The sequence below is a fragment of the Athene cunicularia genome (assembly GCF_003259725.1).
Source record: "Athene cunicularia isolate RWA chromosome 3 unlocalized genomic scaffold, athCun1 chr3_part1, whole genome shotgun sequence".
Lineage (NCBI taxonomy): Eukaryota > Metazoa > Chordata > Aves > Strigiformes > Strigidae > Athene > Athene cunicularia.
Genome location: NW_020799097.1, coordinates 39,239,584 through 39,308,706, shown reverse-complemented (window position 1 = coordinate 39,308,706; position 69,123 = coordinate 39,239,584). Strand labels below are relative to the sequence as shown.

The 69,123-nt window shown below is 37.8% G+C and overlaps 2 protein-coding genes across 2 annotated transcripts; one reads left to right on the top strand and one right to left on the bottom strand.

The window, feature by feature from the left end:
* The first annotated feature begins 12,397 nt into the window (after positions 1 to 12,397).
* On the top strand, positions 12,398 to 18,535 carry GJB7 (gap junction protein beta 7). The gene is given in 5 exon segments (XM_026844916.1): positions 12,398 to 12,598; positions 12,600 to 12,721; positions 12,723 to 12,787; positions 12,790 to 13,089; positions 18,378 to 18,535. Coding segments are annotated over 5 exon segments (825 nt in total). The 3' UTR covers positions 18,515 to 18,535.
* Positions 18,536 to 19,199: 664 nt separating this feature from the next.
* On the bottom strand, positions 19,200 to 44,059 carry ZNF292 (zinc finger protein 292). The gene is made up of 7 exons (XM_026844915.1): positions 43,908 to 44,059; positions 43,290 to 43,368; positions 41,796 to 41,931; positions 32,767 to 32,969; positions 29,838 to 29,974; positions 28,475 to 28,616; positions 19,200 to 26,796 (listed from the first exon to the last, which is right to left on the bottom strand). Exons 3-7 carry the CDS (start codon positions 41,911 to 41,913, stop codon positions 19,636 to 19,638), a joined length of 7,761 nt encoding a protein of 2,586 aa, XP_026700716.1. The 5' UTR covers positions 41,914 to 41,931; positions 43,290 to 43,368; positions 43,908 to 44,059; the 3' UTR covers positions 19,200 to 19,635.
* Positions 44,060 to 69,123: the final 25,064 nt, after the last annotated feature.

Sequence of the window (69,123 nt, the reverse complement as noted above, 5' to 3'; positions counted from 1 at the left end):
TTCTTTTTTTTTTTTTTTTTTTTTTTTAAATGATGGCAGAATAATAGGATATTGCCGGTTTTGTCTCTTCTAAATCCAGATGGAGTATCTATTTTTTTTTTTTTTTTCTGTGTGTAAATATCATGAGGTGAGAAAAATAGTAGGGAAATAAATTTTGGTGTCAGGAGAGGATTGAGTGGTAGATCTGGGTTTGTGTCAACATTCAATTCACAGCATACCATCTGTTAATCTGGTAGCTATTGTTTTGGCAGCATGTGCCACACAGCTGATTTTGTTTGGAAACCATTGAGTAGAAAATCAGGTTTGAATGAAGATTGCTGCTCTTGTTTGTTTTCATGTCTGTGTAATTGAAAGAAGACCATACAAGGTTTTTGCATGAGCCTTGGTTTAGGGGAAGGTGGCTTCGTTTTCCGGAGGGAAGGGGGAATTTTTACACCCCTGTAGGAGACATTCTACATTCAGGGCCCAAGTAATTGACACATTGTATATGAGAATGCAAAACATTTTCATCACCACACTGAGAAGTGCACTGGTTTATCAGCACGTGCAATTCTTCCCAGCAGTTACTGTCAATAACTGACCCCATCCACACAGATAAAACTTCCAACCCAAAGTCAGCCAGGGTCATAACGATATTTTCTGGGTCATGGTATGATAGATTTATGCCAGAATACATATGCTTGATAACGGTGGCAAAGATTGTTAGACAGCTGCCAGCTCTCTAGAAGTTCCCATCTGTCTTATAAAAGACAGGTGTCAGATATCACTGATGGAGGAAGAAGTCATACACAGGACAAAGAACGCCATCAGCTGGAAAGAAAATATTCTTATGAAGAGCTGTGGGATAAGATGTTATGTGTAGAAAGAAGAAGGAGAGAGGGACGTAGAAATGGGGTTGGGGGGTTGGGTTTTGATGTGAATGCTGTTACTCAGCATACGTTGAGCAGGGGCCTGCTAACCAAATTAACTCTGCAGTGAAGAAAATCTTAGACTGCTTACTGTTTCTAGTTTTGCTTTATGACTGTGGGAAAGTGTCTTATTCTATCTTTAATGTGAATATTATGTTGCTAGCATCTGACCCACCAGGATGTTGAAATGCTCAATCCATCAAGGCTTATAAAGTTGTCTGGCATTTTTTTATAGAAGAGACTCTAGAAAGGGTAGAATTGTAAACATCTGTGGTATTTCTGAGTCACCCATCCACTCGATATCGGAGTATCTATCCTGAAAAGTAACCATGCAAGGAAACCTTCCTTTTCCAAACCTGACCCTGTTACTGAGATTTATTTTTCTTTTAAATAGATACCTTTGGGATTCCTCATTCAGTATTGTGCTGTGGCCATTCAGAACTTAATAGAAATTTCTGCTTTTCTTGAGACTCGCATCCCCTTATCATTTGAGCTGCAGAAGAGCCCCTGTAGGGAACAGAGCAAATCTGATGCTGTGTCCTGCAGACGTCGTTGGCATGCGATAGCCAGACTAATGCAGCCCAGGGAGCAGCAGCCTGCCTCTGTGTCTTTGCTGATTCACCTCACAGCTCCTGTTTATTTCAAGTACTGCACAAGAACAGAGCTTCACATTGTCTTCAAAATAAAGATAGCGTGCCTTGGGCTACTGATAAGCTTATCCCTACTTTAGAAACAGAGTTACAGAGCTGTTGTGGACAGAAAAAATTCTTTTTGCATCAACACTGGGACTTCAGCACTGGTATGACTTGTAGTGAGAGAGGCAACTTCCATCATGCGTTTGTTAGCATTTTCATACATGAATGCGTAGTGTGTATTTTCGTTCCTGTTTTGCCTGATTTTCACAATGTTTTATACATTGTGAGTTACAGAGTGTTTTAATTAGAGTTGACACTTGGGACTTCTTTGTCCTGTACAAGTCTGGGGGAGAAGGGAATGCAAACATTAGGAATTACAAGTACTTCCTCCACCTTACTCACAGCTAATGGTGAGGGGAACCATTGTTGCACTGCGGCGTGTGAAACAGTATTGCCATAGTAAGGACATAAATGCAGAAGAAGCAAACAGATCTCCAGCTAGACAGAGGTGGCACTGAGAGCTTTCTGTGTGCTTGTTGCTCAGCTCCCGTCAGTCTCAAGAGCTCTTATACAGTTTTTCAGTTGCTATCACTTGTATCGTTCCCACTGAAAGAAAACAAGAGTTTTCAGACAGCAAGCAGCATGCAGCAGTTGGGACCCTACCACTGACAATCCAAAACAGTTTTAAGGCAATATGCATTTTAAACCCAAAAATCTCATAGAGTGAATCTTCTGTGTTTCATAACACTGTGTGCATGTCTTCTATAACACTTGTTAGCCAGCTGTGTCTGGGAGACAGAAAAAAATCAAATTACCCAGCCGGGCTTTCCAGCAAAGATTAAAGTGATTGTTATTCTTCAAATACTAATCAGGCTTATAAATCTTTTTAACTGAATTCAACATGGAAGGGAGAAGGCACTTTGTTTGGTTCTACTTTCATTAATGGGTGGGCAAATTGTTTCCGACTGGGAACAAAATAATACCAAAACCCAAAGCATCCTCTCTGGAAAGAAAAAGCTAGTTTCTACTTAAAAGGAAGAGCAGAGAAACATGTGCAGCACTGAATTTGCTCACTGCAACAATACACAGCCAGGTATCTTAGAGTGGGGTTTAAAGACAAATTTGACCTAATTTAAGACTACACCTCGAAAAAGGAGGGCGCAAGGGGAGGCCTCTTTTCACTTGTGGTTACTGTGGCCTTCCTTGCATGAGGATTCAGAATTGCTCAGCCTTGGAGTACGCCGATTTTACTCCCTGGTCCAGCTGAAAACTAACATTGCCAGAAAAGAAGAAAGAAGAATAAAGTTCATTTTTCAATTGGATGGGTGAGACAGTCTGATGTAAGCAGGGCAATGCAGTTGGGAAGGCAGTTGGAAGTGGGGGCATGGACCAGGACTAACCTCTACCTGCAACACCAGGGTTCCCAGTCAGCTTAAGCTGTGATAAATTAAATCCTTCAGCTAGTGCCCTCTCTGATCTAGGCACTGTTCAGATCTTGGGCATGGAACACAGCTCCTAGGTAGACTCTGGAGGGTAGAAATTTCACAGGTTTGACAGAGTGAACTCTGTAGTATAGGACTCTGACACTGTAATCTGCGGCTCTTGAGATTTTTTTGCACCTTACAGTTGTCTTTTAATATATAAATACCATCATGTAACAAAATACAGTAGAGAGTGGCAGTGTCTGACATTCATATGCTAGATATTGTACAATGGGGATATAACTGGGAGGGGTCATAAAGATGCTTAAACAGCTTTGACATTTAAGTGATGGGATTGTAACCATGCAGTTCCAATTAATAACAAATGGGCTGTTGGGGCTTTTTTTCTTTTCCATCTCTATATGACAGTTACAATTGCTGATACCTGTGGTGCCATAATAAAGTTTAGATCTAAAGTTATATTTCAGCTTTCTCAGTACTACAAGTAATCACAATATTCCTACGGTGATTTGGCCTTTGATTTACAGATGTGAACTGAACCTTATTCAGCTGGCCATGGCTTTTGTCAGGCATTCAGCAGCAGTACCGGGAGGAAGGCGCTCACCTGGCAGGTAGCTCCCTCCAGCAGGCAGCTGGGAGGCTCTGTGTTACCTGCAGGCCAGCTCCAAGCTCTGGCACCTTCAGTCACTTGCTGCAGGCATCAGCTTCTTTGGGGACAGTACCAAGGTCTTGATTCAGGCACATGTGTTAGGCTATGTAATACCCTCCTCTCCATAAAACTTCTGAACATTCACACATAATTCCCAAATAAAAGCCACAGTAAATTTAAGCTAAATAAATTATACCATGAAGAATTCATTTAAGAGTCAAGGAGTTCAGTCTTCCTGCTTTTTTTTGTAATGTTACTCAGCATTATAGCCACATCCCAGGTAAAAATGATTGCCAAAGCACTGATGCTTGATAAGATGCATAAGGCAGGACATAAACACTTACTTCATTGCTTAGTTATTAAAAATAAAGTTATGGGCTTTCTGGTGGGGAGTGGCTCAGCTGCCTAGTCCAGTGTGGGAATTTATTAGCATGTACAGTAACCAAAACACATGTCCATAAAAAATCCCAGGCTTCAGTTACTTGGAAAAACCACTATAATTTAAAATTTTAATAGAAAGACTTGTCTGAACATTTGTGTAATGTATTGTTAGGAGTGATGTGTGCCTAAAAGAATGCTTGTCTTTAGCAATTTACTTGCTCAAAAGAACCCAAAATACAAATCTGATGTAAAATATCAAAGAGCAAACAGGGTGGGAGTTAAGGGTCTTATGTCAGTTATATGATTTCAGAAGGTTACTGTGAGTCCATACAGCAGTTTCAAGTTTTTCAAATGAACAAAGTTCTTCTGAAAAAAATGTAGAAACCATACTATCTCAGGGTGCTAGAAGTCAAGAAGTATTTTGTGAAGCCCTTTCTTGCTATTTTGATGTTGCAGTGAAGTTAATATCAAAGAGAGAGCATGATGGGATGAAAGTTAGTAATGAAGCAGCATCTGAAATGGGGAGCTGGCCAGGTGCTCCATGGCATATGAAAGGCAGGCTCTTCGCAGGGAGTCTTTTGCACGTGTTCGTGCAAGATTAGAATGGCCAAGTGACTTCTTGGCTTGCAACTGCATGGGCTACTTGTGTCTCAGAGAGGGTGACTGATCATGGCCCACTGCTTTGGAATCCCCAGCATGTGTGTCTTCAGGTTGTGCCATCGCTAAAGTGAAAGCACAAAGCATGCAGCATTAGAGCTGATGTCGATGGGCGCTCAAAAGATGGAGATAAAGCCTGAGACTTTAAACAAATGCTGTCGTTTCCTCATATCTTTCTGATGATACAAGACACATTATGGTTCTGGTTTGAACAGTGTGCCAAGAGAGGTTATCAGGTTTCACTCGTTTGGTTTATATTACCTAGGAGACGAGCAGTTTCTATTTTCAAGGCTCAAAGCAGTAACTCCCTTTCTCGGAAATGAATCATTGATTGTTAATGCCACTAGAAAGCTGGGGTCCAGCTGTAGTCGTTCACTGAGACGCAGGTAAGTTAGAGCTTCCTGTTATAAAATACAGTTTTACCGAATGAGAAGTTGTTTTTCTGATGTCGGACTTGTTAATAACCTCATGAAAGTGTCCCATCAGCCAGCATAAACCACAGATATAATCATCTTTTCATTGCTCTATTGCAGTACTTTATAACTACTAAGGAGTTACAAACTGTAATGTGGCCACCGACAATCACAATGACGATCGCATCAACATTCAAGTGGAAATCTTTTGACTTTGTCAGTTCATTTCTTTTATGAGTTGGCTAAAGCATTACAACACTAGCTTAAATGGAGCAGTAATGTTTATTAATGTTGATCATTTGCTGCAAAGGGAGTTTTTGTTTACATCCAGAGAGCATGGGAGAAATGGGTTATCTGTTTGGCATAGAGGTGTTGAGAAATGCAGTAGTAGTTGTATAGGTGAAATATAGACATGACAACTTCAAAAAAAAAAAAAAGAAGAATAATTTTGGCTACTTCTGAGTTTAATTTTTTTTTAATTACCCAGTTTACCAAAGTAACAAAGAAAACAGTGAACTGTGTCTGCCCTCTCTCAAAACCCATTCATTGCTGTGGAGGAGGGACCACAGCAATTAGCAGCTGGCAAAGCATCACACTCAGCAGCTGCTGGGCTATTAAGTCGTGTTTGCGGTTTCTCTAAATACAAAACGAGACAGGATTTTGCCACCACTGGCAATAAAAAAGAATGCCAAGTGTGCTTAAGGTTACGAAGTGTACTGAAATTGTAGTTTAGAAGTGATATTTTCAGAGAAGTGAATGTTTGGCAGCTAAGATCCTGAAGTCCAGAAAGGAAGGACATTTGTCTGAAGCCACTGCAGAAGCCTATGAGAAAGACAGGTGTAAAAGCCAAACCAATCAGCTCTGGTCTAGTGCTAAATGAACAGCTGACCCCTCCTCCATCTAGACTTTTCCTTCCTATAGTTGGTTGGCAAATAAATACCTAAGCTGATGTTTTTGCACACCATGTGTATATTTTAAGCACTTTGTGGAATTCTGCTTTTAATATCACAGTATCCAGAAGTTTATCTCCAAATGTACCAAAGGGCATATTTCTTGCTCTGAGGAGTTGTCCTGGTTCAACTAGGATAGGGTTAAGTTTCCCCAGCAGAGAGAGAGGGGGAAGGGATCTCCAGCCAGGTTATTCATACCATGCTGACATCAGGTCCAGGGGCGGGAAACTTTGATTTTATTTTCTCTTTGGCTTTTTGGTGGTGGGACCCACGCGTCGGCTTTGTTCCCTGACCATTTGTGGTATTTCTCTGTATATCATTTGTCTTGTTCACTGTTATTGCTGTTTATTGTTGTTATCATTGCCACTGTTGTTGTTCAGATTGTTTATCACACTGTTGTATTAAATTTCTTCTTATTTTAACCCGGGGTTTGTGCCTCACTGCCAGCCCGACCGGCTGCGGGTAGGGGAGGGGCAATGGCAGCATGCTCTCCAGTCCCAGCAGGGCCTAAACCACCACAGGAGTTAAAAGTTAATAATAGGCATGAATCAGTGAGAGGTTAGAATCAGTAAACCAAGGAAGATGAAAGCAAGGGACATGGCTATGAGAGACCATGTCTCTTTTCTTAGTTCTGCCTCTGATGTGCTGAGTGATGCTGGATAAACCCCATCACCTCTCTGGTAGACATCTCCTCCTCCACAGCACATGTTTTCTCTGTCTAGATTGTTGATGTTTTGAGGAGAGGACTCCATTTCTCATTACACATTAATAAAGGGTTTATACCAAGGAAGTTCAATCTGAAGTGTCTGTAGATTACCTGTCATCGATCTGTGAGAGAAAAACAAGCTACTATCAGTATGTTTACATCTGCCATTCAGGCATCTCCACTTTCACCGGGAGCATCTGAAGGATGAAACAGGTGGGAAACCTTTAGCTTATGTTAGCCTGAGAACCACAGACTCTGCTGCACCACCACTAGCAGAGATGGTGGCAGAAGTGAAAAACTTGGCCAGCATGCAGACCAGGAGGGTTATGTTTGCTCATGGGTTGTCAAGCCTTACCTGGCTTGTTTCTGATGTGCCTCAAAAAGCAATGTTAATATTAATACTGTGTTAATGTCACACCTTTACTTATTTCATGATAAGAGATGAACTGTCTGATCAAGGCGAGGTTAATTTTTATGACCTCTCTGCTTTCTCTTGTTGGCTCTTTCATAAGGATCCGGAAATCACCTTCCATTAGCACTCTCACTGTTGAACAAGAAACAAAGGCGTTGCAAGGTTAGTGACTTGTAGCAATAGTTTTTCAGCCCCTATCACAGATGTGCAACAGTTTAAATAGCTGGTGCACTCACAGCTTGGTGGGGTGACTTTGAATGGACTTATATTGTACCTTGGTGTTCCCAGTAGGTTTTCTGCTCCCTCTTCTGTAGCGGAGCACTGGGATAGATGCATCACACTGGGGTGGGGGGCTAGTGGAGTTCCATCAGCTTAAAAGACCGAACTGTCAGGAACTGTATATGCATTATGAAGCCTTCTCAGGGCCAGAGAATGAAGCAAATCACTCTTTCTCAGCCTGTGGACCTCACATCTCTGGTAGTCAGTAAGGAAGCAGTGGGTAGTCCATCAAACAAGCACAAAGACTCAGCAAAGATGTGCACTTCCTTATATGAGCAAACAAAGAAAGTAAGGGGAAAACACAGTTACTAAATTAACATCTGCAGCTAAGCTTCATTATTTATTTGGTTGTTTATGGAAACCATTGTACCAACACTTTTTTTCTCTTCCTAACAACACTGAGAAGATCCTTGGTGTTAAAAAACACCACATGTTGATGTTTTGATTAAATTGTAAAAAGAAAATGAGAGGAGAAACTCTCAAGTTTGTTACCAGCTCTGCTTTTTTTAATGATCCTATATCCTCCTCCGTGATTTTCTACTGCTCTCTGCTTTATCATTTTTGCCACTATTTATAGTTCTCTTTCTATCAACCACAACAAAAAAAAAGGTAAGTTGCAGGTGCAGCAAAATACTCCCATTAACAATGTTTGTATCAGAAAAAGAAAGTAATTTTCCATCTTTCAGCCTGTGAGGATGATTCAGCTTGCTTGAACAGAATTCATAGATCCCAGTTTCCAGGCTCATGTTCTTTCTGTTATTTCTTACCATTCTATCTCCATTTCCCATAATACTGTGCCTTCTTCCTGTAATTTGCCTGCTCTCTGAGCTCTGAGCTGCCTGCCCTCTTTGTGTCCCTAACACTCTGGATGCTTTCCTCACTTCCTCTCTACTTAGTCAGTTTGTTCTTGCATTTTTTTTTTTTTTCCATTTTCCTCTGCACAAAGATACCTTTTGTGCTTTTAAAGTAATTAAATTAGCAGAGCTGATTGAAATCTAGGTGAAATAATTCTCTGAGCAATATGCTTTTCAATGGGTGCATTACTGAATGCACATTAGCCAACCTTCTGTAGACTTCACTGAACGACAGAAATTATTTGATTAATATATTCAACAATAATAGCATTATTCAAACACTTTGCTCAATAAATTACATTCAGCAACTCAGAAGTTAGTAGTGCATTCAGATTGCTCTGTTTGCCTAGCAGAGTATGTGTGCAGCCTTAAGGGGGGAAACAAAGTCACTGATAAGTCTGAAGGAAACAGGGGCTGTGGAGGCTCTTCTGTGGAGGCATTTGTGTCTAGTGAGCAGGACAAAGTACATGTGTTGGTGGTGGGGGGTGTTAAGTCACATCTAGGGAATAACTGATGTATGTATGTGAGGAAGAAGAGAGATTACTTGCTCCATTTCCTGGCTGGTAGTAGAAGCCCAGGCATTTATTTTCATGCTCATCCCTAGTACTTCAGCTAGAGATGACTACAACAAATCAACGTATCTCTAAGCTTCAGCTTTTTTCCAGGTTGGAGTGTACATGTGTGTATATGTATGGAACAGGGGGTTGAAGTAAATCCTACCTCAAATCCCTGCTCATCACTTGCTCCATTCAACTTTTTCTTGAGCACTTTTGAGACATTAACTCAATGCAAATTGAGGTCATCTACATTTTCCATAATTACTCAATTTCTTTAGCCAGCTTCCCTTCTCGTCTCCCTTTAATTTATTTTGCACAAAATAAGACTCCTCCAAATGCTAAGGTTGAAATCTCTCTTTGGCTACAAGGATCTGGATTACATATTTTCCTCTCTTGTATCTAGGTTAGTCAGAATATCATTTTGCTAAAGCATTGTGTTCTGACACTACTCTTGGCATCTGCTTCCATGTGTACTGCCACTTCTAGAAGTGTTACAGAACCTTGTACCACTGTCATCATTTTCCTACTGCTCAGTTGTGTGCTTACTTGAAGATTCCTTTTTTTTTTTTTTTTTTGTCTGAATCCTTACTTTGCTCTGAATTTCATGCAGCCCGTATATCTTTGTCTTCTCTAGCTTCAGCTAACTTAACCTCTCATCAGTCTGTGCCTGTGTTGTCCCATTAAGTCCATTTGCTCTTGTTCATCTGTTGAGTAACTCCTTATCTTTGAAGTCAATTTTATTTTTTCCGTTCCATATGTTCTTTGCAATGCTTCAGTGAATCAACTGTATTTTCAAAGGATACAAAAGCATCAGTTAACATCCACAATCTTCTGTAGCAACAGTGGTGTATAAAGCAAACATAACCTTTTAAAGGCACTTTTGCAGCTCCTTTAAACAGAGTTGTTGTGCTGGTTACAACTCAAACAATACCACAAAATGGACTCTGTGGCCCTTTGGGCCTACAGCTGAAGGTTGTCCTGTACAACCATTTCTCAACATCAAGTGAAAGCTGCAAGTGAAAAAATACAACCAAAGATCTGCAGACTTCTGGCTGCAGAAGCACTGCTGACCACAAGACCTGCCCTGCAGTCCTTGAATAAATTTGTTTCTCATCAACAGAGCACATAGACCAGGAACCATCTTTAGTTCCATGAAATCTCTGCTGCCTTAGGTACAAGAACACACTGCTATTTTTCAAAATAGCTTTGCAGGAATTTATCCATCTGATCTTCTAGCTGGCTAGAATATGCCTATTGCTCAGGTCCTGCTAGAGGTTTCAGTCAAATCCTTGATCCCCATTTTCTTTGCGCAGGACTTCTTTTTTTCACTTCACATCATTCTTCTCAGTGTGGGATTGGCAAAAGAAGGGATAAAATTGTTCTTTTTGAATCTCTCTTACTGCTCAGGTAAGGAAGTAGCAGCTAAACTTTGGGAAAAGAAACCTCAAGGTAAATTTCTCAATCTGTATTTAAGTATCTCCATGGCCTGATTTTCATCAGTGTTGGCTCCTACTGATTTTTGTGCCTTGCTGGTGACCCAGCATCTTTTTGATTTCTGTCCCATCTTGTTCAGCTGGATGCTCAGAACTGGTGTAACTCCAGTCATGAATTGATTGGTGACATTAGGCTTTTTAGATTAGAAAGGGATAGTGCAGTTTTTATGGCTGGTAGCAAAAGCCCAATCACAGCTGTACTCATTTTCATGGAATAACAAAATTCAGTCTTCCCTTCTGTAGTGCTTGTATGCATCTTAAAATCATAGGAAAGGCCTTTTGAGGTTTTCCTTCAAATCTCCTCCAGAGGACAGCTCATCCACAAGATGTGTTCATATGTGTTAATATTTACACTCGCTCCTGTCAATGTTTTGTTTCCTAGCTTGTGCTTTATTACATAGCAGTGTCTTCATGCTTTGTTATTCAGCTCCTTTGGGACGGATGTACTGACTGCGTATTACTTATCTAGAAAGCATTAAAGCCCTAGTACTGATGTCTTGAAGAGCTTGATTTAAGCGTCTGCTTGAGCTCTAATTGCAGACATGGAGGACAGAAATAGCTCCTTAATGATGAACTCACTACCCTGACAAACATATGTAAAAGCATATAAACATATGTCTGATAGGATATAAGGCAACTGATATTCCCCTACTATTTTTACCTGCAACATAAAGGAGTAGCTTGGTAAGCATTCTTCGTGAGAGCATCGTTTTTCAACATCCTTCCCAGTATAAATCAGCAATATTCATTTCTGCAGCTGTCCCTCATCTTTTTAAGTTACCAGTTCATCAGTTTTAATGGTAGCAATGTAGCAATACCCAAACAGGCAAATAACGTTGTTTTCCAGCAGAAGTCTGGCCATAGGCAGAAGTCACAATGGGCTGCAGAATCAAGGGACAGTGAAAGAAGTACTGAGGTTGCTGTCTCTGTTGAGTTTTTTGATGCTGTGGCCCAATTACTACTTGTACTCAGACTTGCCAGTTGATGATCTTGCTCATACATCAGTATGAACCACAGCTGCAGCAGTGGCAGCAGAGTTTGCATGTGTCACTGCAGCCACAGAGGGGTACATTTTCTCCCCTGCTAGGCAGAGATTGTGGAAGCTGTAGATGGGATGAGGACATTAAAAGATAGAACACACAGATCTCAAAATTTCTCAAATTTCCCTCTGCATGCCTCCCAGCCATTCTGTGTCCTGGAAATATATCTACTTTTTGCTCTTACAATACAAAGGAGTTTGGTATCCTTGAAGATCTGTGCAGACCTTGGAGGTGGGGCCAGGTGGGAAGGTATATGCTCTTGGTGGTTATCTCAGGTCTTCTTTTGACTAAGGAGAGTCTGGCTGCCACTGGCTCCTTATGCAGCTCTTCAAAAAAAAAAAAAAAAAAAAAAAAAAAAAGTGTTCCAGTCAGGACAGGGAAGACTTAATGCAGAAAAGAAACTATAAAAAACATTTTTGGAGTCAAGTTTTGTGCATTTCTTAAATGATAAGAAATACAACAAATAAAATCCAATTAAGCAGGACAGGATCTAAAATATTGCACAAGTTTACTGAGAAGTTAGATCACAGACAAAAAGAAAATGATCCTCATTTTGGTAATTAACACACGGCTCATATACACAAATTTGAAAGTGAAATCCGATTTGACTGTGCTTAGTATTTGCCTAACTGACATGGCTAAGTTGAGTGTACCTTCATGCTAGAGTGATAGCCTGAACGTGCCAGAGAAAGCTCTACCTGCTGCTCAGGAGACCCACAGGAAGAACTGGCACATTTACTTGCAGAGAACAGTTTAACAGAACAATTACACTTCAGTCTAATTAACAAAATCTATTTTATCAGCAAATAAATTTTGTGTGATAGCCCCAGAAGGTACAAAATTATCAGAACTAAGTTTGTTGTTGTTTTCCTTTTTAAATGCTTAATAATTTCAAATTGTTTCAGCTGCTAGTTGTATTTCACCTTGAATGAACATCTCATTTTAATTCACCCAAGACGAAGTATCTCTCTGATCTTGTGTTTCTTCAATCCAGCATTTCCTTCTTTCCTTGAGGTGAAAAATGAGCTGGGGATTCTTACACCATCTTCTGAGTGGAGTGAATAAATATTCAACAGGAATTGGAAGGATGTGGGTGGCAGTTGTGTTCATATTCTGCTTACTGGTTTACATTGCGGCCGCAGAAAACATCTGGAAATATGAACATGATGAATTTGAATGCAGTATCAAGCAGCCTGGTTGTGAAAATGTCTGCTTTGACCATTTTTTTCCCCGTTTCCCACATCAGACTTAGGGCTTTGCCATTAATCATGGTCTCCACTCCTTCACTTTTGGTTGTTTTCCCTGTTGCTTACCAAGAGAACAGAGAGAAATGTCACAACCAGAAACTATAAAAGTCCAGGAGAGATAGATGGTGGATTGCTGTGCACTTACCTTATCAGCCTTAGTTTAAAAAAGGATTTGAAATAGTTTTTCTCGTTCTGTTTTATAAATTGTACAATGGATTCAAAGTACCAAGTCTTGTGAAATGTGACATAAGACCATGTCCCAATACCGTAGACTGCTATATTTCCAAACCCACAGAGAAGATGATTTTCCTCTATTTTCTGGTGGTAACTTCATGCCTGTGCATTGTATTAAATCTAAGCGAATTGAGTTATCTCATTTTCAAATACTCCATAAAATGTTATCTGTAGAGGTACATCAGGAAACATCAAGGCTCAGAGGGTGACTGCCACGAATCAGAAATAATTGGTCACAACAGACCAGCAGCTGCGGGACAGTTCCACAACAGCTCCCCGTCCTTCCCTCTCAAAGTACAAGACAAATGTGAAAAAAGTTCCCTGTTGACTTGAAAAAAGGCTAGAGACCACCTCCCTGTTACATAAGCTGCATTTGACAAATTGCTTTTCTGATCAGTGCTTTACAGAACTGAAAGGATAGTTATGTAGGAAGTATTTTTTCTCTATTAGTTCCCCTTACTTGAGAGGATAAATGAAGTCACACTATGTATGCCATATATAGAGCCATCTAGATCTTTTCATGTTGAAACAAGAGGTCTAGAAGTCTGAATATTCCATGAATTTTAATATAAACACAGATCCTTATGATAAATCATGCTGAAACAATTGCTCAAACAGTTGTGTTTTAAGTATTATGCAGAATTGCTTTGGTACAAGCAAAAATAGGCTTTTTATATGCAGAGTTGTAGGAACCTAGGATTGATTAAGATGCTGAACAGTAAGGGGATATACAGCATTTGTCAGGTGAGTGTCACGTGAGTTGGTCTGATAACTGTTGAAATAGTGATTGGAAAGTGCTGGCACACAGCAGCTGCGGGTGTCTTCAAGTGAGCTGGATGCTCACAAGCCCATTCCACTGGACTACTGAAAAGCATCTCAAAATAGGAACAAAATAAGAGGTACACACATCTAGTTTAGCTCAGGTGATAAAGACAGACCTGGTTATTGAGCTATTTGTGGAGCACCTCCTTCTGGAGGTATTTGAGCCCTTTATAGTTCAGAATGCATCCTGTAGGAAAAGGTACTTTCTCAAAGGATCTGAGAAGTGCAGACTGCACAATACGGCAAAACAGTAGTCAGTAGTCTTAGTATTCAGCAGCCTGGAATCTGGTCCCTTTAGTAAAGGCTGAAAATATTGCTACCCCTTCAGTAGAATTCTCTGCTGTAGAACAGGTGAAATCTAAAAAACTGAAAAGCCTCCACTAGAAATAAAGTAAAAAAGAATCACCTATTCCCTCTCCCCAGATTTGACAATATCTCTTAAACAACACACACCTCTTCTCTTTGTTATGTGTGTTGCTTGGGCTAACAGGAGAGGGACAGAAATTAGCCGTGTCTTCTGTCAAACCTAGACTTCTGATATGATAGAAATTAGTGCCTAAAAACTTATTTTGGGGTAGTGTTCTCTTTCCATTGCTGGGATGAAAGGCTTCTGGACATACATCAGTGGTGAGCCTGATCAAAATACACCCTCTAGAGAAAAACGCTGCCTGCAATCAGCGGAGCTGCCTGAATGTTGAACCAGTTTTATTGTTCATGGCAGGATAAAGACGAAACAGTAGCAAAAGCATGTTAACTTTTTTTTTTTTTTTTTTTTTTCACTCCAAAACCCCCCAGGTTTGGTTACAAAGTGTTACTTTTATTAGTACTGGGGTAGTGGTGGTTACAGAATTAACTTTAAGAATTAATGAATAAACTATGTGCTTTTGACTAATTTTCAAGCTTTGTTGCTAAAATAAACCTGATTTTATAAAAGGTGAAAATAAATTTACTGCTGCTGAACTGCAGTGACAGCAGTCCCTCAGATACCAGCTTGCCAGTTTGTGGCCAGTTTAACTTTTACATCTTGGGTGATGCTGAATCAGTGCATACATTGAGACAACGTGCTTTATACAAAACAGAACATCTACTGTTAAATTTCTACGTACTCAAAAATGCAGTCAGAAACCCTTTTGCAGCTACTGGATAAAACCCACCAAGGAGTGAATGAAGCAAAACCATTACCCATTAGTCCTGTGTAACTGTGACTGCCACAGTGTGAGTAACTGACAACAAAACCCAAAATTATCTTGGCCCTTTTGTACCCTAATGCATGATTTCTTTAACACAAGGGCAACACCAGCAAAATATAAAAATTTTCCAAAATGACTGTTTTTTAATTATTGAGGACAGATTGTAAGACAGCACATTAATGAAAAAGTTTTTTTGTTTTGTTTTGTTTTTTAAAGCAAGGTTTATTTGAGAGAAAACGAAGAGAAGCAAACAGTTTATCCAACACAGGTTTTTTGATCAAATTTGTGCATTAGCTGCTCTCTAATAAAAAAGTATGTGGGCTTGAAGGGTTTTAGAGCATCCCCTATAGCTCTGTGGCTGGTCAGAGCTTCCCATTTAGACCAAAAATTTTCCTGTAAAACAAGAAATTTAATTCTTTGGAATGTATAGTTGAGGTTTTATTTCTAATTCTATCTTCAACAGTCATGAAATGGTAAATAAATTCCAAAATCAACAGGTTTCAAGTCTTGGAGGATACTTTAGTTTCGACAAAGCCAGTACATTACATGAGAAATACTCTGAAAGATTATTATGGACCAACTCTGTGTAACCCCCGACTCACTCGTAGCAAACCACCAAGTGGTTTTCACGTTACGTGCTGCAAAATTGTTTGACAGAGCCAGCCACTAATGAAAAGGAAACGAGCATCACACAAGGCAACTGTCAGATTTTACTTAACCTGAAAGAAGAGAAACTGTTCATCTACTTTCTGAACCCTTGGCTCTTGGCTAGCTTGCTCTTTGTCTTTTACTGGCTCCTTCCTTTCCACAACCATTTCTCTACCTTTATAGTCCCTTGTGCTCCAGTTTAATTTTCACTCATCCATCCATCTCTGAAGTAATTTGCTATTAATTTGGGTTCAAGTAAGTTTGTAGGTTTGGACCCTAAACTAAACGTTTAATGGCTTTTTTGTGTATTCAACTTCCAAGTCAGTCAAATTTTTAAAAATCAAGTGCTGTTTTTCTTCTTTTAAAGTGTAAATGTACGGTCTCCTCAAGCACTTAGCAATTCATAGGAAGCTGATCTGAGCCTACGCTGCAGTGGAGAAATAACATGATCACTCCATGCACATTCATACAAATAATATTTACCTCATATTTCAAAACATCTCTGCAAACATTAAAAGCTCAAAGTCTTACACAGATACTTATGTTCTTTAAAACCCAAGTAATGACCTTGCTTTGTGACAGATGAGGTTTGAAAAAAGTCACAGAAAAAAGCAGGGCATGAGCAGGAGCTGCTGCCCCAACTCCTGCTTCAGCGAGCCACCTCTAGCCCTGGTGGCCTCAGGCTAGCGTGCCTGTGCAGATGGCAGCCCCAACCATACTACTTCTTTGGCACAGAAACTAACTGCAAGAATACAGCCAACTACTTTTCCTCGCCTAAGCCAAGAACTGTTTTCAGTGTTAATTTTAAAAGCATCGCTCCCTCACTATCTAACACCTGTAGACAGGACATGGCAGAACACTCTAGGGCCAGCAGTCTCCCCATCCTGCTGAGAACCACCACCCCAGAAACATGTGAGGACAAACCCATTGCTCTTATTTACACTGAATTAGGGCTCAGACAATGTAAGATTTCTTTATAGTTAACCACGAGAGGCTGACTGCCAGTTTAAAGAGGTCTTTCAATCACAAGAGTCTGTACTCTCCACCCAGATCCCTTGATTTGGTTGCTTTCCCATCAGCAACATTCCCGATGGTGGTAAGGGGTCTAAAATAAAGCATATTTGCTCAAACGCACCACAGCTGGAAGACAGAGACACAGAGGAGGGAGAGGGAGGAAAGAGGTGGTGGGGCAGGGGCTGGCAGCACCCATGGGTATCAAGGCAACCCTCAGGCTGAGGCAGTGCTGGCAGAGCTGGGCTCGGCCCTGCTAGAGCCCTATCCCGCCCAGCAGCCCCAAGGGCAGAAGTATGGCTCCAGGAAATCTGTCAGTTCAGGCAAACTACTGCAACTATAGCAGGGTTTTATACATCACTCAAGGTAAAATATCTAAACGCAAATACCAATTCTATTTCCTCAGGAACTTCTGTAGGGGGCTTTACCAAACCACAGTGCCCTCTGCAGTCCAAGACATCTTAAATCAGGCAGACCCTGCCTTCAGTCTCCCACTTTTAGTTTAAAATACTTGTTTTTTAAAAAAGGAAAAAAACCCACATCCATACCAGCTTACCTCTTGGACAGGCTGTCAGTACCCCCCTAAAAGGGACTGTGCCATGACTATACTGGTACAGCACTCACTTTAACTGGATTAATTGGGTTAAGAATTAGACAATATTAAAAGTTTCAGAAATTATTTCCTGGATATTTATGACATTAGATTTTTTTTTTTTCCTCCTTTTTAAAAAATAGCATTCTAGTATAGCACCGTGTAGCTAAATAGTTGTATGCTGTTCTGTCTAAAAACTGCATATGGTGATCTATCATCAGGAAGGTCAGTTTGAAACTATTTAACATATACAACACAAATGTCTTCTAAAAATCAACAGTTGTGAGGTCTGTTGACAGTGACTGCAGTGGTTAGGTACATCTGAAAACAAGATATTTCAGGCAAGCTTTTGTGGATCCCCTGCAGAGAGGTTCTCTGCCATTTTCTCCCCTACAGAAGATCCCTTCTACAATCACTGTGGCTGGCATCCAACAGCGTCTCCATCCAGGGAAACTGTGTGGCCTCCGGTAGGTAGGACGTGGCATCATGTGCTTATAACCATTACAATGATGTCTCCTAGAATTAAAATGCAAGGATTTGTTTTGGTTTGATCATTCTCAGATGCACCTTTGAATTACTAACTTGTCAGAATTATCAGTTTAGTTTGTCACTTGGGAGGGATCAAAAGCAAGAGGAGGGAAGCATGGGCTTTCTGAGGTCTGCAGTTTAGCACCAGATAGCAAACTGAGGGTTATGCCCAAGCTGAAATGCTGTTGTGTTTCTTCTTTTTCATACATAATACTCACTCTCGCAACAAGTCAGTTCACTTGGTTGTAGGAATGTGCCCTCTGCATTGATATTCAAGTAAACTGTCAAAGATTCCAGGTGAATAGCTTAAGAGCAATCAAGTGTAGCATTTAATGCAAAGCTTTACATGGCAAGACAAGTTTATAGAAAAAAAAAAAAAATCAAGCCAATCTCTCCTAAGATAAAGACTATTTTATATTACTGAAGGTAGGTCACATCCAGTAATGAGAATAATCCAAGCAAAATTTTTGGTACCACACAATCCAGCTGGCTTGTCCCATCTGAGTTAAGTATAATCGTGGATGAAAACCAACACTGAAGATTCCTGGGTACTGACAGCTCCCACGAATGCATTCAAGCTTTTGGTTACTTGACAAACTGGATACCTGTTGTTTCACTTAGCAGCATACAGAGAAATTGCTCCTATCCTGGGCACTACAAGCAGCACCGCTTCTGAGGCTCATTCCAGTGTGGAAAAGAGAGGCGTGGCCAGAGTGCTGCCAGGTACAGTCAGCAAGAGGCAGAAGAGCGCGGAGGGAGCCTATGCCATCAATAGAGCACAACCACCGAGTTTATCTGCAAGATCACAATCTCACTTCCCTTTCAGAAAGTGCCTTGTTTATTCAGTTTTTAATGGTATGGCATAAGGACTCATGTTATTTTATAGATAGATACCAAATTGGTATTATCAAAATAAACCATCTGTTTTATAAACCCACTATTTACAAAAACGGTTTCTGAAGTTTTTTTTGTTTTTTTAACAAAAATTAAACTATACACCAATCTAAGTTACAGAAACAAAAATAACCTTTATAAGATCACATGTATAAAACAAGAAATGAAATGTGATTTTATTTAAGGCAATACTGGGCTACTTCACAAATCACCACCTCAAATATATACACTGCTCCACACTACTAATTTTCTATCACATTCACAACGGATTCTTTAATACCAAATATTGTTTTAAATCTCCAATGTAGCAAACTATTTTTATTCACATTTCCATTTTTATTATGGAATCATAAATGCTTTGTATCCAATTAAAAGCAATGAAAAATGTAGCTATAAGAAAACTATTATATTTATGAGTTAACTACATATGAATATCATCCATAGATATTGGATGTTAAAATTTACAAAAATGAGAGTGTGTCAGTACGTTTAACCTATGAAATGTGATCTTATCCAGCTCCTCTCCTGTAAATAAATGCTTTATGCAAAATAAACTGGATATGGCAGACTTAGCTAGTTTTAGTTCAAAAGTTCTTAATTTAAAATGACTAAAGGACAGTTTTAAAAACTTGCTCACTTAGTTACAAATTAAAATTCCGAATATAAATGTGTCATTTAATAGTTTAGACTTACAGACTGCTGGTGGCAGCAAATGATTTACAATAATAAATATATACAAAAAAAATGTATCTACAAATAAAGAGTGCTGTTATACATGAGCAGTGACCTGGTGAAAGATACCAATCACAGACAACTCACAAAGATTTAGTTCATGGAAAGGACAATCTGATAGAAAGTTGAGGTTTTGATCGAGTATTTACAAAACTGAAGCAATTACTCTGTTCTTCAAGTCCCATAGGGATAAAAGCAAATAAGACATTTACATGACTCATGTCATGTTTTTTGCTAGATTAAATCACTTCGAAATAAAAGAGCTCCACAGTTACTAGCATGCTTGATGGCTTCCAATTCAAAATAAATTTTATTAAAGGTCACGGTTAAACACAATAGGTTTTCAGTATTTTCACTCCCCTTACTCGGTACTCATAACAATTACTTTTGCAGCTGTAACCTCTGGATTATCCTCCCAACGTCCTTCGAGCTTTCTCAAACTGACAGTAGGTTTCATTTCCTGAAGTTGCTTCAACACACACTCAGTGCAGTCTTTAAATGTCTTGTCTAAAACTATCTTCATGTTATCACCACATGGAAGCTGTGATGGGTTGGCAAACGGTACAAGGGTTTCAGTTTCAGAACATGACCAAGTGACATTACTACTTGCTACGGAGGTCTTCTCAGTGGATTTTCGTGAGTTTGAATGGGATCCTTTTTTGGTTCCACCACTATGGTAGTCTCTTTCGGTGTTCTTTTGTTTCACAGCAGACTCTTCAAGGAACTTGAGGAATGACACTTCAAAACCCATCGGCTTAAAAGAGCTCCAGTCAAAAGCTGCAGGTTGCTCTTCAGCCGTTTGAATGGCGACAGCAGTCTCTTCCTCCCTGTGCATGCTACTCACGTCAACAGGCAGTACTTCCTCAGTTTTTTCAGTTCTCCTCCTCTTATTCTGAGATACATTTTTTTCTTTGTTTGCTCTTTTTAAGTTGTTTGATTTTTGCTTCTCTGAGGGGCAGGAGCTGGTTTCCTGCAAGTCACTATTTACACTGGAAGAGATTTTTGCTTGATTTTCAGCACTTGAGCAATCTTCGTTAATCAGTTTAGTAATGAATAGTTCTGTTAGCTCATCCACCTCATCCTTCTCACCTTTTTCAGTTTCCTTTTGTGGTAACGTAGATGTGCTTGAATCATTATTGCTTGCTATCAAACTTGGTTCGGGCTCTTTCACATCACTCTTTTTATCAGTCTCCTCTTGCTCACAAGAAGATTCCTTTACTTGTGAGACAGAGAGCTTTTTAGATACAATAAGAAGATTTCGGTGTTGGGAAGTAAATGCTTTGGACAGCTTATGACATTTATAATGCCTTATGATGTTACTTTCACTTGTAACTACGGATGAACATCCCTTTATCATACACGGATACTGAGTTATGAACCTGCTCGTACATTCTGATAAGGCATCATTTCTAGCCTTTATTGAATACACATGCTTGCCACGTTTCAGTGAATAAGCCTTATTTTCTTGAACTTGCATTCCTTTTGAGTTTTTGTTTTCCAAGTTCACACTCTTCTTTCGTTTTGGTTTCACTGACAGCCTGTTACCTTCTTTTCCTGATCTGTTTTTTAGTCCTCTCTGTTTGGACTTCAGTGGTTTCTCCTGATTTGCTTTGCTTGAAATGTTTTCCTGACCTGGGGTCAGTCTCCTGGGTCTTATTAGATGATCTTTATGCTTGTCATTATGTTTGTTAAAAATATGCCTCAAGAGGTTAGACCTAGTAGCATAAATACGGTCACAGCCTTCACAGTCACACTTGAATACACCGTCATCTTCTACTTTGTTTGGCCTTATCTTAATACCGTGATCTGCCTCAAGATGTACAATGTAGTTAAGATATGCTGTAAACGAAGACTTACATTGAGACTGATCACAAGAAAACCTTCCGGTCTCTGGAGCCAATTTCATGTTTCCAATTTGCTCTGGGGTCATGTCATGAAGCTTCATATAATGCTGTATCAAGCTGGTAACTTCCTGGAAGATGCGTGAGCAATCATTCACCTCACACCTGAACTCTCTAATGGCAGGTTTGGTTTCCACCTCATCGCGTTCCTCTTTGCCTAGCTCATTCTCCTCTTCCACTTCGGCAGAGAAGGCAGGGAGGTCCGATTTGTGCACAGCTTGGTAATGAAGGATTAGGTTTTGTTGTATCGTAAAAGCTGCGAAGCAGCCCTGATGGACGCACCGGTATGGTCTATAAGGGCTGTATCTAGTGGGAAATTCCAGAGATTTTGTTACAGGCTTCCTACGTTTTCTCTCCTCTTTTTCCTTTCTGTACCGCCTAGCCTTGCATACTTTGGGTTGTGCCTGTGTACTACCAAAAGAGGCTGCATTATGCTGCTCTGGTGGAACAGAAACCGCCTGGGGAGGTTTTTCCAGTTTTTCAGGAATATTAATTTCTGGTAGTTTTTCCAATACTTTTACAGGCTCTACAACTTCCTTTACTTGAGCTTCTTTGACCAAGAGAGCTGGAGTTTTGTTTTCTACTATTAGTGTTGGCAAAGTTTTTATTTCAACAGGTCGTGGGGCTGTGTTTACAGTTTCATTTTGAGACCTTCTGCCATAAGGCCTTTTAATTTTTAATTTTACCATCTCCTCTGTCGTAAAATGATGTACAAGCTGACAGTGTGCTCGGAGATTAGAGTTTCTTGTGAATGTTTTTGGACAGGTAGCTACAACACATTTGAACGGGGCATACTTCAGTTGATGTTTCTTAATTTCTAGTATCATTTCTGCAGTGTACTGATGAACCTTGCCATAGTGTTTAAATAATGCGTCTTTTGTCATAGCACTATAATTGCAGCCTGGATCCTGACATACAAAAGGCTTATTGACTTTATCACTAAACTGAATGTTACTCGCCTCTGAAGATATCTGGATGAGGGGTTTATTTTCTGTGGACACAACAGGAACTGCTGGTGCTAGTGTATCTGCTGGAGGACACTGGGAAACAGTCTCAGAGACCTGAACGGGTGGATCATTTTCTAGTTTCAGTTTTTGCAAGCCCTCCAAAATTTCCAGCATTTGAATATCATCCTTTTGTGTTGTCTCAGACTGAGTAGAGCTACTCTTTGCAGCAGTGACGTTCCCCGCATGCATGACAAACTGTGCAGGAGTGGGTAGCTTTATACCATGTGTAGAATTTCCCAAAGAAGTCTGTGCATTATTTACTTGTGAGGTCTGTTCTGAAGCAGCAACAGGATCCTGAATTTCAGTTTTCACCTCAAGTATCTGTGAATTCATAGCAGTTTTAATTATTTCCAGGGTTTTCTCAAAGTTCTGCATAACATTGTCTTCTGAAATCTGTTCCTCCGAATTTCCTTGCACACAAGAATTCACTGCCATCATTTGGGAATCCCCATTTTCAGTTTTTACTGTTAAAGGGGGTAGTGTTGTATGAGCTTCGAGATTTGTTTTGAAGTTCTCTTTGATACTGGCCATGAATAACTGATTGTCAACATTATTGAGTTTCTGTGTGAGATTTTCCACCACTGCTTGAGAGCCACAATTTGCCACCAAGTTGGACTGAAAACTTTCTCCCTGTATTTGCACTTTTCCTTCAGTGCTTTTCACCAGAAGTCCCACTGTTGTATTATCTACTACTACTTTCTGAGACGTATTGGGTGCAAGCAAGGGCGCAGTTGATTTTCTCTTCCTCTTTGAAGCACTGGTTCCCTTCTTATTCAAGTTGCTTGATCCTGAATTCTTGGGACTACTTATAACTGAAACTCGTGAACTGTTCCCTGTGAAGTTTTGTGCTGCTGCAACAGTATTAGAAAATGAGCTAGGACCTAAGCCATTTTCAACAGTCTTTAACATTAAGCCTTCTGTTGCAAAGCCAGGCAAACTCTTGCATTCATTTATTGGAGGAATTTTGGCATTGAGGGTCCTGTTTTGGTCTGTTAGCAGGGTACTGGGGTTACAGACTGTCTGCAGCAGAGGGGACGCAGTTGAGTTGGGGAGAACAGCTGCATTTATCTGAGTTGTACCAGTGACACAACTTGTTGTAACTACATGTGGAAGTACTTCTGTGTTATCAAACGTATTTGGGATGCCTGCAGTCTCCAAGGTTTGTTTTATAATTTGATTTCCTTCCTCATTCCCACCGTTATTAAAGTTAGTCACACTGGCCCGTGGAAACATAGTCTGCAGTAAGGCTGTGGAACGATTTTCAGCTGCAAGTAACTGGAGGAATGATGGATCTTTAAAACACGTCTCTGGATTGAAGGCAGACTCCTGGGGTTGCTGCAAGTTTAATGAATTTGAGGAAAGAATCATACTGGCAAGCAAAGACTGTCCATTAGCCTGCAGAGCTTCTTGAGAAATTTCTGATCCTTCAAGGGGCTTACAGTAAGACCTCTTAGATAAGTGACCACCAAGTGATCTAGGATTAGTGAAAACTCTGAAACACCTGCTACAGATAAATTTGCCATCCCTAATTATTGCTGGCCACTTTGCCCGCTTGTTATGTTTTGGCTTCCTTTCTTTCCCATTTGGGCCCCGGCCACGATCTTTTTTCACCTTCTCTGAAGCTGGATGTTGAGTACTAGTTTCATTGAAATTGTTTTCATTACTCAATCGTGAGGGAAATATTTGATCAACAGTTTCCTCTTTTGGGAAAGCAGAAGTAGTGTTTCCTTCTAGTTGTGATGAAAAGTTATTTGTGTTATTTTCCAGTTGTGAGAAGACTGAATTCGGAGGATTCTCTGCTGATGAAGGAAAGAGAGACATTGGACCATTTTCTGCAGGCAAAGGAAGAAAAGGATCTGAGCTGCCATCAATATTCAGAGGCATAACTGTTTTTGCCAGATCATCCAACTGGGAAGGCAAATTTGCACCAGACAGATTTTCCATTTGTGAACATAAAACACTCTCAGGCTCACTTTTAATACGAGTAGACAAACTTGGATTTATGACACTTTCCATTACAGGCAACATTGGACTGGACAAATTTTCTAGGTGGGTTGGGAAAAGTGTACTTGAGACTTGTTGCACTTGACTGGAACAGGTGGGATTCAAATTAGATTTGTTCTGTGTAGTAAAAGAAGCACCACTGGGATTACCCACTTGTGATGGCATAAGATATACAATCTTCCCATCGTTCGGCACGTTTTGCAGATTGCTGGATTTTCGTGGTTTCTTGTTTTTACGCTGCATTTTAAAAGCAGCATATTGGTCAGGGTGTGCTGCCTTCATATGTTTGCCAATGCTCTGTGATGAGTTGTATGTTCGAGTGCACCCCTCAACCTGACAATTAAATTTCTGAACTGGGGCTGCTGGTGACACAGTTTGAACTAAAGAGCTATTTATATTAGGCTGTGAAGGAATAAATGTAATACTTTCTAAAGTTTTTAAAGGCAGGTTATATAGATTAGCTGCAGCCTTAATACTGTCTTCAATTTCAAGTTTGGAAATGGGTACATTGTTTCGATATCCTGCCTGATTCTGCACACTGAATGGATTTACAATGCTCACTTGTCTTTCTAAGCTTTTCGACTCAAGGTCTTCTGCTTTTAATGTGTCTGAGGTCACAGAAACAGTTTGAATATTCTGAGTCTGACTGAGGCAGTCTTCTTCCTTTCTCTCTTGGGAAACTGGAAGACAAGAGTCAACTGATGAGCACAACTGCTGGGCTCCAGGTTTAGTGGTATCTACTTTGCTAGCAGCAGCAGCCAATTTACCTCTTTTTACAAAGTTATCTCGGATCTTCTGGTTAACAGCTGGCACCTTAATGCTGCTTGCTGGAATTACCACTTCTGTCTTCACTGAACCCATAGGAGACTGCTCTGAACCAGCATTAGGCAAGGAATCGCTTTGCTCTGATATACTCACTGATGCATTTACACTTTCATTCCCTGCTGGTTCTGGTTTGATTTGATTCCAGACAACGTTTTCTCCTTCGGTAAAACTAGTTTGGTTGTCAGCCAGAGGAGATGTCAGTTCCTCTTTAACAGCAACTCCATCGGTATTTTCATTAGCTTTAGAAGGTTGACTTAAATCAGGCTGATTAGTCTGGCTCTCAGGCTGTTGCACTTTTTCAGGCTGCTTGTTGTGATCGTCAACGTGCTTTTCCAGTTCATTCTGACAACGGTATACTTTTCCACAGCCTGTGAATTTGCAGGTATAGGTATTATAGTGTTGTGCTTCGTGATCGTAGAGTAAATAGGCTTCAGAAAACACTCTGCCACATTTAGGAAACATACACTTTGCTCTGAAGACTTGATGCTCTTTCCTGTGTGTCAGCAGTTCAGCGTAACTGTTAAAACCAGCCTTACATTTCATCTGTATGCAGATATAAGGCTTGCTGCCACAGTGCATTTGCAAATGATCGTTCAGGTGAGTAACGCTTACAAAATGTCGTCTACAGTACTGGCAAATCACTTTTTTGCTTTGCATTTCAAGAAAACGTTTAGCTTCTTCATTATCTTTATGCCCCTTTGCATGTGCTATTAGATTTTTAAAATATTTAAAGCCCTTTTTACAAAATGTTACAGGGCAGGTAAATTCATTAACAGGTAGTGGCTTTTGAACTGGCACTATCTCTGGTATGTAAGGTTTATCTTTGTCATCATTCTCATCATCTGAGCCATCGTTATCATTAAACACAATGAAGTCTGTTGAGTAGAGACTGTTCTTCTTAATGGGTCGCTGCTCCTGTTTGGATACAGAATGAGTTTTCTGATTCTCGTTGGCAGTTGCTATTTTAGGTGGTCTTCCCAGTCTTCTCAGTGGTTTCATAGCAGCCAGTCTCTCTTTGCTGGATTTTTTAACATGAAAAGTTACATGGGGAACAAAGTTTTCTTTAGAATTAAAATTTTGGGCACAAATAGGGCAACTGTAAATTCCATCTTTATAATGTTTCTGTGCATGCCTAACTATTCTATGACCTAGGAATTCTTTGTCGCATAACACACAATACTGCATATAAGCTTGCCAGTTCCTAAATCTAGCTGATATGAACCCCCTCTCTCTCAGTTTTTTAATTTCTCTCTTTTTCTGCTTTTCATCTCCAATACCCTTAAGAAGGCTAGTAGCTTCATCAAAAGTGCCAGCAAGCCCATTCACAGAAGTTTCTTTAGTCTCTTCTTGGCAATCCTCAACCTTCTCATAAACTTCACTATCGTTTAGTTCATCTATTGATGACACGATGGATGCCTCCTCTCCCATCAGTGCCAGACACTGACGCTTGAGAGTTTTCCAGTCCCAGAATTCTGGATCAAAAGGCCACTGAGTTTTCAGTACAAGTAAGAGCTCACAGCGCAAAGAATTTGGTATCGGAAGATTCTCTTCATCATACTTCTGGTCAGGCTGATTATATAGCATTTCAACAGCATAATATGCATCCACAGTGGGTTCGAGAAGAAATTCACTCAGCTGACAAGCACGTTTAACCTCCAAATCATCTGGTAGCAAGCAGGAGATAGTCTTGCAAATAGATATCTTGACATCTGTATTTTCACTAGACTCCAAGCGCAACGCTTTCACGCACAGTTCAATGCAGGTTGCAAGTCCAGCACCGTCGATCTGTAAAGCAAGACTGATTTTAGTAAGGCAGCTTATCATAACCCTTGCTATATTTGTAAATAAAGGATATCATTATTCAACCCCAAGTGTCAGAAAAATGCACCTGCAGTTTATAATACTTTCTACTTTAAGAAACATTAATCTTTAGATGCTATACCTTTAGTCGCATAATTTGCCTTCATGCTGCTAGAAAGATATGTTTACATACAACTGAACCACAAATTAATAGTGTGTTCTGTCTAGTTTGAGGACGTTAGGACCATATGTTAGAGGTGTTCAGTTTACATTAGAGTAATATTGAGCCTTTCCCATGAAATAAAGCCTGCCAGTTGTGTCACAGTTATTTGATATGAGCTTCTATGGAGCATTAAGTTAACACTAGGTAGAATTCGACTGGCAAAAAGTGGTACAGCTAAAGTAAGAGAAGCACATGATTGTCAAAAAGATCTGTAATTTGGAAATCACTTAAGGTATAAAGGTTCATTTTTATTTTTAAAATTATGCCACTTCAAAATCAACTGATCTCAGCTGAACACATGGCTTCATTCCAACTGAAAGTAACAAGTTAGATGTTCCATTGGTCATGTGGTCTTTCCTCATTTATACACTCAGTCAATGTAAATTATGTTTATGTCCACTTCACAGTCCCTTTATGCTGCCAAGGATACACAGAAAGGCTGCGGCATACTGGAGAATAAAGTCCAGTGAATTTATGAATGCACAACCTACTACCCACATGGTCTCAAATTTCTGCCATCAATGAAATGATCCACAGCTCGCTAGAGATAAATTGGTATGGCATGGAGCAGATAGAGCTCTTAATATCACAAGCCTCTGCGAAAGTTAACTGTAATTTAGTTCAAATCTGTAGCAAAAACCAACTTTAAGATTAGAAGCTCATGATTAGCTCTAGCAGAACACTGCAAAAGGAAAAAAGGAATTTTTATTCTTAGAATTAATACACTGAGTTATATAGAAATCTCCCGACTAAAAGCTTTCAGAAGAGGTCAATTTGGCTATAAACATTAAATAATGCAACTACTACTGAGAGGAAACTAGGAAAATCAGATGACAAGGTTAGCTGAGATAAGACTTTTAATATGACACTGGATTTAAGTCCACAAAAGGCAAGAATTTCATTTATCAAAACAAACTGCCTTCTTAGTTGTAATTCAAAAGTTGATTTATGTTTTTGTTTTTGTTTTTTTTTTTAAAAAACCTTTCTGTAATTTTCTTAAAATATTAATATACAGCCTTAATTTCATCTCCTTTTTTTTTTTCTCTCCATTTTCTGTAATATCTGAAATACGGAAAATAATGAAGAAGGAAGTTAGGACCTGCTAACAGAAAACACCTCATTTAGAGAACATGTAGAATAGTAGAAGGCTGTAACCTCACTTTTAGTTTACTTTCATCTCAATTGTAGCCTCTAGCTCTTCTGCTTATCATCTTTTTTTTTTTCCCCCAAAGGAACAAAGAATTTTTAATGATTCAAAATGAATCAACTTAAAGTTTACCTGCAGAAAGAAGTTGCTACAGCCTTTCCTAAAATCAATTAGGACTGCCCCAGAGCTGATGCGACACAAAGAGACAGGATGTCTAAGCAGCTTTCATAAAAGTTTTCCTGACCACAGTTCCATTAAAAGTGCCAAAAATATTCTTTCAGGAGTATCCTTACCTCTGAATTAATTACTTTAATCAGGAAGAAAATGTGATAAACAGTCTTAGTTAACACAGAAAGTTGTCGGCATCTCTCTAGATACACTTGAATAGAAGGCTCTACCCTTTGCTGCAGTTTACTCCAGAAAAGAGTCAGTTCCCTAGAACAAGAGAACAATATTTCAGGGCCAGCAACGCAACCACTAATCTGATCACAAGAAATGCAAGGTTGAGAACAATTTCTATTTTGTCTTTGGGAAAGAATGTGAATTTATTCACACCTTATCTTATGGAGAAAAGCTTTTATTAATATACCCGCATTATTGTATCTAATTTTCAAAACTATTACAATGACTCAATTCCAGAAGGACAGATCAGAATAAAATTAGTATCACCACAATTTATGCTACATAATTTCCAGACTCATTGTGTGGTCTTGAAAAAAAAAAAGAGTATTGCAAAGTAGTTTACTCTTCAATTCACAGACTGGAATTTTACACTTCTGAATTCTTAGTAAATACTAACAGCTATAGGAGGATGGTTTTCTCTGTAGTAGATACATTTTTCTTGAGTTACATCTGTGATTTAGTGAGAAATTAGTCCTCAAAGCCAAACAGTATTACTGTATCTACAGTAACTCACTAGTTCATTCCTCCTTAGGTGCAATGTATTTAGTACCTTGTGGAATGGTGTAACCCCCCAAATTTTAGCAGAATCTGCTAAAGCTAAATCCTTCATTACCAAATATGCTCCTGCTGCTGCACATAAAGAGGAGGTGCACAGACCAAATCTTTCAGGAATCATACAGGTTTGGAAGTACAACCAAACTGTTAACAGTTGGAAATTCAGACCGTAACAGCTCAAATATTTGCCAACAAAGACCAGTTCTTTGTTCCCACATTAACAAAAGCAAGCCCTAAACAATAAGTATCTTCATCTAGCTTATTATTTTGGCTATAGTAGTAAAGAGCTACTTCTTTTCTAGAAGTCTGTTAGAGAAAGAAATACTGTTATGAAATAAGGACAGATGAGAACAGTACTTATGCATTAAATGTTGACATAATGCTGACTAGCTGTCTGCAGATATTAAATTCCTTGTTTCTACAGTGTAAGGTTATTGTAAAGAAAAATTATTAACCAGCCACTGGTATTTGTAAACGCCTCATCATATATGCAGCCTTCAAATTCCCATAATGGAAGCTGATCTTGTCAAATACCTTTTCTTTTCTTTTCTTTTCTAGCTTTCCAAGAGCCTTATCTCCTTCCTGTTTAGCTCATAGACTTTATCAGCTAAAAAAAGTTAATGTACAGCTTATGTATCAGCTCTATCTTCCCTAAACTAATTTTTGTTCCACTAGACAGAAGACAGTATTTAAACTCACCAGGCACAGTACATCTCTCCTTGCTGCAGCTGGCGAGATAAAAATGCTGCACATAAAATCAGAGCACTTTTTTCATCTCCATCAGATTCTAGGTTACAGATCATTTCTAGAGCATCTTTGCAATCTACTTCGGCAATCTAGAAGGGAGGAAAGAAAACAAGACCAAGACTAAAAAAGTGGTTTCACTTTCAGGCATACAGTCATCTGATCCTATACAAAAAGACAGTAATTTAGAATTTAGTGAGTATTTAACTCTATCAGATAGAGATAAGTTTGAAAGCAAAACGGTGTGTTTCTAGATAGCGTGTCAAAACTGATTATGCCACCAGAAAAACTGTTTTATTAAAGTGCATATAAACTTATTTATCAGACAGAAGACTTAATTGTTCTACAGTCCCAGTCACTTAAAAATTTTAAAGTACATTGATTATTCATATCTATTACATCCATATGATAACTGTCATAAGCTAATTTATAACTAAATTGCAGCCTCACACAAAAAGATTACCACCTGAAATTCTAACCCCGTTTACTAGTCACTGACATTATTACTGTTTTAATGCAATAGCTGGGCAATTAATGAATCAAAAGTTTAACATGAATGTGCCAGTATTTTACAAAAATTAAAGATAAATAAAAAAGGGAAACTCTACAGTAAGAAGCAGGGCAACTGAATGCTCTTCTAGAAGAGCATTACGGTCTCTGCAGTGTAACTTACTTGCCTAAGCAACATTGGAAACACTTCATTTTGTAGCAAAACAAAGGAAAAAACACAGTCACCCAGTAGTGCTAGACAGACAGTTTTATCAATACTGAATTAGCACGCTTGTTCTTAACAGCTACTGTCTACTTTGATTTGCAGCAGACTGGTTCAATTGCAACAATTACATGCTGGTATTTATTTTTTGACATTGGCAGTTGAAGAATAACTTGACCATTGCAATATCACTGTTGGAAGTCTCTCTTGAGATATCACAAGACCATGCAAGCAAAGCAAGAAACAGAAGTGCCCACCAAAACATCCAGCTAAGTCTTTGGGTAAGGTGGCAGCACAGCTTGATTGGGCACCGTGGTATCCAGCTATTGGTCCAGCAATCAAACTGCAATTTTGTAGAGTACAGTAACTCGTTTTTTCCTCCAAATTGACACTTTGTAAATATACTTCGCTGAACATTACTTGAGTTGAAGAACCTCAAGTCATCTTCTCAAGAAAACTGCATTTCTTAGGACCTCAGAGAGGACAGATTAACATAACTGTAATATCAATTTAGACTGAAGATCTGCTTTGCTCGGTGCTCCATCTCAGACAGGAACCATCAGTTAAAAGCTTAGGGAAGAATATGGGAAACAGCTTACAATAAAGGGATTTTTTTTTTCTGAAATGTTTTTCCAAACTCTTGGAGTTCCTATAGGACCCAGCTTCCAGCAAAGGTCTGTACAGGTCCAGCCGCCATCAAGTCTTTTAAGTCTAGCATTTCACATACCACAGATTTGAATTCTTCACATTACTGAAGAACCTATTAGACTAATCCAAGCTGCAAATGAGCTCAAATGCTACTTTTCTGCACATTCTGAATTGATATGAAAATTTCCATACCACTAAAGAGTGAGCTGTCCATCTTAGCAGTTTACCTTTTTTTCCTCATTTTCTTACTGCTCTCACATTATGAAATGTCTATCCTTCTCAGTTCAGAAGTCCATCTTGACATGTTAAGAGTATATTTGGTAATACATGAACTTTCCAGAATGGTTAGTAATAGTGTAAACAGTGCTGCAGCTGAAGCTGTAAAGCTGAGCAACCCAAGATATCCAGTGTTTGGAAATACCTGAATTAGGCTCTCTGACAATCTGGTTTGAACTTTTCCCTATGTTATGGCATCCCAAGAAACAAGGCTACCCCGTTCCTTTTGTCCACAGGATTCACAGTTCATTCACTGACTGAGCCCATCCTGCTTTGGGAGTGTGGTGGGGTTGAGTAATGAAGGAAGCACGTCTGTAGGGTCACAAAATCCAAGTTTCATTGAGCCTTCAGCAAACAAACAAGAGATTGCACAGCCCTGTCACAGCTCCCCCTGAGCCTGTTCTGGCAGGGCCTACAGCAGCCAGAGCTGGGAGGGTAAAACTGATCTAATCCTACTGAGCATTAGAAGAACATGCCCAGTAAGAAGCTGTCAGAATTTAGTCTATGTCCAGGGTAGGAAATTTATCCAACTCTAATCACTGCATATTTTTCGTCCCTTTAAGATCAATTTCAAATGCTTAATACTTATTATGAACATAAAAAGATGACAAACAGACAGCAGAGAGATGCAGTCAAGAAAGCTGACAACTGCAGTTAGTTTTCCTTTAAGAAGGAAAAAAGGTCATAAAGCTTTGGGGTGGGGTGAGAAACAAAGATGTCACCTGAAAGAATGCAGAAGAGCAAAGCTGTCATCTCTTGACTTCTACATTTAAAAAAGAAGGATTTTATATTTCAAGCCAGATCAAATATCTGATTTCACCTTCAATTTCACCCAAGCATTTAGGTTAAGAAAAGGTTATATTTATTCTCTGAACTGAAACTAACATTTAAAGGTCCTCATTCTATGTACTAGGTTCTACACAAAAAGCTACAGTTAAAATAATGAGAGTGGGAGAACCATTATCTTCCTTACTAACAGGATCTGAGGCAGTTTTAAAATACTTCAACAAAATCAAAGTTATGGCAGAGCCAGAAAATGCCTACGAGCGGCTTAATATTACATTTCCACAAGTGTTTTAATTGCATCATTACTAGTCAGTTTAAAAGTGACTCAAAAGAAAAAAAATACCAAAAATATTTTAATCATATTTTAAAAGAAAAATGTCCTCTACAAAAACCCAGCCTATGATTAATGACTTTATTAACATTAAAGAAATAAGTCTAATTAGTTCTTAATGTTTTACTTACTTCTTCCATTAGCTTTTCATTTGGTGATCCTGAGCAAAGACAGACCAGGTAGGTTTGCTTGAAATTGCCTTTTGCACTGATTTCTGGATGGTCAGAGCACAGTTTTGCCAGGGCAGTAGCTTGAGTTAATTGCTTCGTTTTCATTAGGTGCTTAATACGCATATCCAGCAGAACAGGGCCTTCAAACACTAAAAATTCATTCACTTCAAAGAAAAACAAGCCAAAATATTACATACACATTTCACAACAGGTTACAGAGTTAACAGATGGCATTTACTCATTCATGGTCAACCCCTAAAATTTATACATATCAAAAAAGGTACAAAGAGTATAAAGCACAGACGAGAACAAGCGTCTCTGAGAACTGTACTTGTTTATTATAAGGATTCCCTCCTACAGGAGACCTTTTGCATGTTTTAATTCATTCTAATTTTTTTGCAAAATAGCTGCACATGAAACCAATTCAGAAAGCATATATTTATTAAAATATTTAGATACCATTAATTAAAGTTCCACAGTAAGACAAATAACACAAAACCACCTCAGTCACATCCTTCTTTACGTGTTTGTGCTATGTCTTTGCTAATAGTTGCCTTTTAAAGACTCTGCTATGAAAGGATGTGACGAGTGTAGAAGCCTCTGAAGTTCTTTGTATTGGGGTTGAATATTTTGTATTACACATGTATACAATGCAGTCAAACTCCTTTGAAAGTTTTTCAGCTAAAAGGATTTCCTACAAAAAAGATGCTTGTCTTGTATACACTTGACTGTGTATAGTTTAAAACTCAAAGACACAGGTATTTTAGTCAACTGTACTCTGTAGATATGCTGCTACCAGAGTTAAAACTCTGCTGTCTATGCTAACAATTTAACTCTAGGTTCTTCAGTGGAAGGTGTTAGAATCCTACAAAAAAGGGGAGCACAGGGTAATGTTCCTACTCTTATGTATACATCTCAGATTTCATCCAGATCTTCAAGATCAAAAATTCTTCATCTTTGAAACATGAGGTTCAGTACTACTACCAAAACACTTAAAATTAAATTAAAACTGTATAGACACAGAGACAATTTGATTTCGTTTAATCCTTTTAACACCAACCCTCCCCCTCCAAGACAACTGTTTCCACTAGCTAGTTACATACTACATGAAAAAGCTTTATGGTTTTCAATTACCCTCATCTTAATTTCATGACACATTCCCTCATCTTTTAGAAACATCATAATTTTCTACTGTTCTTTGTTTTAGTTCTTTACTCAAAAACATCAGAGTCATGACATTCTTTGGATGTTAGGGTAAAATCTCAATCTTTTCTAATAAGATTTCTTCCAGCCTTTGAGCAGTTTCATCTCACCCCTTCCTGAAACCATCTGGGCATCTGCAGTGCTCACTTTCTGACATATCTTGGTAGAAACATTTGTTATATTCCTCTTCATTTACTCCCCTTGAGTTTCACTTGAATCAAGTTACCTATTTGCCTAATTTATATTTTCTTGACTTTCAAAGTCCTGTTCCATCTTGATGAAATAATTAATTTCAGCATCTGCAAAATTAATTACCTTTCAACTATTTGGAGTGTTAGTATACCAAACATGAAGCTTACTGAAAGAAAAAAGATCATCTCATTTTATTCTTTGCTTCCTCCCATCCTAGTTAGTTTTTGATTCATGACTGTCTTTCATTTTATCTCATGATTTCTCCTTCTTCTAGCTACTTATGCAGGATATTACTAAAAGCCCATCTTGCAATCGAAATTAGGTCAACCGTTTTCTTTTTTTATCATTTTAGTGCACAGAATTTTAGGGTAGAAAATACCGTCTTTTGCAGAAATCAGGCCTGTTAGACCTCATCATTATCTTTCATGCATTCTCCGATTTATGGTTGAATTATTTCAACCAACTTGTTAGTTATTTGTTCAGGATCCTTGTGCACTATTACAAATGATCAGTGATGGCTCACTGATGTGTAAGAATATTCAGTCAAAATACAAGTTCGTTCTTCCTCTCTCCATGTTGATGAAGATATGACCAGATTTTTATTCATGTAGGAACAAAGGAAAACTAGAGCACACTAACAGACAATTGGTAGATGGTAACCATTTTTGTGTTTATCACAGCATATGTGCCTTTTAAGCAGCAGAATAAATGTTCCTTTAATGTCATTACTAATGCCTTATATAAAACGTTCATACTCTTGTCAACCCACAAATGACCCAGTGATAAATTACATTCAATAGTTTTAGCCTTGCTCTTCCTCCTACCAGGTACCAGTAATCCTTTCACCCACAATGCTTATTCTCAGCTAGTCTGTCTGGAATAACAATGGAACATTTTATCTTATTTCTGTAACAAGATATAGGAAGACCTTAGACTTTAAGCTATATTGGTAACCCAAGACATTTCACTGTGCTTTATTATCATAATTACCGCATCTAGTATTTTAGAGACTGTGTTCTATCTCCTAGCCCTCAGTAATCCCCTTCCTTTAGTGTTTACTGCTTCAGCCAGCATACCTTGCGTAAGCATCGGAACATTTTCTGTTACCTTCTCAACAAGATACAGGAAGACCTCAGGGTTAAAGCTACATATTAGCTCTTAAGTCTTTATTCTAATCCAAGTGATTATAATCATTACAGTTAACATTTGAAAGCTTATTCAAAACAAGTTTTAATTATATTTATTTTGTAACTGAACTATGTATTACAGAGACAAGAAACAGTGCCAAGGTTGCAAGAGCAAGTCTATAGTTAGGAAGAGTCTCAAGGATAAGTTTTGAGTTCTTTTTAACATTTTATAAGCAGATTTTATTGTGCAATGTCTATTTCATAAGTTACTGCACATAAATTGTTAGTTTACCATAAAAAATATAACTCGATAAAAATGCTTTTTTAGCACAAGTTACTTAACCTCTATGAGCACAAAACCTTAAGTATTTAATGAGAATGATACAGTTTTATCAGTAGCATGATTCTTGGAGGAATTATTAAATGTCGGTTTTGTGCAATACTCCTCCATTCATTAAAATTCACAATCTTATCTTTGTGCAAGGCATGAGCAAAATTCAAATAAAAATTCAGAACATGAGAGAAAAAGAGACAGATGACCCCTGACAGATGGCACTATGATCTACTAACACTGGCAAATAAACTTGGAGATACTGGGATCTAATATTTTTGACAGTTTCCCCGTTATTCCCTTGAATCCAATAGCTGGAGTCTCAGATCTTACTACCAAGTGATTCCACGTCAAACCCGCAAGAACTATTATGAACTTTTATTACAGGTAATGCTTATACCACACATGAATTAAAAAAAGAGAAAACAGAAACCACAGATTAGTAGCAATAAGTTCTCTATGGTGGACAGTCCACATGTATGTCACATTATGGCTGATTGGAGGACTTGGGAGAGCACAAAGCAAAGAATTTTTGCCTTACTGAAAGCACTCACAGTCCTACTAACTCTACCCTTTGTCAGTTCTTGGGCAGGTATAGATTAATCTACCACAGATGTTTTTCTTCTCAACCTCACTCTGACCAATAAGGATGAAGGCAGGAGGTGAATGTACATGTGGACTATCCATCTCAAAGAACTTCAGTTACTAGTCAGTAACCTCTTAATCTTCAAGTGTTAGTCCACATGTGCGTTCACACCATGGGTGACTCTGAACTGTACTTGATACTTTCATATTTACCTGGAGCTGGGTCTCAGAATCATTCATGCAAACAACACAATTCTGATGAATGCAGCACCAATTCTGGATGCTTCTACGATGGTATATTGTCTGGTGAAAGGGTAAAAGAAGTTCCAGGTGGCTGCTTTGAATATACCCAGGGTGCAAACACTTTTTTCTTTCTTACTTTTTTTTTTTTTTTTTCCCCTCCAAAAAAAAGTGAGGCTGCTGGTATCATTTGACTTCTGGTGGCAGATGTTCTGATTACTGGAAATAGCTCCATGCTGGCTGTTTAAATTCTAACCCGCCTGTTAGCCAGCTTTATAATCTCTGAACAGTGATGGTTGTATCCTTGATCCTCTTTTCAGTGCGACATACTTCAGGAGTCTGCTACTACATTTAAACATGAAAAATTCAAAAACTTAATTCCTGGCATCCAGATTTAAATCTCTAAAGATAATCAGAATTAGATAAAAAAAAGCAGAAGCAGCCTGGCTTTTTGTACGGTTATCTCAGCTTCTTTTCCTCCACTCACCCTCAGTACCATCTGAGGAGATAACAATGACTGCTTCAAAAGATTTCACCATCACTACAAGAAAACGACAACCTCGAGGATGGAAAACCAGGTTCATGCTGAAGAGCACAAGACACACTTGACAGAAATTGAAGATGGAGGTGCAGTAGTAGAGTGTTTTAACATTGTATATGCTATCACATAACCCAAACCATACTTCAACTTTCAGCTAAGCATAAGGCTGAACAGGTTAGTCACAAAACTTCAAGAACATTCATTCTGGTTGTCATTAAATCAGATCAGCATCAGTTCATGATAAATATCAGTCTTGATCTCCAATTAAGCTAGCTGGTAGTTTAGGAAGAGGCCAGTAAGACAAAAGACCCACTACCATGCAAAGAATTAAGACTTTTACTAAGGTTTCCTTCCCTAACCAATTAATGAAGCAGAGAAACATGGAAAATTCTTCTCTCCAAATACAAGTGCTTCTAGTTCATCATATGGAATCTCAAGAAGAAAATGCAGTTGTGCAGCTGAAACCTGAAGTTGTAGCGGGTCCAGTCAACATGCAAATGCAATGCAATGTCTGATAGCAATATGAAAACAGCTGATGAGTGCTAAAGCAAGTGAACCATTTACTTTCAGACTAGTCAGTGATCACAGCTAATACTGCCTTCTTGAACGTTATGATGTGGCTATTTTATTTTCACACGTCTATGATATCCTTCCATATTTCCTTCTGCTTTGGTACTGAGGCTAGTTGTTCCCACTCAGGTCGATGGAAACTGGTTGAGTGTTGCTCCACAGCAAAAAGTGTTACTGATGTGCACATAAGGGATCTCTGAAAAATTATTTGAGAAGATTGGTACTTTGCTATCTTCGTGACCCAAGAGAATCATATAACTTTGGGTGATCTCTCAAGTCTAAAATGTCCACGATGCTACGTAGACAAAACTCAAAATTTGATAAGATATGTTTTAAAGGCACAGGAGATAGGTTTAGATGGAAAAAGAAGAAAATTCACATGAACAGAAAGTAGTTTACAGCTCCTGAGAGCTAATATTATTGAAGAATCATAATCTGATTTGAGAAGTTGCAGGCCTAGTCACATAATTGTTGTGGGTCCTCTTGGGTAAAGACACAGGCAAGGGACAGAAGCAAGAAACAAAGAAGATAACGCAGAACTGGAGGAGGGATCTAGGATCTCTCTTTTTCTCACTGAACTGCTCTGAGGGAGTGGAAGATCCCCTGGGTGTTTTTCAAATGAATGTAAATTGATCCATGACAATACCAAAAATATTCAGGAAACTCAAAAGGAATTTCTCTCAGGAAATCTCTCAGATGGCAGCCATGAGTAGTGCTGTCAACTCCAGATGTCCACTTAGGGGGCCCACAAATGACATCCAGAGATCCTGCTGACAGTTCAGTTTCTGCAAATAAATTCTCTTTGGAGTCACCAGTCAAGAATAGGAAAAAATACATTCCTCAGCTCATTAAGAATCCAAATTCCCATTTCCAGGCTAGTCTTCCATACAAAACAGATTAGCATTGTGGGAACAAGCACAGCCCCAAATGACTATGCTGATGTCTTATTTCCAAGGGTAAGAGAGAAATTTTCTTCATAAACAACTCAAGTTGGGTATCAGTATTACAACAGAACCCAAGAGGAGATTCTTTTTTATTTGGTGACATCTATTGCACATAATCTGTAATTTAAACCAGGTTTCCCAACACTGATGGTCAGATATGGGCTAAAAATCCAGGTCAATGCCAATGTTTGTAACCCAAGCAGGTGACAAATCAAGTGGCTGGAGAATATTTCCAGTGTGAGAAGGTATTATCTGTGCACACAAACACAAATCTGTATCTACTGTATGTACGTAGTTCCTGCAGTACATTTCAAGACAGATTTTACTATTTTATATCATAGTACTCTATGAACATCTTGTAGTAATACCCATCAGCAAATAAATTAGTGACAAACATCCTGTTCTCATCAGTGCTTCAAACAACTGGGTGTCCATACTCTCACTTTTCCTTAGTGCATGAATCCTTTACAGACATACATTCATGAGAAAACTTAGCTGTGCCCAGTGCAGTCAGGAGTAAGGCAATGACATGGCACTTAGAGAAGTGTCCCTAACAACACAGGAGGTGAGTATTACCTGATCGTATTTAGGTGGAACCCATGCAACAATCCATTCCCAAAACTAGGGGAGCAAGAGAATAGTCTGGTTCAGATAAGTCTTCTAACTACAGTCAAGCAAATGCACAAACCAGCTATGCTGTGTGGTCAAAGAAAATGAAGTTGTCTCTCACAGTATGTCCTGAGTTTGTACAATTTGAAAACAGAGCAATTCAAAAGGATCTGTGTCTCAGATGAAACAGACACCTAGCTGTGCTTCCTACAGGAGATGCCAAGAGGCAAACAAACCTTCAGGAGTCAACAGAGGCCTTCTAGAAGAGACAATCACTGACCTAAATTCAGATATCCAGTTATGTCAAAGATTCTGAATAGGTTATAATTATTCTGAATAGATCATAATTAAGACTATCAAGACTGACACAAAATAAAACAAACAAGAAACAACTGAAACAGGGGCAACAAAAGCTTAAGAAAATGATAAAGAAAAAAGCCTCCAGACTCAACTAGTTCTTTCATCTCCAACAGATAAATGTTTATGCTAATCACTACTCAAAGACCAAGTTCATCAAATCTGCCAAATGATAACAACCCAGTGTAACAAGCTGACTACTTAAGTACCTGGAAAATTTTGAAATAGCACACGGTAAAGGCAACATTAAGAACAAAACCAAAATCCTGTATATGAAGTTCACAAATATTCCAAAGACTGTTACAGTGGAGTGAAGCTTGAAGACTGCTGAGAGACAGTTGTCCACTGGAAGAGGTAAGTGGTAGCCAGTGAGTGTGGATTACAGACAAGAAAGCCAGCTCTCTGGGCAACGGAATTTTGGTATTACTAAAATACCCTTCAAATTAGCATGATGATGACACAAAACAATGCAGTATTACAGAGGATGACAATAACTAGAGAAGAGCTTGTTAACTGAGTAACAAAACCCTGGATATGTAGTATGACAATCTTGTTGAATTGTCAACAAAACCAGATTCACAAGGGATTTCTTAATAAATCTCAAATACAAGGCAAGTAAAATATTAATTAAATCTCTCTCTTAGAAGTACCTTACTGCTAAAGAGGACTAGAAGGTGGTTGATATGAAGCTAATAAAAGGGTACTCTGGGGGACTCAGAGAAATGCATACCAATCCAAAATCTGTATTGGAAGCATAATAAAAATTATTAAAAGCAGCAGCAAAACACAAATCTTACGGAAGAGTAACCACGCCTTTTGAAGAAAAAAAAAAAAAAATCACATTATACATTTACTGGATTTATCTGACAGAATTATGATAATATGAATAAGGGAGATCCAATTAATTTTCTAAAGACATTAAAAGAAGTCCCTCAAAACCCCCTAAAGATGCCAACCTATCTTGGTAGTAAAGAGGTGGATAAATCATAAGTTAAAAGGAAAAAAAGAAAACAAACTCTCAGTGGGTTCCCTGAGGATCTGTACCAGGACTTCTGCTGTCCAGTATTTTTATAAATATTTGGAAGAGAGATAGAGAATAAGATGACAAAACATGTTGATAAAAGCAAGGTAGTAAAAACATGCCAACTGTAAAAGCCTGAAGGACTACACACCATATCAGCCCAACAGTCAAAATTGAAAGGTTGATAAAAACGTCTAAGTGATTATCAAGGGGCAAAAATGCTATCATAACCATACATACAGAAAAACAGTCTGTGTGTTAGGGGAAAATCCTAACACTGAAACAGGTACTACTCCTTAAGAAAGAAATTGGGACTAAACTAGAGAGATTTAAGAAAAAATTGGTTCACTGCTCAGTCAAGAAGCACATCCAGTATTAGGAAACATTATAAAGGGAATGTAGAATGAAGTGGAAAATCAGTACAGCTCTATGTTGACTGCTGAATAAACCTTTGGTCCTCCATATGAGGAATGAGACAGTAAAGCTAGAAGACAGTATGGAATAAAGACACTACGAAAGAGAGAAGATGTGATACGACAACAATCTAACAAATCATGTCTTACTGAAAAGATGCATTCATTAAAAGATGCAAGAATAGTTTGCTTTTTAATAAATAAAGAATACCACACAAAATGAGCAGGCATCAGTCTAAAAAGAGGCAAGACAGTAAGAGGAACTACTTTACTTGATATGAGAACTGTGTAACTCTGCCACAGACATCTGGTTGTGATGGTTCCAACATAAGGATTCCACTTCTGAATTGCAAATAATTAACAATGGAAATAATACATCAGGAATATATCACTGTATGCCTTTGCTGATCATACTCTTCCCTATGCAACTGCTGTTAGCCATTCTCAGAACACTGGTCTAAATTGATCTTCATTATCAGCCCTCTTTGCCTTTCATAACTACGTAAATGCGATGCTCAAAAAGAGTATTTTTGTTTGTTTTATGTCAATCTTTGTCTACCAGTACTGACCTTAGCTCATCATAAAATAGCCTGTATGTAATCTCCCTTCACATGACTTATAAAGAAAATAGCAAGAGACCTCCAGTTATGGCATTTTATGCAAAATACCAACATTATTTGTATATTCCTATGAATATACTGTCTTAATTCAAATAATTTTACAAGTATATTTATTTATATAGCTTATAAATTATTACATAAACTATATTCAACAAAATACTTCCATATATCTTAATAACACTTTAATATAATATAAAATGAAGCTTATTTTATCCCAATCGGCATTTTAAATTTTACCTTTATCTGGATCCAGTTGTTCTTGGGAAAGAATACCACACAACACTGGGTTCTTCCACACTCCTTTCTCTTGTGTAAGTGTAGTTAAAATATGCAGTTCCCGGCTGCCGTTTTCCATCAAGTTCTTATGAGCCACCTGAACAATATATTTTACAAAATAAAGTATTGTTAATAAAAAAAATGTGTCTTTTATACTCCTTTATACCTTCTGTCAAAAAAACTCTTTACCAGATAAAGAGTTAAATATATAACAAAACAATCTTAATATTCAGCCTATATAGGTTCTACTTCTGCCTCTGTTACCTAAGATTTAGGCATAGAAACAACAACAGAAAAAAACTGAGTGCCCCAAACTTGCCTTGAGATTTGTTAACAGGCTACTTCTTAAATCTGGAACTAGATTTTGAAATAGGCCTCCCTTTCAAAAATAGATGGGCAAATTCTCTGGTAATGTACTGGTCTGGAACCAGCTGCCTAAACTCTTCTTTTTTTCAGACTCTTCAGCAGATCAATTTTTATGCACTGGAGACGCTGAAAAAAAGCTATCTTTGTAAAGGCGAAAGATTTAAGCTGTAAGACCTCACCACATGGTTCTATGCAAATATAATGAAGGCAGACTGGAGTCTTAAAATCCATTAAAATAGTTTCTACTGCATTTAGCTACTAGGATAGACTCTGGACACAGAGGGATGCTTGGGGGAAAATTAAATACCTTGAAAAATCTGTGGCTTGCACAGCAATGTGCAACTAACATTAGTCCTAAAAAAAAAAAAAAAGAGAAGGGCTCATCTCGCTTTTCTTTTACTTTTCCACCTGCTCTGAAGGCTGTGGAAGTTCCCAGCACAAAATACACCACTTCAGAACTGATTTACATCAGGCAGTTGCTAGTCAAAATTCACTCTAAAAAATCAGCCTTGCATCTTCCTACATTATTTAGGCTGAGAACCCTGAAGTAACTGTATTCCCTCCTTCACCTTAACTCCCACATTTTTTTTTAAAAAAAACTGTAGGCATGAACTCCCACTACATATTTCTGATAAATACAGAGAGGCAGAACTAGTTTCAACACCCTCTTTAAAGCAGAGCTCTAATCCTTAACCTGCTAGAGCCCTGTAGGAGATCTAACAATCCTGCAGTATCGATAAATCTTTCACTCATAATTAATCTGAAATTTAAAACCATAAATAGTAAAGAATTACTTATACAATATTATTTCATTTTGAATAGTGCTAATAGACAAATATCTTTTAAAACATAACCTCTCCTACAAGTATCTAAACATTTTTTTCCTCCAAAGCTGCTGTATGAACTATGACAGACAAGTGATACAGCTGACAGCAATTACTGCAGAGTACATAGAATTTCCAGCTGAAGGGCTTGATCTTTATCAGCCACCAGGAAACAAGTCTACAGACATGTCACATACTTAATATCCCTCAGTTTTCAAACCATTCTTAAAAGCTATTAAGTCTCTCTTTCATGAATCAAACTCACCTGTACAAAAGCCTGAAATTCTTCCCATTTATTTTCAGGTAAATCAAGAGGCAGACACAGTAGAAGTTCAATACAGCTTCTAGAAAGCAAATAGGAATATTATTTGACGCAATTTTTGGCTTTTAAGATACATAATCAACAATTCTTAATTTTAGTATCCAAACAGTTGTTTCAAATGCTAAAGCCATAAAAGTCTGTTTTTTCTGAACATAAAAGAAAAGGTGGTCATGCACACTCTTGCAGAAGCTGTAAAAGCAAAGGCTCTAAAACCCACTAACAATAAAATTAAAAAAAAAATAAAAAAAAGGATTGGTCACTGAAGTCCAACCCTGTAGAAGCCTGTGTAAATTGATACACTTTCAGACTGCATGCAGATCAATAGTAGCAAAGTGTTTCAAGCCAGGGATGTTAGTTTGCCCTAGATCAGAGGAGTCCTTCTTAAGACTGCTCCATTTCCAACAATCAAATATATTCTCTCTCACATACAACATTCACTATGAGGAAAGAAGGTGCTTCCCAACCTATTTGGAATTTCTACAGATTGTGAAAGCATTTAGGCAGTGAAAATTTAATACCATACAAGTTATTTTTAGTTATTTAACTGAAAAACATACTCACAGTGCTAAACGTTCAAGCACAAAGGCTACATTTTCACACTCAGAGGTAAGAAAAGGTCGTGCTTTAACGTAACTTCGGATAGCCACTGTATACACCTCTAACAGGGGCAGAGGGTCTTCTGATGTTTTCCACTTTTCTGCATATTCCAGCAAAGTCTGTTTAGGAAGAGGAACAAATTTAAGTTTTTAGTTTTATACTCCTGTAGCAGACTACCCTTCTTAATGATCGCCTCTATTTCCTTAGTATGAACTACATGTTTTCAAAACATGCCTTTTTTCCTTAAAATGTATTGCTTCATTAACAACTGGAAATTAAACGCTACACAAAAATAATTCTCTTATCATATAAAAGTTATGACTGACATTTCTCCCCTATGGTATCATGATAAAATTCAGTTTGCATTCATATTTTCCAAAAACAAAAGCCTGAAGAGCATATCTGGGAACATGCATACCTTCTTTTCAGAAATTCGTAATTAAGAGATTGAAAACTCATTTTTTAGACATCCACCTTTACAGTTCAGCATCTAAAGCAACTAAATTTGAAAGTAATAGCCTTTATTTTAACTTGTCTACTTTCAGGAACAGGTTCACATTTCCTCTCTCTTACCACCTTGCTGATACAGCTATCTTCAGGGTATCACTTTTTACATAGTCCCAAAAGGAATATGAACTATGCATTTTAAAGACAGCATATATACACCCAAAACTCATTCGTCAAAAAGCTGTTTTCCTACTTTGCCACATGAATACCTACAAACAGCGGTTTAGAAGTAAAACTCATGACACAAAAGGAATAACCACTACCACCCAAAGTACAAATGGCTTCCATTCATTTCAGTCAGGGATAGGGAACTCAGACACACATTAAGGTGTAGTAGCTAGTAAGGTTCTCCTGTCAGCATGCAAACCATGTCCCTCCCTGGATTTCTGCTCTCAAGCCTGGGGCAGCATAACAGATTGCAAATTAACTCCAACACTACAGCAGGTTGCAGCTTGTCATATTAAGATGATCAATTTTGCTGTTTGCTTCTTGGGGGGCGTAACAGGCAGACAGTTCAGAGTAACAGATAGCAATTTTGGTTGCCCTACACCCTGCTCAAAGCAGGACCATTAGAATAAGGTGTCATGTCCAATGGAGTTGTGAGTATCCTGAAGGACAAAGACTCTATCTACAGTCTCTGTGGGCAACCTGTTTCTGAGTCTTACTACTTTTTATTGGGATTTTCCCCCACCACTACCTAGATGCAGTCCCACATGTTCTCAATAAAGGGATTAACCTCCCTCAACCTGCTGGCCACACTCTTGCTAGCACAGCTGAGGGTGTAGCTGGCACTGTGCTGCACAGGTACACTGCTGGTCGTTCAGCAGGATGGCTGGGTTGGCATCCACAGAGCTGGTTCCCAGCCACCAGCCTCTACTTCAGCATGGGGCAACCCCCTCCCACATGCAGAGCTTTGCGCTCGCCTTAGCTGAGCTACCTGTCAGCCCATTCCCCCAGGATATTGATGTCCCTCTCAACAGTTTCCCTGACCTCTTGTGCATGGATTGCTCCTGTCAATTTGGTATCATCTTAAAACATGCTGAGGATACACTCTGTCCCCTCACCCAGTTCACGAATAAAGAAGTTAGAGAGTATTCACTCCAGTGTTAAGCCTTGATAGGATGCCACAAGTAGCCAGCTGCCATCTAGACTTTGTACTAAGCACAGGTCTTTGAGACCCACAGTTCAGCCACCTTATTATATTGCCTGTAAAAGTAGACTATTTCATGGATTTGTTTATAAGGATACTATGGGAGACAAAGTCCAAGGCCTTGCTGATGCCAAGTAGAAAAACATCTGCTGCTACCCCATCATCTGCAGAACCAGCTATTACATCACAGAAGGAACAGGTTTGCTGGTGTGAAAGCATTTTACATAGCTCATACTGTCAAGGCCATTTAGCAAAAGTCACGGTTCCCCTTTCTATTAATGTCAGCTGTAATTAAAACAATTTTGACAGTATCGGTTCAATTCTGACAAGATTTGTTCTGGTAAGGAAAATAAGAGCCCTCTGGACCACAAAGCTCCTCTGCTACAGAATCCCCCACATACCTTCACAGAAACTAGAACAAAGTAGTTCTCAACTCATTTTAACATGCAAAACCTAAAATTTTGTTTAATTTTTAATATGCAAATGTAAAAATCTTAATGAACTTGCTATGTCTGTGATACAATGCAACTCAAATGATAAAATCTGACTTTGAGCAAGTTGTCTCTGCCTTTTTGTATTAGAAATTAAGAAAACTGAACATTAATTCTTCAGGAAAGGCAAGTCAGTCACATTAAAAGACAAAACAAAACAAAACTAGTTTTATTCCTGTCTTCAACTCTACTAAAGTTTTGTGCAAGTTAAATTTAGCATTGCCCTGTTTATGTTCGATATCTGTACTGAGTTAGCTAGTGGTTCTATTAAGAACACTTAAAATTCTCTTATTTGGCAGTGTCAAAAATAAACCCTCTCAATAAAAAACGTCAAGTATATGAAACTGAATCAGAAAACTGTTTAATGGGGTTGTTTGCAGTCAGAATGCTGCCACCAGGTTACAGTACAGCCAAGACACAGACCAAAGGTATCCCAGTCAAGGACATAACAGGCAAGAAATACACAGGTTTTAGCAAACTCTTGTATTAAAGCCTATTTTGGTTTTAAAGGAGGTCTTAATACAGAGTCACCTTAAAAGAAGTTACATACTCTACATTTTCTTCAGAATCTAGTGCTCCCTGATTGAACCTTGAACCTGACTGGAATGTTGTCTGTTGTATGCTAACATTCAGTATGATGCTCTCAACAGCAGCAAAAAAGCACCACAGATCATGGCAGAGAAATCAAGGAAGAGTAAAATAGAGCAGAATCATGAAAGAAGCAACAAAGGAGGACTGGATAAACAAGCTAACAATGTTAGCAAACATCTATTTTGGTACCATTTGGCAATTTTGATCAATGCACTAGAATAATCAGATCAGAACAAAGGAGTTGGCTTCAACGAATCCTGAAAAAAAACTCCAGTAAAAAATCTCCCTCTGCCCAAATACTCACATAACCAGATGTAATATGATTTCAGATATTGATTTGTCATACGTGACATGTTTAAGGATGCTAGCGGTAAAACAGCAAAGCTGAAGAAAAACCAGCCTATGAAAGTACACCTTACGTCATTCGCTCTGGGTCTTGAAGCACTACTTTGAACAGAACAGACAATTTCTTCCCCTCATCCAGCTGATAGAAGTATTCACATTAGAAGAGTGAATGGGACTAGCTTCTGATTTACATGAATACCACAGACCTGCAGAAGAAAACCTTTCTCCTTAACTCAATGCTGTTTCTTGTCAAGAATACAACCACCCTTTAGAGTATAGTACTATAGAAAATCTAAACCAAAAAGCATACTTCTATAATCCTTTTTCCTTATGAAATAAACTTTTCCTTCTTTTAAGTGCTTGGGTATGACTTGTATTTTTGCACTGGAGAAAACAACACACAGCAACTTTTTGTTAAATGAATATTAAAGCTTAACCAATTTCACACTTCCTCAAAAGCAACAATTCTCCCCATAAAAGGGAAACGTGAAAATAAGTTGCTGGTGATATTGAATAAGAGAGGGACAAACGTGGTAATAAAACATTCAGCATAGCTTACTGTTCACATGGATTCTTAAATATGCTGGGAAAATTCTTTGCATTAGGTTGGAATGTTACCTAGCTCAAATAGGGAGTCTGCTTCATAATCAGAGATGAATAGTTAAAGCTAACATTGTCATCATTAATTACCTTCCATTTTTGATTAATCTGAGACAACATATTTCTTCTTTTAGACTAAAGATTTAAAAAACACACAAAAAACCCCAAACAAAAATCCGCAAGTGGTAGCTAATTTATTAGACCCAAGGCAGTAACAAGTTGCATAAACTACCATTCAGTTTTATCCAGCTATTTATCCAAATTTGCGAGAATTGGCCTAGCCATCATAAATCTGCCAAATAGCTTCTGCCAGTAAGGTAAGTTTTTATTTAGGAAGTCATGAATCCTGTTTAATACCAGAAACACTAGGTTTACCTGTTAAAGACTTGGTGTAAATCTCATTTTGAATGTAGCCCATATACCTTTCATTAATAGTTCCGTTTCAGAAGACTGCAACAAGATTGATGAAAGCTTTGGCAAGTGAAGGGCATTTCAAAGTTGGCTACCAAGGACAACATAACCTTAAAGGTCTCGAAGTGTTAAGATGAGCAGAAGAGGGAAGAAGAAAGGGGTGAGGAAGGAGAAGGAAGTGGGGATATGTAACTAAGCAATTGGTCATCTGAAGTATGAAGAATTATCAAGAGGATTCTCATAAGCTGTTGCAAAGACAGCAACACCTGGAAACTACAGGAGAAACAGCCTCAGTAGACACTGATTCATAAAACAAGCCATGACAAGTGACCATGGAGACCTGTAACCACCAGATCAGAAGATCTCAAGTTTCATGGGGCGGGAAAGAGAGACCTTATAGGTAGTTATCATGATAAAAACCCTCCAGCTAGACAGTATCACCATCCGGTCTGCACAAGGGCAGATACAGAAGACTGCAGGCCCATTATGACGGAACCCAGCTGAAATTCTCCTGGATAATTAGAAACTTTACAGAAATATCACACAGTCATTAACACCTGAAAACTGAATTGGGGAAGAACTAAAAAAGCACTTGCAGAACCTATGAAAGCCCAACCAACACTACTCCAATCCACATCCAGATTAATCAGGATAAATTGAAGCAAATAAATTTTCATTTTGAAAATATGAGGTTTATTAGTAGTTAACCAAAAGTAGATATAACCAACACATTGGTAAACTCTCAGAATCCATCAAGTAACAAAAAATACTTTGTACGTTGGTGAACTGTTACTACCAATACTGTGCTTTAAAAGTCCTGTGTAGAGATGCAAACACACTGCATAAAGCAAGTAGTTTGCACTAATTTCAGCATTAAATAATGCTATTTTTATCTCATATATATAGATCAGCCACTTCCAAGCCATTATATGCACTGTATTATGCCCGCCACGCCCTTCAAAAGTATTTGTCAGTATGACAGATTTCCTTGTCTGAATGTCTCTAGACTATACTGCACTGCCACTGTACAAAGAAAATCAAATTCATTCTACTTTGCTTAATGAATCATTGTTGTGCTCCACTTACAACCATAAAAAGAAAGAATTTTACCCCCAGCCCTGGGCCTCATTAAGTTATTTATCTCCCCAGTCAGGACATGCTTGTTAATCAAGCCAAGTACTGCATTCAGAGCACAGCAGCAAAGTTTTGTTCCTCTGAGAGACCGAAAGGGGCATTTCATTTCAGCAGCAACTTACACAGTCAAGAACACTCAGAAAATGGAATAATCTCCATTTGTACAATAAAAATCAATATTATATCTGTGATTTAAACTGTGGAAAATATTTAGCTATGGGTAATATTCAGACAATACATTTTATCCTTTTCAATCTTTATCAGAACTCTTACAAGAATGTTGCTGTAGCAATGCGCCCAGCAGAGGATGCTTTTCTACTTTCAAAAGTTATACTGAGTAACCTTCTTTGCTAAAACTAGCCATACAATGCCAAAGCTGTGTTAAAATATGTTTCATACTAAAATAAGGCATTATTTACTATTAACTGAAGTATGACTTGTACAGTCCACATCTTACATGTTTCTTCTGCTCTCAAGATCAGATTCTCACCCCTGTAGGTATCTGGATAAAGGCAAGCTTACTTAAATATGTTAGAACACGCCTGGGACTGCCATTTCCATTCCTTGCTAAGCCTAAGGGACTAAGGCAGGGAAAGTGACAGACAGTGGTCACACAGGTAGGATGCACCCCTCAAACCACTTCAGTAACTAGGAAAACCTCTATTTCAGTGACTTCGCTCAAACACATACACACAGGAGAAGAGTTCAAGGAACAAGTTTGACACAATCAAGTTATCTGGAGATGAGCCTTTAGGAGCTGCACAGAAAGAGTGGCTGCAAGAACTCCCTCTGTGAAGCCAACTTTCACAGTGGCAGAGGTAGCTAAGCGATGACTGAGCTCCACACAAGCAGCCAACACGTTCAGGAGCAACAGCACTTCTCTATGAGATCACTCTGCCACTTCAGGTTCATGGGGAGCACGTTCCCACAAAGGCAGGGCTCCTCTTCAGTTGGCACAACCCCACTACTCGCCCCTCCAGTACCTGTCAATATCTGACTGATCCAAAAGAGCAGCTGCTTTCACAGGAACTGTCAAAGGGTCTGAATCAAGTAAACAGGACAAGCTTTATTCAAAGCTGGTAAAGAGTGGCTATAATTCTACTAGCACCACCAGCAACTTCAAAAGAAAGTGAAGGATACAGTCAAGAAAAAGGATAACATGAGAAAATAAGTGAAGCAGGTCTCCTGTATCACAGAATCGTCTAGGTTGGAAAAAGACTTTGAAGATCATCCAGTCCAACCATTAACCTAACACTGACAGTTCCCAACTACACCAGATCCCTCAGCGCTATGTCAACCCAACTCTTAAACCCCTCCAGGGATGGGGACTCCATCACCTCCCTGAGCAGCCCATTCCAATGCCTAACAACCCCTTCTGGAAAGAAATGCTTCCTAATATCTAGTCTAAACTTCCCTGGCACAATTTGAGGCCATTCCCTCTTGTCCTATCATTTGTTACTTGGTTAAAGAGACTCATCCCCAGCTCTCTGCAACCTCCTTTCAGGGAGCTGTAGAGGGCAATGAGGTCTCCCCTCAGCCTCCTCTTCTCCAGACTAAACACCCCCAGTTCCCTCAGCCGCTCCCCGTACGACCTGTGCTCCAGACCCTGCACCAGCTTCGTTGCCCTTCTCTGGACACTCGAGTCATTCAATGTCCTTTTTGGAGTGAGGGGCCCAAAACTGAACACAGGAATCGAGGGGTGGCCTCACCAGTGCTGAGCACAGGGGTAAGATCCCTTCCCTGTCCCTGCTGGCCACGCTATTGCTGATACAATGTATTCTTGTCAGGAATAATATGTAGCCATAATGGGCCTGTATGGTGATTGTGAGGAATCATTCAGAACAAGAAACATTTTGAACAGGACATTACCTGCAAACTGAAGGCAGTCAGCCATGAGACTCATACAAAGAGTACCTATATCAAACAGGTATTCAAGAACAGCTTATGCACAATGTCAGCAGGCAGCCCGCTGCAACTATGAGTGTGTTAAGATCCCACTCTGGGTAGAAAAAAAGCCCATCTACATAAGGCTTGTTAGCAGAAAATGCCAAGAACTGAATGTCAGATTGCCAGTTTCATATGCAACTCTTCAAATAGCAAACAACCTGCCCTTCCCCATAAAACACCAGTTCTTATCAAGATCCTTGAGTCAGGACTGTGAAGTCAATAACTTCATTGCCCCCTCTTGTTATGAGATGTCATCGCAATTTCAAAACAGAAAACTTGAGAAGTAGCTGGAAGAAGCAGCACAGTATACAGATCATTTGAATCAGTAATTCTAGTTTCTAGTCTTCACTACTTACAGTTTCCAACACTCTAGAGGGAAAAACCCAAAAATATGACCGTTGCCAGCTCCCACAACAGACCAAGACACACAGGCTAGACATGGCTCCAACTCACTGTCCTGTCTTTGTCTCCTCCAATTTAAGGGTATGGCAACATCTTCATTCTTTTATTGTTCCATATGCAACTCTATGGTGTAAAGAACAGCTTTCCACAGATTTACACAAACCAAGAAGGAACAGCTTTTTCAATTTCTCTCTGCAGGGGAAGTTTTTAATATGCTTTAAAGAACATGGACTGAAAGTAAAGTTTAAAGGATTTTATGCAGTACATCCAATACAGAAAATTACTTATACCACTCCTACAGGCTGCAGTAGTCCAAACCACTGAATTACACTTTCATAGATAAAAAAGTTTAAATCAAACTCCCATAAAGAGTGTTTTCTTTTTTCTGCATTACTGACACTTTAAAGAACCTGTCATTCTGTGCTGACTAGTAGCTTCACTTGTACTCTGCACAGACATTTTCCTAATGTTTGCTCTTTATCATCTTTTAACCAACATTTATGAAGTAAGGGCTATTAGAACCTTGAGAAAATCCATGATCAGAGCTAATCCTTAATCAGCAAGAAACAAGTTTTAATTCCTGTCAGCTCCCCAAATATGTTCAGTGTGTAGACTCAAGTGCTTGTGCCAGCACAAAGCAAAGAAAGCAGAATTATTTCTTTTCAGGAAAACGTTGTCTTAAGGCTCTTAAAAGTGTTGCATAAAATCAATAGGACAACATGAACAGATTTATCTGATTTCTTCTCTGAACAACACTAATACAAGCAGTGACATCCACAATAACTGTCTTATAGGACATGTGCACTGTTTCTATGTTCCCTAATTTTATCTCCTATATGCTAATACTTGTAAAACATGCAACTCAGATCTACTTTGTTTAATGCACTTTTTGAAATAAGCGATTTAAATTTCCTCTAAACCAGTATGAAACTTAAGAACTGGCCACAGATGTATATATATACAATTCATGATTTCTGAATTGAATATGACTAGTAATTAAAACCACCAAGCATTTCACTGGTTATAAAGCTAAAATTCTCCTCTTTGCTTTCTTAAGAGTCTTCTGAGTTAATTTTCTAATTCACTTCACTATTCTTCTGCAACCTCAGTATGTTACTAACCAGTTCAGCCGAAGACAAGTGTCAGTTGCTTGTTCTCCTGCAGGAACTGCATCATATCCAGAACAACTCACTTTGGCATCATTTGTAAAGCAACTAGACTAGGTACAAGCCCCAAAGAGTTACTCTCCTTGCACTAGACAGGCCTCTCCTCTGGTTTTGTACAACCTGTACGTGCTTTATTTCTTAATTTTCAAACCAATCTTGTCCAAATACTGTTATGTTCAAAAATTCTGATAATTTTTCATTATTCTCGACTTATGAGACAATACATAAAATTGATCTATGGTATTTTTTTCCTCCCTAGAAGATTATAACCTGGGGAAGAGAAATTAAAAAGCATGGGAAGAGATATATCCCTGATATCTTTCTGTGTTTGAATATATAAAGTTTTTTGGTTTAATACTTCAAGTTTACTAGACTGTTACGGGAAAAATCTCAATTTTTCTTGCCAAAGTGTTAGTTCAAAACCATCAACTGCCAAAATCTTTGTTTTTTTCTTTTCTAAAAAGCACCTTAAAAGATGTTTCTTGTCAAAATCCTATGTAACTTTTCAGACAATGAGAAAAGCAGACAATTCTCTTAATTTAGCTTGGAATGTCAGAAATCACATCACATAGAAACAAGTAAATTGTCAGTATCCTGAAATACAGGATTTTTTTTTTTTTATTTGAAGGAATAAATGACCTTACTGTGGCGATACTATAATCTGACTATAAGACAAGGAGAGATATGCAAATTGATATGATTTAAATAGATGTTCTCTGGAAACAGCTGTCTTCTACATTAGATCTTGTTATAAACTCAGATCCAGTGCCATTTAAAACCATACAAAAAAAGAGAGAGTGGAATCTGTAGTACCATGTACTGTTTCTTCCACATAAGTACTGCTCAAGTGCTACTCATGATCTGTGCAGTATTCTTCTTCCATGTCAACTAGGAAAATATAAGGCTATATGTATTAATTTCCTTCAGGTCATGAAATATACTGCCTGTGGTCAGCTAACGAACAGCGTGAAAAGAGAGTGGTAACTTTAATACTCTGACCTTTAAAAGCTCCATGTTACTATCTATTTGTAATTATTTCAATTCTCACTTCCTCAAATTTCTAATGTAACACTTCAGATGAGCAAGAACTACCTTTCAAATACACACAACTGTATTTTAAGAATGTAATGCACACTAATAATCTAAGATACCTCCTGCTTGTCAATGTTCAAGTTACTAAAGCACATAATGATGAGCCAGGTGAACTAGGCAAAGCCAGACACTGCAGCTGTAAGGATATGAAAATGCTTATCCTGCCTGTTAAGAGTCTTCCTATGCTAACTGACTGCTGCTGAATGTGAAGAACACTGACAACGCTGCTATACTGACCTGTGAAGAAAACAAATGACACCTCCCAGTTCTGTATTACCAGCAGAGTCCTCTCTTTTGTATCAAAACCGAAATATAGTTCTGAAAGCTGTAAGACTCTTACCAAAACTTCAACTGAATTAAAAAAACATTTTAGTGAAACGTTAGGCACTGTATTCCAATATCCAGTTCCCTATGCATTTCCTCATTCTTGAGCTGCCATCTTTCTGCTTTTGACACTTCAGAAGTAATTTCATTGAAGTTCAGACAAGTGAGATTTACTGTATCTCTTGTAAACAATATCTTTTCTCCTTCATGAATCTGTATTTCATTTTGTTGCCTTTTTCACTTATATCCATACCTTGCAGATAATCACTAAATGAACATAAGGATTTAAGTCTGACTAGCAGGCCTAGATCATTTCTCTGCCGTATTCCTTTTCCAACAAAGGAGCTGCCTACTCTTCAGTTACAAAAATAACCCCCTTAGTAAGATTAAAGACCCACCCCAATACTAATTCCAAGGGCCTGTAATCTTGTCAGTTTTCACGTCCACAACTAAAACCTATCAGATTCTTCTTGAAAAAGTATTTTCCATGCATATGCTTCACATTCTTGACCTCTTATATATGGTTGTCATGAGTTGCAACTAATTGATTATGTTTAACTATTACTCAAAAGAAATTAGTACAAAATTCAAACTGCTGTTAACTTTTCTTTCCCAGAAGAGGTAAGAGCACCATGAAATATTTGCTAAATGTGTAAAGTTCTTGCAGTATCCTTCGCTTTGCAAGGGGTTTTGTTCATCAGTACTAGAACATGCGCAAGATACAACTCTATATTCAAACCTAGAAAGTTCCCACCAGTCACATCCACACAGTAAATATGCTCACTGAAAGCTTTTGCATTTGGGGACAGTATCTTAAATGAGAAATACCGAGGTATCTCAAATGTGCAACACTCGAAGACAGAAGCAAGCAAGGCAAAGCAACTGTGCACAAGCACAGTTGTTCTGGATGCGTTCACATTAAGGGTGAACGCACATCCTGATGCTAAGGACACCAAAATATTTTGAGATCTCAGTATAGTTTTGGCAGTGAGGCCATCAGATACAGAAGTTTCAAAAATCACCTCATGAACATATAGGTTTAGATGGATACAGAGATATAAGAGATAAACACATTTCTTTAAAAACTGAATACATTGATGTTTTGTAATGCGGACAGATTCACTAGTTAAGTATCTACAGGAGATACATATAAACAAGTAGTATTTCACAGATTGGTGGGTTAGACAATTTCAAACTATGATATGAAAATAAAGCTATTACATATAAACCAATTCCTCAGATCAGGGACTGAACAATATGGTAAGAAATAAAATGCCTTCATCAAAGGAGTCAAAAAACACTGGATGTCCACTGTGTAAGACACTGCTTTCCGAGATAAAGACAACAGGATGAAATGCTCTCTATTTTTTTTAAGACAGGCAAGAAGGAATTTCTCAACTTGCAAGCAGAGGTAACAAGCCATCAACAGAACATGGGTACTGGAGAGTAAACAAGTGTTACAAATTGCAAGACAGTTTAGTTCATGGGATCTGAATCCTAAGAGAGGAAACACAAGGAACATGATGACTTGGTCTGTATCCTCAATCAAGTATCTAGGTGTACAGTTGTGATGTTGATGATATCTTCTGACTAAACAACAGGGGAATAAAAAGTTTTTGTTTTTTTTCCTGGGAAACACAGCCAATATGCCAATTCTTTGGGGTGGAGCTAGACATTCATCTCATTCAAAAGAAATTAATTTTTGAGGTCTGTTTTTCAGAGTAAAACTCTGTGAGCCTGAAGCTTAATCTCACTGGCCGCTACAATTATTGAAGAACTGAGCTTTTGACGAAAATAGCATTGTTCAAATTCCTGGAAAGCTAGTAACAGTCTACTTTTAAGGCACAATTTATGATAGTTTACAAACTAAGCGGGACTTCTGGCCTCTTGTGCAACTCTAGCCCTGTGCCACTATCATCACAGAACCTAATGAAAAGTCAATCACAGAATAGAACTACTAAAATAAAAACAAACCTGTAAGTGATCTCTCCTTTCAAAGTGGAGCATCATTCCTGGTTTGCAATGCTGAAATCATCCCTTCCCAAGATCCCCCTAGGATGATAGCTGGCACAGCTGATGAGTACTGGCAGCCATGTCCTCAAAGCCCCACAGCATCTAAAGAGGAGTTGGTTCAAGAAGGATTTCCAGACTATCAGAACTTAACTGAATGGAGAAACACTGCCTGTGATGCCTCTTCTGTACCATGAGGAAAATAAACTGGTTGAAAACAGCCTTACAACAAGTTTTCTTTTTAATGAAGTAGTTAGGATACTAAAAATATATTAGATACCCCAGTTCAGACATCTCTGGAGTCAACAGGCTTTGGTACCAATGCATCAGTACCAGATGATCTCCAAGTCCCACAGCAAAATTATAACCTTAAGGGACACCAAAGCCATCTTTATAGGTGATGAAATACCATTTTTCTCAGCCTCGATGATCTCCAGCTCCTAGAGCTGAAGACTACATTTTTTTTTTTTTGTGATCTGCTTTCTCTCCTCCTTGTTGTTCAGCATTTCATCAGAAAATGGAGAACAAGCCTTTCATCACACAAAAAGAAGGAGTCTTTTGATAACTGCAGCAACTTTAAGAAAGCTGTTATGTTAAGGTTCCCATGAAAGGCACTTTAACTGGAGGAGGCTGAGAAACAGCTGAGATGCAATCAACATTTATACCCACGTTGTATGAGGCCAGACTACCCAACTAAGATATCAAATAGAATATTCAAGTAAAAACTTGAATAGTTCTTGAACTAGTTCTGCCATGTTAAAAAACCTTACTAATATGTCTAATTAAAACTCAGCCTACCAGATTTCCCATGAGACTTCACTATTTGAGAAATTAGAAAAAATACTATGACAGATTATTTTTAATGCATTTAAAAGAGTAAGCTAAACATTTACATACAGTATGAACTCCATCATACCTCCTGCCTATTTTAAAAAGCATGGGGTGGGGGAGAAGATGAGTATGTGTTCCTTTCTCTGTGGTCTGACAACCCTCTGGATCAAGCCATTTCTCCCTATCACCATAATCATAATCCATCTTTATTTCCCTTTCACCTTTGCCTCCCAAAAACCTCAAACGTAAAATGACCTGTTTCCATCTTGGACTTTTAGCTGGGATGCTCTACAGGCAAACTGATTTTTAGACTAGAACAAAACTTCCATAGAAAAGCATGAATATTTCAAATCTGTCTACTACAAGCATCAGACAGAACAGCACCATCTGAAATACTGCTGCCCTTACATATATGTCAAAATAAAGAACCAGGCTATATCAATGTAAGTCAACAAAATCAGTTTCTGTTTATTTAGATCTGTGCACAGAGAGATCATTTTACAACAAGTCAACACAGCACTGTACTTCCAATTCATTTCCAAAGCAGTTTAATTAGGCAAATTAAAACTGGTACTAGTTAACGTACTCACTATTTGTTTACCACGGCTTAGCACTGTTACCTTGATTTTGTAGCTCGACAAGAGCTGAGAGAGTATGTAGACTTACATGTTTGTTACTACAACACAATCCAGAATTGAACAGAATAACTTCATCAGTACAGAACATGAGACTGCATTTACAAAACTAAGGATGACATAATCAAATATTATCTTTTCTAGTGTACAAGCACTATTCAAATCATGGTTATGATCAAAGAATATCAATCCAAATTTTTACTCAATTTTAATTTTTATAACCTTTCAAGATTAAGTTGTTGTGCTATTTTTACTTTGAATGTGACTTGAATTGTTTAACAATAAATTTGTTCAGCAAAGTATAGCTTTAGAAAGTCAGGATGCCTTTGGCTGAAGTCAGCTGATGTTGCTTTAATTCTAATGGAGATACTGACTTGTGTCCAGAAGACAGGACTGAAGCCAGACTCTTAATTCCATCTCTTACTACAAGATTGTATTTAAACCATTGTTTTCATTCTCAATTTCTGTAGGCATGGTGCAGAGCTATGCAAATTTTTTTTCCTATTACTACTACTCTTCTCCACTGGTAGGCTGCAGTTCCAATCTTCTTCACTGTTTCTTCCTCTTCCTTCCAAAAGAAAACTCCAGCTGCTTTTACACTTTACACCCCCATTCTAACACCATCAGCTTCTCTATCCCGCAGTTGAAAGCAAGGAAAGTTAAGTCAAGAATAGTGAGTGCTGAGTAAGTCCAAGAAATCCTCACGAAGTCAAGATAGACTCAAGAGATGCCGTTCAAAATCAAAAATTGAGTGTGCAACTAGGTGCTGGTCCACAAAAAGCTCACAATGACTATAACACTTCAGTGCAATGCACTGTGTAAGATGTGGATCCATACAGCAGAGAAGCTGGTGGTTGAGAACCCAGACCCCAGTGTATCCACAAGAGATCTTATTTCTGATTAGCTTTCAGGTGGTTCCATTAACTGGATACCTATTAGTGGCTGAAGCAGTCTGCCTGCAATTGCTCCTGAAGCACAGCTTGTGGTTTAGTTTCATCCAAAATACATTTAATTTCCACACTGAAAAGGCACTCAGCAATATAAAACAAAGTGTAGTAAGCAGGGATGATCAGATGATCACTTTCAAAGTGAACTTCTAGTCTGACCCAGAGTGTTAATGTATAGGCACCCACTATATCTTCATATATATCTTCTCTGGATATGTTACATTGTCTGAAAATTGTTCTTTCAACCACTCACATTCTCATTCATCTAGTGAAGAGAGATATTCAGAACACTAGTAGTTTTGCTATAGTGTATGAATATGTATGTTTTTATACTCTTGCCTATTACATTGTTTCTCCTTCCATGGGAAAAAAACCAAACAGGCTCTATTCTGTACTCAAGAGTGGAGTACCACCTACACAATGGCACTGATTTTTATTATTGGTATCTTCAGTATTCAGACACACAGGTATGCACTTTCTGGTACAGATAATCATCACTTATTAAGAACTATTGTATTTAGGTGTTATCTAAACAAAAACCAACTTGCTAGGTCAAATATTTTCAACTTCTAGCTTCCTGAACAGTTTTAAAGTTAATCTGAAAAAACAGTGTTGCAAAATTCTACTCTCTATATGCCTCATTTTTTTAAAAAATAAACATTCTCCTCTCACCATCCTCTTAAATTTTTTTTTTATTCATCTGAGTTTTCAGAACCATGTAAATCTGAAATGTTGTCTATCAAACCAGAACACAAAGAATAAACCGAATAACAGCACAATTTTCTTGAGGCAAAACTGCAAAAATATAAAGATACAGATCTAAGTTTTATGCTCAAGCCTCACAAGAAAGGGAAAAGGAAATGCACAGAAACTGCAAGAAATCAAGTCTTACACATTTTTCTTGCAGTAACTCATATGTACATTCGTACTGAAAGAAAGCTATCCTGGAGATTTTCAGAAACAACAGTAAGTTAGTTCAGAGAAACACACTCACAGAAGAGGTAACTAACTGCTGAAGAACTGATACTTCTAATTAATTTTGAGTTAGAAAGAATACATTAAATCCAGTAAAGGTGATCAACTACCCTGCAATGAATGATGCATTTTCTCAGTTTGTTCAATTCCTACACATTCATACATCTATACAGTAGTTTATATGGCATATATATATACACTACATATAGTAGTTTATTATACAAAATAAGTTTCTTGAATATCATTCCACAAAAATTACAAAACACAAAAATTGAGGAATATGAAGTTAGTAAGAATTATCATTAGCTACTTTTTGACTCTACCTAAAAAGATTCTTCCCAAACAGCCACATATACTTAGATCTCCTTCATGGCAATTTTTTTTTTTTTTTTTAAATAAATCTCACTGCAGCTCTAGTTACCATGAATATGTAATAACAGATTTCAACACTTCTGAAAATGCAAGAGTGCATTGATTATTTGAACTCCCTCCTCCTTTCTCTACATTTATTTATACCACCTAAGGTGTTAATGACCTTGATGGTTCTTTACAACTACTTGACTGTAACTCACACTTTCATGGTTGCACATCTCTGGTGAAGAAAGCTAAGACTAATTACAGGAAGAATCCATGTAATGATGATTGACAACATAAAGAAACTCACCCTTAAGATTAGCTTTTTGAAAATTTTTAAACTATTGTCACAATTCAACTTGTAAGGACATTATAACCCCACCTCTTTGGCACACAAGTATAAAAACCTAACCATGCCTCTTTATCCAACTACTTCTTACTTCACTAGTACCACTGCCCCCAATTTACAGATACAAAACCAAGGCAGATGTATGCTGTCAAAAAATACATTTGTATTTCTAAAGCAGAGTCTACATTGAAGGAAGGTTTGAAAAAGCGTGTTTCAGCAGATACAGAAGCAGAAACAGAAGAAACGCTTGTGGGGCTCTGCTACAACTCTGAGTGTAGTAATTGTGTCATCTACTGTCACCAAGAAAACATCACAAAAAACAGCAAGGGAGATGACTGACTCTGGAAAGTTAAATCACCAAACACTGAACTTTCTGTTAACTGATGAGATACATTTCTCTCCCCAAATGCAAGTCAAATGACACAAGCAATTTGTATGTTTTTCACCTGGGTGTGCTGAACATATTGCATTAGCTCAGATCGCTAATTATTAAATTGAAAGAGGCAAAACAAAAGAGAAATTACCTTGGTGCTATTTCTCCCATTAATCTTTAGTCTCTGTTTTGCTTAAAATTCAAACCCCAGTTTTAGACAAAGAACTAGAAAAAAACAGAAAATGAATGGACTGTCTCTGATTACATCCATAAACTGTTTCAAAACAATTATTTAAAATACTAGGAAATAACTTCATTAAACCTCATACTTTGTCATATACAGTAGTAGAAATTATCCTTCTTTAGGCTTGCCTTTATTCTTCCAACATTCTGCATTCAATATGCCTCCTGATCTTGTCAGTAGTATCTGACTTCTTTTGCATCCTTACATAAGAATTGAACTTGTCATAGTCCTAGGCTACATTTCTCCCTATTCAGGTTTTTATTCAGGTCTCAATTTAATGTCATCCAAACCTTCATATTTTATTTTTTGTTACTTATGTTTAGTTAAAACCAATATTCAGCAGTTGGCCATTAAACAGGCATTTCAGGAATGTGGTGGGATGTTCATTACAGCAAACTTTTATCCACTGCCAGGAAATTAATTTACCTATTCTTTTAATTATCAGACTGGCATATGGGCAGATTAAAAATAGAAAGATAGCCAGAAATATCTGTGTCTAATCTGAAAATATGTGTATTTCCTACAATATAGGTGACTTGAACCTGCTCAGTGAAGTGAACTGAGACATTACAAGTATTTCTGTGGTTCATCTGTGTTACCTTTCTGTATTAGCTGTCTATCAGCTGCATGCAACTTCTCCCACTGCTACTTCAAACCTTTTTAATTCTGATGAGAACTTAATTGATAATCTTCTTCCTCAGTAGAAAGGTTACTTAATTGCTTGTCTATTCAGCACAGTCAAATTGGCATCCCAAAGGATGCTTCCATGTGATCCACATTTCCTGTGAAAGAACAAGGCAACGTCTACCTGAATCACACAGAGTCTAACAACCAACTGTGTCTTTATACCAGTGTCAAGGTACTGCCACTGTGTCCATGTCTGGGAAAGAACAGAAGCCAAGATTATACTTTCTCCTGAATACATTAGCTACCCTGAGCAGAACTTGGAGCTCCTGCCATCACACTGATGTGGTTTGTGAAGTCTGGCTGGGTATCCAAAAGCAGGGTTCAATTGTCATGCCAGTTTCAACTAGAGCATTATGCAAGTTCCATGTCTGTGGAACTGGGATATTTATCTTCACTATTATAGATTTGTAATCAGAAGTTACTTTTTATCCCAGCTATTGCCTTCCTAAGAGCTACCCTCCAATGATTAAAATAAAAATGAAGTTCAGATTATGTCTTTTGTGATGCTGAACATTTAATCTCTTCTTGTCCTCACCCTTATGTTCGTTCTGCTATGAAACAGTGTATTATCACAAGCTCCTGACACAAGTAGGAATCATAAGACTGAGGAACTCCTTACTTGTAATGTGATTTAATGCCTGATCACTGAATGTACTTTACTGATTCATCAAAACAGCATTCAGTGTATTAGATACATAAATATCAAACAGGATTTACCTATTCACCAGAATCAATTCTCCCTATTATTCGGAATAATAGAAGATAAAAAGGAATCCTACCAAATTCTGTTCTTTATAATTTTATAGGAGACTGAGTAAGTAACACCATATTTGCTATCAGCTCAAACAAAAGCTCTTAAAATAACTACTATATTCAACTCAGAAGACAACAAAGAGTTACAAAATAAGGACTGGTCTTTATCCTGAAGAAATCCTAAAGAATTTTACTTTAGGGCAGTTAAGTTTCTCAAAGCAACAGATGCATCTGTCCAGCAGTTAGGGGACAATGAACACTAGGAGTCAGTATCTGAAGCCGGATGGTGTTTTGGCAGAAGTTGTCCATGTTACACGAGTCCCTGCAAGGACAAAGAATTCTGTGACTAGCTCAGAATAATTAAGAAAACTGTCAAGTGAGAACTACATTAGTGAATACAGGATTTTCCTGATTCTCTGATGAAAGATTAATTTAATTTAGCTTCATACAGGGAATCATGAAACCAAAAATACTACATATGAGAAGACTGTACAACAGTTACAGAAGAGAGAATGGGGAAGAAATTTGATCAAACTATTCTTACCAAAAACTTAAAGGCAAACTTCTTTGCAAGTTTAATCCAATTTCCTATTGGATCAGGCCTACTTTCAGAGAATAATTTTATAAAGTTCTACTGCCTTTTTGATGTTACATATACCTTCTTTTTGAATGTCTTTGTTCTGCCATTAACTCTTCCCAAATGAAAGCAGTGCAGTTCATCCTCAGAGATGAAAAATCCTAGAAATAATATCATGGAGTTGTCTTTAATGCATATTTGGAAAGACAAATAGAAAAATTTCACACCTCAGAAACACTCTCAAACACTTTTTAAAATGTGAGACATTAGGTTTTTAACATATGTAAAAGCAGAGATCTAATAAAATGGGGAATACTATTTCAAATGATAGTTACAAGTCATCGTTACCTGTTACTTAAATTTGCAAGTTGTTGTACATCATTTTAGTGAAGCTGATGGCATAAGAATGCCATGCTAGTTTCCCTCACGAAAACTAAAGAATTATACACACTGTAAATGCTCAAGGATTTATATGGAGGCCTTTAAAAACAACGCTAATAAAATTTTTTTCATAGACGTAAATCAATGACTGAAGCACTATTTCTTCAGTATATACCAATACATATATGAATTTGAAACAGTTTCTTTGGCTTATATGTCAGTTTACGTAAAATATCACACTGAAGAAACAGTATGTTGATGTCTCTTAACTGTTTCAGTTTGATCTCTAATTGAATGAAGTCTTCGGTAGAAACTACCTACAATATATAGTAGGTCTGCATAAAGCCTAGAGTAAAAAAATATTATGACATTTAAATGGCAGAGTAAATGAAAAAGGCCAGGGGAAATTCTGATTTTTAGTCACAATGGATGCAAAGATTCCCCAGAAAAGCACTTTTTTTTTTTTTTTCTGCCTTGCCTCAAGATCTGTGATTAGAGGCATTAATTTTCCAACAACATAAACAAAAAAAACCCTTCAATGTTCAGTCCATTTTCTATATCTCTCGGATACATAGCCTCTTTATCAAGAGACTGACACAGTGTGGATATTTTGATAAAATGAGATGCCTTAAATGTTAATAAATGTATATATTCCTTGTACAGTCCTGCACAGTAAGATATTTTCCATAGTCAATTTCATGTTTTTTAAACAGTGAATCTACAATAATCATAGTTTTAGAAAGTAACCTAGACATTACTGATATACATTAATGAAGTGGGGAATAAAATTTGGACCTGTAGGAAAAGGTAAAGGTAGGAATCTATGTGCCAGTACAGAAAGTATGTTACCCATTTAGTTAATGCTAGCATAGACGTGCAGCTATTGTTTATAGCCAACTACTATGGGTAAATTGAAATCTAAAGATTTAGATTTCTAATCTAAAGGTCTTCATATTTTTTCTTAAATGGCTAAAGAAAGGACTGTGTAGAGCAGAACGCCTCTCAGCCTTTGAATGGGCAGTAAGAATCAAGGATATTATGGAGGAAAACTAACTATAATCACACTTCATGCCCTGTTAGCTATTAAGTTTTGGCTGAAAGTATTTTTTAGAGAAATGGTAGTTTGCTGATAGAAGGGTGTTTCTTAAAAACTTCAGTAAAAGCAGCAAGTAATTTTAATCCTGCAAAAATTGTGCATCATGGCAACTATGAAACTAAGCACCTATTTGCCAAATGGAAAGCTTTTTTCTTTCCCATGGGATTTTTTTTACATAGAAAGGTGAGCTTTGGTGGAGAATCTGAAATTGTATTAATTTTAACTCCACCATCTACATTTTGTCATCTTCTTAACTACCTTAATTTGTTACACTTTGGAGAACTATCACTCTTCTCTGGACTATTTGTACTTGGAAGGATAAATAGTATGTTTTACAGGAAAAGTACTTAAATCCTGTGTCTTACATGAGCTGTCACCTCCTTACCGATTTCTTATTGGACTGTTACATTCCCTTCAAATACTTCAAAACCACAGAGATTCCAAGGATATAGTAACAAAGCAAAAAGGGAAAAACAAGGAAAAATTCTTGTTAACGTAATTGATAATTGGAGAAAGACTGAAAATAGCTTTAAAATCTAAGAGGTGCTTCCAACAAAAGAGGAATGTGCTAGTTTCCATGTCTACATGGGATAGGATAAATCACAGTAGTCTTAGAATTGCAACAAGAGATTATAGATCAAGTTAAGAGTTCAAGAGAAAAAAAACCCACCAAAACACAATCACATTTGAAGGCAAAGATAACCAAACTAAAATGTATTACCCATTTTTTGGAGTCTCTCTTACTGAAAATTTTTGAGAACAGGTTAAACAAGCATTTGTAGCTATGGCTTACCAATAATTAATCCTGCTTTGGAATCATGGTCTAGCTAACTTTGATACAGGAAAACTTGTATTCATAAAAACTTAATAGTACAGAGCTGAGAAGTTCTAATGAAGACCAGCTCCAATCTAGCATGATGCTGAAGCTTGATGGCATTACTAAGGACAAGGACAAAAACAGTTACTATGCTCACTGGTTAGACTTACCCTAAACAGTGAGGGTGTTTTTTTCTAAACACATACACATTATATACAGCTATGCACATTACAAGTATTTCTGTGGTTCATCCGTGTTACCTTTTGAAAGCAAGACAATTTCCGTGACTCCCCATAATTTAACTTAAAAAAATCAGGGGGTGTCATTTCCACACCTCCCCAGGTCAATAAGATAATATGACTGTTTGGCATGGCAGGTTTTACAGTGATGAAGGAGCACAAAAATGCCTTAGGCATCTCAAAGTTTACATGAGATGACACAGTGATGACAGTTGGTTTTCTTCATGCACTTGTGAATCTGTGCGGTGTACTATAGTTTAGCGGATTCCTTGTGATTTCTGGCTGCTGTACATCTCTCCCTGAATAGCAGATCATCTGGAGGTCACAGGTAGAAGAAAAATTTAGAAATATTAAAAGCTATGATGGAAATATTACACTCATGGTAACAGATATAGAAAAAAATGGCAATTGTGAAACCAGGAAGAAACACAGTATGGTAGAGAAAAAAGTGCAAAGATGGAAACATCAAAACAGAAGCTTTTAAGGGTTAGCTCAGTGTAGAAATCACTCACCGGACTCAAAGGAAACACTTTTTACATAAAGACATAGAAGTTGTAGAATTTGTGAGTACTCGAAAGAAGAGACAGAGACCTTGCTACACAGGAAATCATTAAACTGAAAGCTCAAGAAATAGCAACGCTACTAACATTCGCATTCCAGCAGTCTGTGACTGTATTACATAAAGATCACTATTAGCTGTTGAGCCAAACAAAATCAAGGGTGAACGTCTATGTACCCACTCAGTGAAGAGTTCAACAAATGTTGTCTGGAGTAAGAGACCAGGTGTGATATTAAGAAAAAGAAGACGTTCTACTTCTATTAAAAGGGCACCTGACGTTTTGCTGATGGTATTTTTCACTGTCAGTGAATACCAATCTTATGGTCACATCAGTAGGAAGGACATCACAATGGCAGGTGCTTGATGAAATAGCAAATAAGCCCTTCAAAGACTGCTGAGGTCTTTATATACAGAATGACTCCTGGCAAGGGATCATCATCTTACTCCTACAGGAAAAAATAAAGAAGCCTACTGAAACACTTCTTTGTCATTGGATTAAGACAGACTGGGTTTGGATAAATCCAGAAGTTGTAGCTGAAAGGTTTAAGAAAGGCTTTATTTCAAATTCTATGGACAGAACTGAAGATTATTTCTGTCATCTCGAGTCTGAAGAGGAAGCTGAGAATACAGGCACTAAAAGGGAGGAAGGCGACAACACTGAAGAGGGTGACAGCACCAGAAAGTTGTGAACTCTGTGAGATGCAACAACTGAAAGCCAACTGTAGTAAAGAGAAGAAAATAAGACTAACCTTTTTACAGAAACAAATTATTAGTGAAAGCTTTATTATCTATTGATTACAGATATGTAATTAAAAAAAGCTTTTTATGTAGAGTTATGTTTACTTTTAGGAGACATTTAGATTAGTACAGCATGTATTCCCCAACATTACCAAGATCCAGTCTAGAGTGTCAGCACACAAAAAAAATAGGGTAGGACCTTAAGGTCCTAATACTTCACTAGAACTTCAAACACAATAAAAATCAGTTTAAAACAGTAGGAATAAACTCTGTGCAGTCTTATCAGTTAAAGAAAAAGCTTTTTAAAAAAGTAGTTTTGGGGTTTCTTTTGAAGTAGCTAAAAACCTTTGTGTCTCCCCCCCTTTTTTCTATCAGCATTACACTTTTGTTGCTAGTGTTAAGAAGATCCTACATTACTACAGAATAAATTGCCTACACTAGAAGGATAATAACGTGTCTGCTAATGGCTAAGCACACTTGTTAACATATTTTAACACAGGAATTTTTCTCATAACAGGCAGACAACCAACAGATGAAGCAAAAAGTACAGGCAAAGTTGCTGAGGAAAGACAACACCAACAGTTCAAGTATTTTCTTATGTTTTTGATATAGCTCACTATATGTTGACAACTTGTACATTAGTACAACAAACCTGACCACCTTACTGTTTTGCAGAATTTGTACCACAAAGCATAGCATAAGAGGGGGGAAAAAAAAAGGAAAAAAGATGAAAAGTCAAAAACAATAACGGAGGGAAGATGAATAAGCTCAAAGATTATACATGTCAACTACAGAAAAACAGTCAGGATAAGTAGAGGTACCACAAAGATTTCACAACTAACTAGCAACAGAAGAAAATTTGCTACCAGCCTGCAATTTGGTATTTAAGAAAATACAGGTTACGTTGGGTAATGACCAATTGGAAGGGAACACAGCCCATAGTGAAGAGCTCTGATGTACCCATCAGCATCTCATTCACATAGCTCTCGGGGTAAAAAAAAACCAACATTTTTGTCTTCTCTAACTGAATACAGTCAACAGATCACCTTTAAAAGCAAAGTTTGAAAAGAATCTAAGCAGCCACCACATGGTGACTAGAACAGCAATCTTTCTTTGGACCATTCTGAATTCTCACAAAATTCACACTTTCAATTTTTAGTCACTACAGCTGAAGATACTTGTTTTGTCTGCCCCAGTCTGCACACATATTGTTTGTGACAACATAACCGTTTGTCACAGATTTGCTAATTACCAAATTGCAACAGAAGAGCATGAATCACAATTAAAAAGTCATTTTACATATATCCGTATGGAAGTGAATTTCACTTGATAACAAAAATAATGCTCTCTGTTGCATGCTGACAATGGAGAACACAACTACATTCAGAGATATGGTAAAGGATTAAGATCTAGTCTATAATCCCCTTAAAATTTAAGAATAATTGCATCATTTCACACTGCAATTAGCAGCAAAACACAAAAATATTTATAGATAATGAAATGCTGCATATAAAATACATAAAAGTAAACTTTATTCTTACAAAAGAAAACAATTCTGTAACACTATTTTCTGCAAAGGGGTCTTGGTTTTGTGTGTTTGTAACAGTTCTACACTGTTGGGTTATAAACACTGAAATAGTTCAAACTGAGATTTTTCAAAACCAGATAAGGGATTTGGCTGTACAACTCCCACTTCATTTAATGACAGCAGAGTACCTAAATCCCTTATTCGCCTTTAAACCTAAGGATTTTTCAGTGCTCTACTGCACATTCTTTAGCTTCCTTCCATATGAAAATATGCTTATTTCTCAAACATTATGCTACCCACTTCATGTTAAAAACAAAATAAATTAAAAAGTTGATTTATGGCAACAAGCTATGTAGTTGCCGGCTCCAGAGTCCCTACCTGACGAAATAAAATAAGGACACAAGACTTTCCAAGTTCTGTGTAGTTATTTCATGCCTAGACACTAAGTATGAAAAAAAAAAAAAGCAGGTGAAACCATACCGAGATAAACACTAAGACATTTCTTCAGCCCTGAAGAAACCTGAACTTTGAGACTTAAGATATAAATTAGACTAAGTTTTGTATATATGAACAGTCAAATTATTCTTTCATGCATATATAAAGACTTTATTCTAGAAATCATGGCAGTTGCCTTAAAAATATTTAAAAGACATTTCTGAGATGGCTTTTACTATTACAGGAGTTTTCTATAACCTCTGTCATGCAATGCAAGCTAAGTAGCTAAGCCTACTATCTGAATCATGAATACTATTTTGTGTTAGCCCAAATAAAGGATTAAAACTGTAGAAGAGGCTGAATAAGTATTTTGGCACCACCAGCACAGGTGAACAGATTTTAAAAATCTCTGTTGAACCAGTATAAAAAAATACCCACCCAACACCACCACTATTTAATACATTAAGCATCTGCTTTGACCTTGGTTTAAAA

Excerpts from the sequence above, each read along its gene's own strand:
- ZNF292 (XM_026844915.1), bottom strand. The coding sequence starts at position 41,913 with ATGGAAAACGGCAGCCGGGAACTGCATATTTTAACTACACTTACACAA. Across the intron at positions 28,617-29,837 it reads GGAGAGATGTACTGTGCCTG|GGAACTGACTCTTTTCTGGA; the intron begins GTGAGTTTAAAT and ends CTCTTGTTCTAG. Across the intron at positions 26,797-28,474 it reads TTAAAGTAATTAATTCAGAG|ATCGACGGTGCTGGACTTGC; the intron begins GTAAGGATACTC and ends CTTGCTTTACAG.